General features: G+C 32.3%; 2 protein-coding genes across 2 annotated transcripts in view; both read right to left on the reverse strand.

Annotated features, from left to right (window-relative positions):
* LOC111701429 (uncharacterized) overlaps positions 1-14,297 on the reverse strand; it is a gene marked incomplete in the record, with an annotated part of 99,631 nt that extends 85,334 nt beyond the window's left edge. The window contains 5 exon segments of the mRNA XM_023472715.1: positions 2,011-2,084; positions 3,065-3,159; positions 4,397-4,522; positions 6,744-6,870; positions 14,194-14,297. Coding sequence (XP_023328483.1) covers positions 2,011-2,084; positions 3,065-3,159; positions 4,397-4,522; positions 6,744-6,821 — 373 coding nt within the window.
* Positions 14,298-34,757: 20,460 nt separating this feature from the next.
* Positions 34,758-60,517, reverse strand: LOC111701329 (uncharacterized). The gene is made up of 8 exons (XM_023472575.1): positions 60,482-60,517; positions 53,688-53,957; positions 46,751-46,794; positions 46,389-46,439; positions 45,435-45,554; positions 39,604-39,686; positions 38,701-38,795; positions 34,758-34,974 (listed from the first exon to the last, which is right to left on the reverse strand). The coding sequence occupies exons 1-8, from the start codon at positions 60,484-60,486 to the stop codon at positions 34,758-34,760; spliced, it is 885 nt and encodes a 294-aa protein (XP_023328343.1). The 5' UTR covers positions 60,487-60,517.
* Between the last annotated feature and the right edge of the window lie 1,191 nt (positions 60,518-61,708).

Below are 61,708 nucleotides of genomic sequence, written 5' to 3' on the forward strand. Positions count from 1 at the left end.
TTCAACCTAAAAACCATCTTTCTTCCTGGTATTTCAACAAAAAAAAAATTGCGATTTTTCGCTAAATCAAAGTTGCAGTATTTCCGAATTTAAGAACCTGCAGGATCATTAAAATATACAATACAAGCTGAAGGGCCCGGCGTTGCCCATTAAAAAATTTTTTTTTTAAATGTTGAAAAAAAAATATTTTAAGATAATTGTCGAGAGGATACAAAAAGAAAGGAACAGGATCTAAAGAGAAGAAAGAAAGAAAAATATTAATCTTTAAATCAAAATTCTGACTCAGGAACTCAGAACCAAATCTAAGCATCATCAAATTGTTGAGGGCTCTTTAAACCTTCCAGGTATTTTCATTAGTATATACTGAACATTTAGATATTCTACAATAAATATTGTATTTGTAATTTATTATCAATATTCAAATATTCTAATATATATTGTAGTTTATAGTCAATTATCAAATAATCCACATGACACAGGGGGTCCCACTCCCATAGTAAATATGGAACTGAAGTAGTGATTAATAATCTGCATTGTTACAGTTTTTACTTGTTTCGTATTTGATTTATAAAATCGGATGTTACATTATTATATTTTATCCAATTTTATAATCTCAATGTTTTGAATAGGTTCTATCTTTTCAAAAGTTTTTAGTTCTGGTTTTCATACTTATAAATCATATTTAACGAGACACTAACTGCACCCTTCATTTTATTTTCTCAAAATTCATTTCTCCAAAATTTAACAATTCATTATCTTAATATTTTCCTGCGCAATTGAAGGTTTCTATTGAGGATTCTCAAAGTATATTGGAAATGTTGGCAAAGTTTTTATTTTAATAATTATTCATAAAAGAATTGAGTTTTTGCCACAAACTCTAGTTTTATAACTCTTTTTTCTTTGAAACACAATGTCGTAGACTTTTGATATTTTTTACTTCTCTTCGATCAAATAATCTAAGTTCAGAATTTCAAAGGTTTACACCATCAAGTTGCAAAGATGATTAGAAAACTTGAGGTTGTGGCAAAGACTCCATTCACTTAGAATTTTTGTTAAAATGCTGCAGCGCAGAATAATTGAGATAATGGCCCATAAAAGTTTCACTTTATTTTATGTTTTGAAAATCTACTGATCAAAATAGGAAATTCCGCAAAAATGTTAATGTTAAATACGATCCCTATAAATGTTTGATTGTGCAGCCACGAAAATCATCTACTTTGAAATGTGAAATAAATAAAAACTTTATAAAATAAATAAAAGGGTGTATGTTTGTATGCTGGATTAGTATTGCATCTGATTTTATTTATTACTACCTGAAGAGCCCGGTGTTGCCCGTGGAAAAAAAATGTTGAAAACAAAATTTTCGAAAATTTTTTTGTTTAGCTTACAACAACCCCCCGGCCACCCATGAGTGTAAAAAAAAAAAATTCAGCCCAATCGGTCCAGCCGTTTGGCCGGCTACAGGGAACACACATATATACGAATGTCTTGTTTTATTATTTAGATTTCAATCTTATGTCTGTAACTCATTCTAAACCTCAGTTCATAGTTCCATCACACAGACACATAGATTTAGCCTGATAAGAACAGTTTCAGTAATTTTAAAGACAGGATCGACTTTGAAGTGTCGGAACGGCTTGGGCTTTAATTTTACCGCTCTAACCAAGAAGTACGGAATAGAAGGGAGAAATAACTGACGTGGCCCGCCCTACCATATCATTATACATGCTTTGCAGACTGGTACTCCATTAAAATAAGAAATACTTGTCTGATGTTACAATTACTGCGTATACAATAACCTATTCTGAATATTTCTTAAAGCATGCATAATCATATGGTATTTCATACTCCTTGGCTCTAACTCACTTTTATATGTTGTAGCCCTATGGATAACCATCTAAATTTTAGGACATTAAAGCACTGGTTTTTAGTTTTAGTTTTTAGAACGTAATTGCCAATATTCTTATTGATTTTCGGGGTGAGAGCTTGGAACCTTTAAATACTACTTACCAAGTTTAACAATTTTGAATGTAGTTTGTTGCTGGTTTCTCAAGGGTTCACTAAGAACGGGATGAACAAGATCCCTACAATAAAAAAATAGTTTTGAACAGTGTAGAACTAATGATAGGGGGATTGAGTTTTTTTATAACTAACTGTGAATAAAGGGGGGGGCAGCCGGGCATCCCCCCCCCCCCCAACTGTCTACCTAACTTCATGTTAACTTCAACATTTCAAGATTTACAAATACGAAGAATTCACCCCGGACTAACCAGAGTGAGCAGCATTCAGTTCTTATATTGAAATAAAACGTTTTTGGAATAAAATTCAACATTATTTTACCTTACGGATTTGTTTATTCTATGCTTGTTCATTCAAAATGCAGATGCCGGCATAAAAGAATTTTAGAAAAAAGGCTAAAAAATGATGTTTAATGGGTCAAATTGTGATCGAAAGTCACAGCTTTCTGGAATATTGACAGAATCATTAAATCTCGGGTGCTTAGCGCAAAACAATTAGTTACCCTTTCGAACAAAACTTTAAATTGCAGTTCTCCTTAAACGTGGGATGAAAGGAAATTGAATATATATCTATTTATATCTTTATCTTCGTACATTGGTTTAAAATATACAACTGTTAATAAGGTATTTTTGTTCTATATAATATATATACTTTGCTTGTCTGTCTGTCTGTATTCAATAAACGTCAAAACGGTTTAACCGATCGGGCCCAAATTTTGTGTGGGACCTAACATGCTTGAAATTAAAAATATGTAGTCCAGAGCTGAAAACTTTAGAGTCTTGGATATCGAGATCAATACTTGATCTCCTCTTTTTGTTAATCTCCAGATTATCATAATCTTTATCCACTAAAGTGCCTAGAATTCTACCAATCTGAGTGTACCAAATGAGAGGATTAAGAAAATCAAAAGTTTCCACAGTGGATATTCAGATTAAGCTATCTGGATTAAGGGTATCCAATTCTAAAGTTTCCAGCTCAGGAGTTTTTAATTTTAGGAAAAGGTACTAAATGTCACTTGAATGTCCCTTTAATTAAGTTTTTTTACCTGATATGAAGACCTTGATGACCCATATCTACAGTTAGTTCAATTCTTCCTTCGTGTTTAGTTTTAGGTTTACAGAAGATCACTGGGTGTGATGCCTGCAGGGACACAGAGAATACAAGATTACAGAACACAGGGATACAGAGAATACAAGATTACAGAACACAGGGATACAGAGAATACAAGATTACAGAACACAGGGACACAGAGAATACAAGACTACAGAACACAAGGGGCACACAGAGAATACAAGATTAGAGAACCCATGGGACACAGAAAATACAAAATTATAGAACACAGGGTACACAGAGAATACAAGATTATAGAACCCAGGGTACAGAGAATACAAGATTATAGAACCAAGGGATACAGATAATACAAGATTATGGAAAACAGTGGACATAGAGAATACAAGATTACAGAACCCAGGGTAAGCAGAGATTACAAGGTTACAGAACAGACATGCAATCGTGTGTCGGTTTATAATTAACAAAATTGTGTTTATCGTTTTTTCATGAAAAATGCATTCGCCGACAAAAAATATAGGAGAGAAAAAGCGAGAAAAAAAAATATGATTAATTAAACAAATATTACTTTGAAGTGAAATTCAGAAGGGCCTGTAGATTCTGCTTGAGCTAGGGTTTTAAAATTTCGATCGCGACATTGTTCTAATTACATCGAAAATTATTTTAGTGAATTAAGAAAATAGCGCAAAATTTTGGAAGCTAGTTTTGTGATGTTCGCTAAAATATATTTTTATAATTTCAATACAAAACTACAATTAACAGTGTTCAATTAAAAATTGAGTTTTTGTCAAAAGATTAAATTTTCTAATCCCTAAATCTTTGCAACATGAAGGTCTAACACTTTGAGTTGCAAAGATATAGGAATTAAAATTAAGTATGTAGGAAAAATAAAATATCTATCGCAATGTAGAAGTATTTTTGGAACAAATTTAATTTAAATTGTTCAATTATGTTCTCAAAATAAAGGTTTATAGATGATCAAACAATCACTTTTGCACAAAATTCTCCAATTTATTTTTAAACCATTTTTAATGAATTAAGAGTACTTTAAGTTTAGCGATAAATGAATAAGACGAACTTTATTTCTATCAGATGTTTCTGTTCAGAGAATTTTTTATTTACTATACTTTAGTCATCTCAAAATATAGAAACAAAAACAATTTCTGAAATGCCTTAACTAAGTCTACAGGTTTACAAAATAGTTTACCAAAGTTTTTGCAAGTTATTTTTATAAAAAACTTCTTTTAATTTTGTTTTTAAAATTAAACTTCATTGACATCCTTAATCTGAATGAATGTATTTTCTCTGCCTGTGGATCTCTATCAGCTCCTGTAGGTATAAGATCGGGTAGGTTAATAGGTTCTCCAGGGGGTAGGGTAGAGGGTGAGGGTGGGGGAGGTTGGAAAGGGTAGGGTACTGTTAATTCCTCGGGTTCCTGGAATAATATTTAATTAATTTCTTAATAAAGGATGAATTTCTTAAAAATTAATCAGCTAAAAATTCAATTACTTTCATTCAATAGAAATAAATTATAAGATTTTAGATATTCACTAAGTAAAATTCTTTATTTGGACAAATATTAATATACAGTGGACTGCTCAACGTTCATAGTTCGTTTGCAAAACATCAAGTGCTTAATCCATTAAAATAGCTAACTTGTATTGAACTTTAAAGATATCCTGAGCTGAAAACTTAAGAATGGGATATCCTTAATCCCGATCTGTTAATTAATCTGAGCTGGGAACTTTAGAATTGGATATCCTTAATCCCAATCAGTTGATTAATCTGGAGATTAAAAACAAGAGAAGAACAAGCATTATTTAATCTGGAGATTAATAACCAGAGAAGAACAAGCCTTATTTAATCTGGAGATTAATAACAAGAGGAGAACAAGCATTATTTAATCTGGAGATTAATAACAAGAGAAGAACAAGCATTATTTAATCTGGAGATTAATAACAAGAGGAGAACAAGCATTATTTAATCTGGAGATTAATAACAAGAGGAGAACAAGCATTATTTAATCTGGAGATTAATAAAAAGAGAAGATTAAGCATTAATCCCACTATCCACCATTCAAAAATTTCCAGCTCTGGAGATTAAAAGCAAGAGGAGAACAAACCATTTATTATAATCTGGAGATTAATAAAAAGAGGATATCAAGCAATGATCTTGATATCCATGCACCATTCTAAAGTTTTCAGCTCTGAAGGAATAATAACTTAATCTGTTTAGACAAAAAAGATACGGTTAGGATTGTCAACTCAAAATCTTAATGAAGAGTTTGTATCTCAATTCAATTTGACATTCATTATATGTATATTTAGGTGAACTCGAAAATATAAAAAAAAACTAGCTGAAGGGCCCGGCATTACCTGTGGAAAAAAAAAATTGAAAATTTTTCGAATTTTTTTAATTCAAAAAAATCGATTTTTTTTAGCCTTTAACACCTCCCGGCCATCCAGCCTCAGAGAGTGTCCACAAAAGAATTCAACCCAATCGGTCCAATCGTTTGGCCGGCTAAAGGCAACATATATATACGAATGTCTTGTTTTATTATATAGATTAATGTTACATGCCCAAACTTTACTTCTCTCTACTTATTGTTCTTTACGTTACTGTACTGTAACTGTGCGAATCCTTTTTACTTTTATGTACAGTACTGAGCTCTACTGTACTGCACTGTACTGTACGCATTGTCCTAGAAGGATCTGTGATGTCATATACTGCACTGGGCCCAAAATTTAAGACAGGGTATCGTTATAAAAACCAGTTTTGAAACCCGGGTTTCATGAATGGGGTTAGGTAGTTTTGTAGATATTAATATTTTTGTTATGAATTATTATATTATTTAGTTTCTTCATATGCTCCTTTTTTTCGAATCTCTTAAATTAAAATCTACTTAAATGTTAAGACCCCAAAATGGAAACTCGGGAGTTTCATTCAACGATACTCTTTTAAATTTCGGGCTCTGAGTTCTAGTCATAGAGAATAGAATATATAGAGAGGAATTAAAAGAATCTCTCGGTATGAATTTTTTCCGTCCCTTTCAGTCTAAAGAGGAGTTCAAAGTGTACAAATCATGTAAATGTTCGCAAATTATATGCAGTAGAGTACATCAATACAGTATGTTCCCTAGACTATCCATTTCAATTTCGAATTTTATAAACTGTTAAATAAACTTAATAATGAATTAGGTGAATAAAAACATCATTTGATTTATAGTTATAACGGAAAATCATCGTTTGTAAAGTGGAAGGCTTAGAGTCTATGTGAATAATCATTGGTAAATTATGAAACCAGCCTATTTCATAATTTGGTTTTCTTTTAACAATAATTTTAGATTTTCTATATAATGATATTCCAGGGCCCAACAGGTTATATAGCATAAATATGTGAAGTACACCTGCAGTATGGATACAGTACAACAAAATGGCCGTTTTACACTTTTTTTCAGTAAATTCCTCTCTATATATTCTATTCTCTATGGTTCTGGTGTACTGTACTGTACATATATCTATCCTCCGAATTCGATGTTGACCAAATGTGTACTGTACTGCACTGATTTTGCTGTATTATACTGAACCTGCATATTTGATTCTAACTAAGTATGTTTACCGCACTGTTCTGCAGTTCAGTTGTACTGTACTGTATACCTGTATATATCCTCTGGATTCGATGCTAACCAAATATGTTTCTTCTAGAATCTGTGAAGCAGGTCCTAACACGATCATGGTTGGGCAGAGCAGGGAGGCCCTGCACCTAGCTCCCACATTCTAGACTCTACAAAGTAATATTATTATTATTATAGACTCTACAAAGTAATATTATTATTATAGACTCAACAAAGTAATTTTATTATTATAGACTCTACAAAATAATATTATTATTATAGACTCTACAAAGAAATATTATTATTATAGACTCTACAAAGTAATATTATTATTAAAGACTCAACAAAGTAATTTTATTATTATAGACTCTACAAAGTAATAAGATTGATGTTAGGTACTTTCCCAAATGCTTTTTCCCAGGTGGTTACTTCCCAAAGATATTTTCCCAAGTCTGGCCTAGCCGCATCACTCGACCCTCTAGCTCATCCTAGCCGCACCCTAGCTAGCCCATCGGCCCCTTTAAAGCCTGTGGCGCCTCAGAAGGCCTTATCTAACCTTTGGAAAGTTACCACTTGGGAAAATGTCACTTGGGAAGTCGCAGTTGAGAACATGTCTTTGGGAAAGTACCTAAAACCATCAAATTATTTTAGGTTCTACACAGTAATAACATATTTCTCGTTCTTCACAGTAAGAATAACAGAGACTCAATTTCTTTGAAATAATCTATCCACGCAAGTACCTCTGACCCTTTAGTAAAAGTAAATTCAACCTAAAGTCTATTCGCGTCAACCTTGTTGCACCGGCTAGTCCTATTGAGTGTCTGCTTTATTTACCCAATGTCCGGGCGAAACATTACAAACTGGGACTGGAAAGGTTGACCCAGCTCGGAAATTCACATGAACTACAGCTGCCGGGCACGTATTTTGTTTATTGTGAATAAAGATGATATATCTGGAAAGTCCAGATTATCCAATGGCTTCAATTCCCCAGATTATATTGAGAAGATTAATCTTTTATATTTGTATCATTGATTTTTATTCCTATAGTAATATACATATCCAATATATATTGTATATTATATATATAATATTCAATATATATTTTATATTATATATATAATATCCAATATATATATAATATCCAATATATATTGTATATTATGTATATAATATCCAATATATAATGGCCTAGATTTATGAAAGTCTATTTTCTACTCCTGTGGTTCAAACATTGTTAATAAAATAGCGGTTAATGGTTATATTAGTTTAGATCGAGTACAGGGGGGGGGGGGGTGCTATGTTCTAATGTTCTCCCTCCTCCTTTTGGATTTTTTTTTACTTTGTTCCAGTTCCAATTCCATTTCAAATCTATTTTTTTTTAAATTCAATTATGAAAAAGGATGATGATAAAGTAAAGTAAAAAATGGTTAAGCAAAAGAAAAGATTAAGATCTATAAGCTCTGTTATCAGATTTAAACACAGATATGATGATCATACTTCTTTCAAACTTAACCAAATAATTGTATAAATTTGTATGTTTTAATATAATGACGACATGAACTGTGTTCATATGATTAGATGGAATATGGCAAAAAAAAGAAAATATAAGTTTAAAAAAATGTCAAAGAAAGAATAAAAGCTAAAAGAAAAAGACAAGGGAAAAAAGATAAAATATCAAAAAATTTTGAGGATTTAATCGATAGAACAAAAAAACGCAATGCCATTAAAAAAAAAAAACAAAAAAAACAGAGCAACCATCTTTTCTATCAGAAGAATAACAAGAAATTTCTAATGCAGGAGTTTTGCGCAGTCGGCGTAGAACAGACTCTTTCTTGTAATTCTACGCCGACTGCGTGAAACTCCTCTGGGCTTCTGCCTCAGGATTATTGTGAACGAGTTTTATTCAAATCTTGAAAAGACGACTTTTAGTGTCCAATCTGTTATTTCAATTAATCTATGGTAGAAATGCTGTGATTTGTCTAACAAGGAAATGAAATAATGTGATTTTATATTTTTCTTTGTGAGTTGACTAAATATCCGCCTATTTTGGCATTAGCAACAACATCGCTCGTAAGTTAAATATCAACAATCTGACGCAGAATTTTAGCAGCAGGATTAAGCCAAATACGCCTTCAAAACTTCATTTTCCCACTTTTAAATTTTAAAATTTAAAGTTTTAACAATGTTCTATATTGTTTTATTAAATCAAGGTCTTCTTCAGGATTTTTTTCATGGGGGGGGGGGCTTAATTTTTTTATAACCCCTTGAAAACCACAGATTTTACTGGTCCACATGGGGCTAAGCCCCATTAGCCCCCNTAATGTTCTAATGTTCTAATGTTCTAATGTTCTAATGTTCTAATGTTCTAATGTTCTAATGTTCTAATGTTCTAATGTTCTAATGTTCTAATGTTCTAATTTTCTAATGTTCTAATGTTCTAATGTTCTAATGTTCTAATGTTATTATGTTCTAATGTTCTAATGTTCTAATGTACTAATGTTCTAATGTTCTAATGTTCTAATGTTCTAGTGTTTAAATAACCTTATTATGACTAACAAGGAAGAGAAATTGGACCCAGTCTTTCCTAATTATTTTTACTTTGAGCCTAAACTCAGTTATGACGTAAACAGCTTCTAAAGAGAAAGTTTTAAAGACCATGAAGGTCATTAAAACACCATGAAACTTGTCCTTGTAGATGCAAAAAATGCTATTTTTTTAATATTCCTCCTCATGTTCGTAAATATTTTTAAATTATAATTTTGCTTTTATTTTCATTCATCTTTTTTCCTCAAAATCATTAAATCTTTATGTAGGGTTAAAAAAACGACCCAATAATGGTTTGCTAAAGAAAAAATCTTGTTTTTAAATGAAGGGAATTATTGGTTGTATGAAAAATACCTCAATAAACTTCGTCTCTGAAGTCTTACCGTTTGTCCGCTCTGTATGAGAATATTGAAAAAATCTCTGTTTTTCATTGCTGATTACAGCTATTGGGTTTGGAATTATTCAAACATATATGTGTATGTTTACGTAACAAATTGTTAAGCAATGTATAAAAGTCGAAAAAGACACACAAATTTCATTTTTTAAACATTGAAATAATTCCTGAAAGTAAGAACATTTTTTTGAGAAATTTATTAAAGGGAGAAGCCGGCCATGTCGCATATTTGAACTGAGAATGCAGTATTTTCGAGAAAAACTTTAGGATTCATTTGATGATACCAATGCGTGACATTTTTACGGTGTAGAATTTATAAATAAGAGGTTGTTGTCGTTTAAGTAATATTTGACCAGTTGTTCCAGTCAGCAGAAGAGACGTTTCTTACAATTTTATTCAATAACCTGGACAAAACATGTAAAAAAATTGTATAGTCTAACTTGCCATTTAGGAACATAATTCTTTAAAAAAATTATCGTTTAAAACGATTGTAGAACCGTAGAATCGATTACTTCATCATTATCTTTACCTTTGCTTTTTCCATAATTTTATTCGCAGATTTCTTCAAAATGTCGTCTTCATAATTAAAATAAAGAAAACCTCCGACAAGCGACCCTAGCTAAAAGAATTTGCATAAACCTGCGAGATTTTAAAATGAATTTTAACAACTTATTTGTAATGATCTAAGTTCATTATTTATCTCAACCTGTTTGTATACATGTAACTAGTTTGTAGAACAGTATTTGTTACATGTTTTGTCCATGTTATGTAAGAATGAATCCTAAAGTTTTTCTCTACGACCATGTCTATGTTGGGTATTATTGTCAGGTGATTTGGTGCATTATCAAAGTGGAAATTTCTTAAGAAATCTATTCGAGATAGAAATTGAGCTCTTGCCACAAACTCAAATTTTGAATCCCTATATCCTTGCAAACTGATGCGTAGGTAATACTTTGATATTTCAACAGCGGTATATAAAGTTTTAGACATCGGCAATGAAAAATCGGAGTTTGTTGCAAGAACTCATATCTTTTTTTAGATTTTATGTTTTAACTTTGCATTTATCATCAAGATTTTAACCAATTTTATTTGAAAAATTTATTTATTTGCACCTTTTAGAATAATTCGAAATTCACACTTTTTGACGTTCCCCCCTCTCAAAAAAATTGTATTTTTCTTTGTTAATGCTCAGTAAGTTGGGATATAAAAATTCACATTCACATTACCAAATTTAGTAAAAATACGTGCTGTATGATAATATAACATTTATATAAATATTAAAAGTCAAAATCTATTGAATTATACTTTTATCTCAATTTAACTGACAAAAGAAATATTTTTACCGAATACTAAATTCTCATGTTCTCATCTGAAAAGAGAGATAGATAGATAACTAAATAGATGGTTTAAAATTGGATGTTGCGATATCCACAGACTACACAGACTGCTCATAAACTCTACATAAAGAGGCTGAGCAGGCCTATAGTGTCCCGGCACGCCATGCTACGGTTCCATGTACTGGGAAAAGGTTGATGAATCTTGTTTTTTTTGTCTTGATTTATGTAAAGAAATTTAAATAGCAGTTATTAAATGTTTAAAGAGGAGTGACCAACTTAACATTTGAGCTGCAGTGGTATAGAGAACAAATAATTTGGATTCATTTGATACTAATAAAACGGTTTTAAGGTACTTAATCCCATAGGAAGTGCGCAAATCGATATTCTCCCTCATTGTCCAATTTGGAGGTTATATTTTAAGAATCAGGTTTTAAAATTATTCAATGTAAAAATTATAACAACAATTCTACAATTAACTAATTACAGGGTGTCCTTTTAATCTTGCCAGTTTTCAAATTGCTGTAACTTTGTTATTGTTTGGAAATTTTCCAATCTGAAAAAAATTGGGTAATCAAAATATGAACGTTTTGTTGTATACAAGGAAACTTCACAATTTGAAAACCAAAATATGCGCAAATTCAGTTATTTTATTAGAGCTATATTCCAATATGGTGGTTTCTAAAGAAACTAAGATTTTAAACCATAAATCATAAATCTTATGTATCAATGATAACATGAAAACAGCTAATTTTAAATTTCGGGACCTTTCCTGTAGCAAACTTTTGTTACTGATATTCCTTGTACATTTTGAAACCAATATAATTGAAACAATAAAAGATTTTCAAACATTTTTTTGAATCGAAATTATTTTGAGGCCAAATATTTAAATTCTGACAGTTACAAACATACATTAGAATTTTTAAAGAATTGGTTTTAAAATTTTATTTTCAAATCTTTGGCTTTAGCAGTTTTTTACCATTGTCATTTATTAATTTAGATCCGCTGTTTGAATAGTGTTTATTTATTATTATTAGATTTAGACTTTTTTTGAGGAAACCCATCGGTATCCGAGTGGTAACATAGGCAATTTTTTTTCTTATTCTATTTTTTATATTTTAAATTCAACAGGCAACGCCAGGCATTCCAGCTACTTTTACATAATGTTCCATATTTGAATTATTTTTGAGGCTATAAAAGCCTTTTTTTATGATAAAATTATAAGAATTTGATTTTAATGTAAAATAAAAGTGATACTAATTTTTTGTTGGGCCTAAACAGTAAACACGTTTTCTAAATTATATGTGACATATATATCCTTATTATCGCTTAATGGAGATTGCAGATTTCCAATAAAAAACATTTTGGCAAAGAAACAAAAATACTTAGATCTCACTTTAAATTCTATTGACTTTTCTCCAGGGTTATTTTACATACAACCTATAAAACGGTGGGTTATGAAGACGACCTGAAAGCAATGTTAGGTGTAGTTGATGTTTTTAAAAAGCAAATAATTTTACAATAGCTTAAAAATCAACTTATCAAATTAATTATGGTTCCTGCAAAATTACCGGGTTTTATGTTTTTAGACAATTTAAAACCATAAGTTGCGTCTTCCTAATATATTCCATTGCTTTATGGGTCTTACTGTATCCCATTTTTAAATCATTTTCTTTTGAACGTTTACCCATGAATGCAGTCTATAAATTTTCATTATTTTTAAATTGTTTTCAGAAAAAGATTAATTTGATGTGCAAAGTTTATGATCCATATGACGTCACTAGCTCGTAATGTGATGAGTGTGTTTATATAAAGAGAGAGGGAAGGCGCGCCAAAAACAATTTTTCATCCGAGCCTCATTCTTCCGAGCTCCCTGGTAATGCTCGTTCTAGCAATAATATCTTGTTATTTAAATGTAAAGTCTTTTTTGAGGTTAACCCCTCTAAATTCAAAATATGGCTACATAATTTTTCTCTTTGTTTTATGTCCAAAGAATTTGTTTTTTTCCTCACCCACTTTATTGTATAGCATATTTTAAGAATGAGCATTTGAGGTGGCTTGGATGAGAAAATCAGAATGTGGCTCAGAGGAGGAATTATTGTGGCAGGCTTCCCTCCCTCGTAGAACACAATGACAGGAAAAGCGGATATTTGCACAAGTTCTATACTTTTACAATGGCTAGACTGGGATAGGGGCGCAACTGTAAAGTGGTGAGGGGGGGGGGGAGGAGTGAGGAAAAGCAAGTACAGAAAATTTGCAGAAAAAAATCAGAATCTCCTTTGAAGGTCAGACAAGTCTAATTTCCTGTATTTCTACAATTTATTTTCAGAAAAAAAAACATTGTGAATGTCTTTGCACTTGAGGTGGAACAGGATTGAGATTGTTTGATATTTTTAACAAATCATGGTAAAAATATTTTAAATCGTTTTAAAACTGTGATACTTAAAGTTTCATTATATAGAATTAGATACAGAGTTTCCCCCGAAACATGACAGTTAAGTGAAGAATTGACCCCCCCCCCCCCTCCTCCATGGTATTTTTAAGGTTCTTTGCAACAAGCTAGTGTACACTGTACACCTTTATTGGTTCAATCTAACAGAAATATCTACGGCCCCACGACGTTGGGTTGTAAAATGGTTGCAAACTTGTATAGCTGGAAACCTAACCAAAGTTTGTGGCAAAGACTCAATTCCTTTGAATAGAAATATTCTTTAAAATATTTCTTTAATTGAGAAGTCATTAAACCAAGCAATTGAAAGAATCTGTCAAACAATGACGAACTTTGTTAATTCAAGTCAATACTCAATATTTGTTGTGAAATTTTCGATAAAAATTTTCGATAAATCTTAAAAACTATTGGATTTTTACGAAAATTCGAAGTTTTTTTTTCGAACTTTGACATAAATCTCGAATTGAGAGTTTATCTAACTACAGGAAATCTTCTTGACTTCTCCTTGCATCTTGTTATTTAATTTTATACGATAAACTATCAGACACTATAGTTTTGTAGGACTTCATAAGGCTGGTCGAACTTCAAAAGATTTGCTTCCACAATTTTCGATTTCTAAAATATTTTGAAATCCACCAATAAAAACAAGAAAATCTGCGAAAACGTTTTTTTATATATCCGTTGGAAAACTGGTTGCCTTGTATCATTGCATGTAAAGTAAACTTTGAATGAAAGTCTAGTATTTAAAACTCTAAAAGAATCACAGTTATACCTTTGCTCTAAAAAACTGTGCTGAACTGGCTCTGCTCGAAGAATAGAAGAATAAAGCTTTCTCTAGTTCTCTACCGGTCTATTCTATACTCCGTTATACACAACACAAAATCTTGCACTAGGCAAAAAAAACCGAGAGAGAGAGAGATGAGAGAAAGGAGCGGAGAATGAGAGAGAGGCAGAAAAGTATATTCTATGATAGGTTTTTTATTCTTTATTTTGTAATATATATGCAATAAATAATATGATAAATCCATACTTCCATATTCATTTTCAGTATTGTATTATATACAACTTTCAAATACAATACTGTCATTAAAAACAATAATATAAACATAAATTCGAAAACAATTGTAATAAGTGAAAATAAGTTCGAATGTCAGAAATTCTGAGTTGTCTTAATTGCAGATGATTGCAAAATTCAGTATTCATTTCATCCTTAATTAATGTTTAAATTTTTGAAGGTCACTGTTGTGAATCGGACATGGCATTCTGTAAATAGATTGTTAAACATCTAAGAATGATAATGAGTTTGTTTCAAACATTGCATATTTGTTACGCAAGTCTAAAACTTTTCCTTTCTAAACATTCCCCCCTGACATTTTCAAACTCAAAATTTGAATTTTTAAACACGGTCTGACTTCATTTGATTAGCCTCGGGGTAATTACATTTTAAAACTAATTTCAAAACTATTTGCTTCATAACAACATCAAATTCACATAAGATTTCTTAAATGTCGTCTTTCTATTTCACAGTTGTATGGGTCTCTCTGTATTATACAATAAAACCAAAATAAACTGGGGAATTTTTCTTTTAATAATAAAAAGTGGCTACAGCATTTTTTTTTGCAACTGAACTCTTTTTTAAAAAGTGCAATGATGATTTTCTGACATATTAGTTGCAACAAATGCACACAAACTTTCGCAACACTTCTTATAGGAAAAGGAAAAATGAAAACGACATTTATTTCACAGATTGCTGGTGCAATGTATGTTAATATAATTGATCTATCGACCAAACAAGGGTTAAAAAAAGGCACTTTCGCATAACCCCAGTGGGGGGGGGGGGTCAGTTCCCCACACCTTCTACGTAGAGTGGAATGCCAAATGTATACTTTTTTGATGACCTACAGGGTGTCCCACGAAACATGACAATAGCAAGACGACTTGAAAGTCGTCTTTGGTATTTGAATTTATTTGTGACATTTAGTCTTCTATCTACTTTAACATGTATGATTCTTGAAACAACTATCACATAATTCTCCTAACCCTGGCATTTCCAAAAAGTGGTCTGCGTTTTTTGTGCTTTCAATATTACTGGAGATATAAAGAGATTGGTTCAGATTTCAATTTTGTCAAATAAAAGCAAAATTGTCGAAATCCTAACGAAATTCTTCATATCTCGGGCAATATTCGAAGCACAAAAAAGGCAGACCACATTTTGGAAATGGCAGGACAAGGGAAATTTTGTGATTATTATCTCTAGAAATTTACTTCTAAAATTAGGTTGAAAAATAAACGCAGCAAATTATATGAAAAATCAAGACGACATTCAAGTCGTCCTGCATACTGTCATGTTTCGTGGGACACCCTGTAGCTTATTTTACAAACGATATGTATGACAGGGTGTCCCACGAAGCATGACAGTTGGTGAATGTTTAAAATGTCCATAATATGTCAAGTTGTTTGTTATCTAAGAGAATAATAATACATATTTTATTGCATCCACATTATAGTTAAATTGTTTTCTAAGTAAAATATATTAATTTGAGCAAAAGTTTTTTTTAACTATAAAGCTACAAAAAGTCTTTAATATCTAATACTGTATATGGAAGAAGACATTCAAAACTATTCACCAACTGTCATGTTTCGTGGGCCACCATGTATGTTAGATCAAAGAGTGAGAGTCTTAGAATTTGAAATATCAAGTTGCTTGCAACAAGCTAGTGTACACTGTACACCTTTATAAACGTCTTAGGACTCCCCGACGGTTTTAACCTACAGATACTTAAATAGATCGTAAGAATCTTTTCATTATAAAATTCGTAAACCATTGTAATAATTATTTATCATTATACATTTCATTTTTTAAGGAAATAAAGAGTTTTCTGCATTATCGGTTTTGATTTGAGGGTTATTCCGTTGTCTATCTGTTCATTATTGAGAATCTTGTTCCTATCCGACAACAATAGGGATCAGAAAAATTTGAATTGGGGTTCCTTTTATGGTGCTGGGACATTTCATAGAAAGGCACTTCATAGTCAGGACATTTTATAAATCACTCATCTCCCCCAATATTTTTTGGCCAGAGTATTGTAGATTACTGCCATTGTCCGCACCCAAAACTTAGGGTAAGATAGGACAGTTTATAGCAGACTGTCATTGACTGGACAATTCATAGACCGAACTTATTGCATAGATAGGACATTTCATAGACAGGAATTACATTTGTAGATTTTAATGGAAAGAGAGAAAACGTTTTTTTGTACAGTGATAAAATATTCTTACGATCTAAATCTTAGGCGACGTTTCGATGTGGCATATGAAAGTAGCCAATGAGTAGGGTTGCCAACCCTGGTGTTTCCTGACCTGTTTGTTGTATTTTTGCCTTGCCAGGTATGTTTTTCAGCAGGGATGCAACCTGGTGTTTTTCTTCTTATTGTTGGATTTTAGGGACATAGAGTTATGAATCCCACGATTATCACAGAACAAATCTGTGTAATTTCAGATTAAGGAGTAGAAAACGTGTTTTTGGGTGTTTTTTTTACCATTCAGTTGGTATCTTTTTGCATCATCAGGTATAGTTGGCATCAGTATTGAGATATTTTTTATTCCAATCATGTGGAACTTGAGTCAATTGGGCAGAACTCTTTCAAACTAATTAACATAACAACTAATTATAACTAACTAAGTGAAATTTAATTTTTCAATAAGGGAGGAAATGCACTCCTGTCCAACCCCCCCCCCCCCTAGAAAAAAGCTCTTGGAGTAAAGGGGACTGAATATAAGGTGGTCCTATCTAGAGTTTCCATTGAAATGTCGCATTATTAGTGAAAAAATTTTCCTTAGTAGAAAAAAATTGCGAAAATTTTTGCCTTTTCACGAAATTTTGCATTGATCTGTTTCGTGAAAAAATGCGAAATTTTTGAGTTTGTGAATTGTGGCTCAGTTCCTATAAAGCCATCAAATCATATTCTTCAGTATTATTTTATTACTGTAAATGATTTATAGACCCATTCCTGGTTTTGAACATGTTTATGATCTAAAACAGATTCCTGAGTTAGAATGTGTTCCTGATTCAGAATACGTTCCTGATTTAGAACAGATTCCTGATTTAGAATACATTCTTGATTTAGAACTCATTCATGAGTTAGAATGTGTTCCTGATTTAGAATACGTTCATGATCTTGAACAGATTCCTCAGTTGGAATGCGTTGCTGATTAAGAAGAGATTCCTGATTTAGAATGCGTTCTAGATTTATAACGTTAATGATTTCTGACCGTACTTTTCAAACAATTACCGTTCATTCTGGGTTCGTTATTGGTATGAAAAGCTGGAAACACATTTAAGCTGGCACAAGTAGGAAACAATTCAAATTAGACAGTTGAGTGGATTTAGACTATTCAGATGCTACCAGATCTGCTTAACTGAAAGTGGTATTGCTGCAACCTTTCAGACTGACATTTGGAAATCATAAATCTAGGGAATTCTTTACACAGATGTTGAAAATAATTTAGTAATGCAGAAGATGATGACGGCAGGATGCAAGAGTACCTAACCCTAAGGCAAGGAAGGAATGAAGTTCCCTGGAGATTTTACAATGATAAAATCAGGTTGTGGATACATTTTAATATAAACTAATACACTTATAAGATAATTTATTCTTCAACTGTTTTGACTTAATCCTTGACCAGGTACATTACCCCATGAACAGTTTGTTTATGCTTTTTTCTGGCAACGTAAATATTTTTAGATGTAATTTAAAAAAGACAATTTCTCTCAAAGACGACTCCTCACAAAAAGAACGATTTAATTTCAATTCTTCATTGAGATGGCAATGACTGGTTTACAATGTGGGTGATATATACCTTGAATAATTGTTTAATTCTGATCATTCCTATATGTTTTTCTATAGTACAAAAACAATTGAAAATGATCAGTTTCAAAATTCTAAATATTGGCATCTATTTCATACTTGATTGAACAAAGGTTTTAAGGGTACCGTTGTGAATCGGGCTCGGGCATGCGTAGATTAAGCAGGAACCGAGTTTAAACCAGGAAGAATATCTTGACTGTACTTAAAGAAGGAGTTGGAGAATATACTTCAGTCCCGCATACCATCTAGCGGGGTTCACATAAACTTTATATTCGGTAATGTTTTGAGAAAAAAAATAAAGAACTAAAATGGGAAAGGAAAATAAATTATAATGAATAAATAAATTAAATAAAAAAGAAAAGATAAATTTAGTCTTTGCCCAAACTCAAATTTTCTAATCACTATATATTTGTAACCTGAAGTTGTAAACCTTTGATATTTCAAACCTAGATTAATTAAACTAGGATTTTCTAATTCTAATTTTAAATGATCTCAGGTCTACGACATTGTGTTGCAAAGATATAGGGGTTGCAAAGATAAGGTGGTTAGAAAACCAGAGTTTGTGGCAAAGACTCAATTCTTTTGTAAGTAACAAGTACTTAAAAATTATGATCTTTTTTATTTTTGTTAGTCAAATTTTTTTTTGTCTGTTTGTTTCTGAAAACGACCGAACCAAATGAATCCTAATATTGTGTGGGGCCTGGCATGGCACCATGGAAATGTTTTCAACAATTATGACGTGAGAAGTTTACAACTTCTTACTTAATACTTACTAATTCCATCTTGACATTGATTGAGATGAACTATAGTAAAGTTGGGATTCTTTAGTTCAATACAGGGCAGGGGACAAAAATACTAGCTTTATAACCCACCGTTTAGAATATCAAAACCAAGCTAAGAACATTCTTGTGGCTTTACCGAGTTCCCCAATCAAAATTTGAGGCAAGTCGGTCCAGGGGTTCCTGAGTTATGATTGAACAAACAAACAGCGATTAAAACTTTACATATATTATAGATAAAGCCTAATTACGAAATATTTTTTTATATATAAACTAGCTTGGGAACCCAGCTCTGCCAAGGTTACTGTTGTTGTTGTTGTTGTAGCCCAAAAATAAGGTCAGGTCACCTCTTCTTCTTCTATTATTTCGTCAACTTCTAAACTTCTAATTGCATCCAAAGACCTAAGGTAGTTAAAATGTCGGTGTTTCTGTACAGTTAAAGAGGTGTGGGCTTTCTTTGCAATCTGTGCATTCATCTTGATTTGTTACATCTATTTTTGACATAAGTTTTAGTATGTGTTGTACTTTTGAACAAAGTTTGGACAGGATTACTCTTGTTCTTCTTGGTAAGGACGTTTCTTAATTGTGGATACTAGGAGGGGGGGGGGGACTGTTTGAGGCCTTGTTGTTTTGTTGGTTAAGGATAGTTTCAGCAACATACTTTGTATGAATAGTTTTTAGGCCTGCTTTATATTCTCCATCACTAATGTCATCTTCTTGAACTAGGTGTTGAATATTTGCTGAGCAGGATTCTGTGATTGTATTTTTCATTACTAAAAGTTACTCCCGCCGTTTACCCGCACTTCAACGATTTTACAGGGAAACTAAATTTTTGCTGGACTGTACAGTACGATTGAATGCATATACAGTACATATTGTACCGGCTTGGATAATGCAACTTTTAGAGTGGGGTGGCGGGCTTGATTAACTGATTAAGGGAAAAAAATTATCCATTTTGCAATTAATGTTCTTTATGATATTTATATAAAAGAAAAAAATGTTCAGAGCTAAAAACTTATAATGGTGGATATCTAGATTAATGCGTGATCCTCTCTTTTTCTTAATATTGAAACTAACCTAATCTTGGACTTGTATCCTGAAAAGTGTACTGCAAAATTCAACCAATCAGAGTCGCATATATGAGGCCGAGAAATTTGAAATTTTGCGCGCCATTTAACATTATATATATATAGAAACGGGAGGGACTCTCTAATTTAGAAACTCAGATTAAGTAATCTGGATTAAGGATAACTCATTCTAAAGGTTTAAGCTAAGCATATTTATAATTTGACAATGTTTTCAAGACTACGATTAGCTGAATCAAAAAAAGCAAGATTGAGTATTTTTGTCTATGTATAAAAAAATATGCAAATTCTAGTTTACTCAGGATTCTTTAATCTAAAATTTGGTATATCGAAAATCACTTTGGATTTTAAAAATAAATTTAAATATGGTAATAACACTTCTTAAAACATAGATTCTGAAGTTCTAGAAAAACATGGGGGAAATTTAAAATCTTTCCCCCCCCCCTTCCAAAATGAACAGAGTGATTCGAAAAAAGAATCACTCTCTTGCAGAGTCATAGCTCATGTTTTTTGTTTTTATGCTACTTTTGAACATCAATATCAATTTGGGCAAAATCTGCCTAAATTTCCTTCACATAATTCTTAAAAGTTTTTTAGGGAATACCTAGGGTTTCCAGCAAACTAAAACTGCGAAACGATTCACCCTTTCGCTGGAAGCACAAGGCTAGAGGTATACCGTTGTGAATCATGGGCAATGCCATCTTTGAATGAAGTGAGTTACTTTGAATTATGCTTAAAATTCCTTAGATTTCAATGCCATCTTAGAATGTTAGGAAGTAACCCATTAAAATCGTACCGGTGCACAGCACGTTTAGTGATGGATAGGGCTGGGCATATTCTAACTTTTTCTAGCCATTTCGTTAACGATTAGTTCCAACTGTTAAAAATTAAAATTTCAGTTAGCCGTTAATTTTAAAGGGAAGAACGGAATGTTTATTTCGTTAAGAGGCATTTTCCGTTTATTTATATTACCATCAGTTAACGATCTCAATTTTAATAACAGCGTTAACGGAAAATTTTCAACAATCCTTAATGGCTCTAGCTGCTAATTGTACTGTTATTACAAAATTAACAGCGTTAACGGCGCAAAGCGCTGAAAAAAGTCGCTAACGGTTTAAAAAACCGTTAAAAGCACAGTCGTTAACGGTATATTACAGTATTTTCAGCGTTAACCGCGAAAAAAAAATCATTAGTGATCTATTAACACAGAAGACGACATTTAAAAACATCAAAATGCATTTGATTATTAATTTTTTTTTTCAAATTTCATGCAATTTTAATAAAACAATAACGAAATTAACCGTTATTAGCTTTTTAGTTAACGTTTTTAACGTTAATTTCGTTTTCACTGGCATCTTAGAATGTTAGGAAGTAACATTAATTTCGTACCGGCGAAGTGATAAATACGGCCTTACAATTGTACGTGAACTGAAAAGAAATATGAAAGATGAAAGATGATAAACAAACAATAAAGTTCACCTGAAGCTCTGTTTCTGGTTAGGTTTGGAACCCGGAGCTGGAGTCTTCTATTCTCCGTAGGTATTGGAGTAAAAAGAATCAAACTGAATAGTTTAAAAATCACAATAATGCAAATAAAAATAACAGCAAAATAAAATTACGAATATTCAAGTTGCATTTTATAACATTCAGTGAATTTATAAAACTATAACAGTACATAAATTGGGCGTTAATTATCATTACAAAATTGACATATGTCTCAACCAGTTTGTAAAATATTTGCAAATGGCATAAAAACTAGAATGTTACCAAAAGAAAAGAAATCATTCAAAGCCATTACCTACATTTCTATAGCAACCTCTTCAATGAACTTTGCAGTAGCAATAAATAACTTTATAAGGGTAAACGATGAGATCTCGATGGTAAAAAATCTCCAAAACCCCATAGAAAGAGGGTTAAGATAAAGCACACCGCAGAGAGATCCTACACGAATAGCTTTATACCAGAGATAAAAGAGTTACATAGATCGATTTTCAGTTAAAATATACGATATTTTCCACAGTATGTTCTATTGTGTACAAGTACTGTACACGACCAATCAGCAAACATCTGTTTTCAGGGATATTTAAGGATCCTTTGGACATGAAACAAAAAATTTTCAAAAAAAGACTGTATTCATTAATGGTATGTTTCTTATTTAAAATTGGAGTATTTCTTTAAAAGTTGTAAAACTTAACCCCTGAATTGGTATAATGTTCAACAAGTGGCCGTGAGATGGCAATCTAAAAACCTATTGTAAAAACGTAGCATGTCATGCCGGGTCAACTTAGGCCTCTGTAGCAACCCTGTGAAAGAAGATAAGCAGTCTTTGTAGTCTGTGGTTTATACCAACTCAATCTGTTCAGGTTGCAGTACAGAGTAAGATTTATACTGAAACCGGTTTTGAGAGACAAAACTGAATATACACAGCAACTTTTCAGGGGCGCTACAACATTGAAAGCAATGTTGAAACATTAAAAATTATTAATTACGCATTTAGTTCTTAATGTACTATAAAGGGGTAAAGGCCAAAAAATTATTTCTCTTGAATATCGTCATTCCTTCAAATCATCTAAACAATTGATATTTACTTGAGACTTAGATAAGTTTTTATGTGTTTTTCCAATCAAATTACGTTTAAATATATCGGAGAATTTCGTAAGATTGCTTTTTATGTAAAACATTTTGTTTAAATGGATGAAACTTTAGAGAGAGTCCGCCCTATGCAAGAGTCCGCTCTATGCATGACACCGGTCCACCCATATCCTCATACCGACTCTACCGACCCATGATTGGTTAATGGTTATATTTAGATATTTCAGTAAAATTACTGTACATAAAAAGTAATTTTCGCCGTATCCATTTGGCTAGTTTTGACTCTAATGACTGGGATTTACATGTATCTAGTTTGAAGTGATTAAGGGGGGGGGGAGCAACCTTAAGCCATAGAAGGGGACACTGCCCCATGGCCCCCTTGAATATCCCTCATGCATTTGAAATATCGATTTAAAATTTTTGTTACGAAGTAAGAAATAGCTTGATTTTAAATTATTGTATCTAGTATCAATGAAATTAATACCGAACCATCTCATTTACAAGGTTTCAATAGTATCGCATTTATAAAACCTATATCAGATTAGCAGAAACATTTTTTTTGTGTTCTTCATTATGTGTTATATTAATCTCCAGATTAAATAATGCTTGTTCTCCTCTTGTTATTAATCTCAAGATTAAATAATGCTTGTTCTCCTCTTGTTATATACTCTACAGATTAAATAATGCTTGTTCTCCTCTTGTTATTAATCTCCAGATTAAATAATGCTTGTTGACTAGCCGGTGCAACAAGGTTGACGCGGTNAATGCTTGTTCTTCTCTTGTTATATAAACTCCAGATTAAATAATGCTTGTTCTCCTCTTGTTATATAATCTCCAGATTAATTAACCGATCGGAATTAAGTATTGCCCATTTAAAAGTTCCCAGCTCTGATTACTTGCCTCAAATTTATATTTTTACTCCTTACATTTTTGAATTTTTAAACTCTGAATTTTTGATTCAGCTGTATTGATAGTTTTAAATATAACAGTTGTATAACAACATCCGATTGCTAAGATAAAACACATTAGAAAATTAGAATTTTAAAACACATGGTAAAAACTTTAAAATTTGAATATTTAATTCAATATTTAATGAATATTTTTTGCCATAGTTTGTATCATTTAGTTATACCCTTAAAATATTTTATTATTAGTTTTGATGAAATACTGCGTAAAACATCATTATACATAGTTTCCGTAGGGTTGATTAAGATATTGAATTTGCAACTTGCAAAGAATGATACTTCAGAGACGACTGTACAGAATGTATTCACTCCACATTTACTGTTCCCTTAACAGCTAAAAACGTGGTGCAAACTCATTTGATAATAAAATAGAATACTAATTTAAAGCAAAAATCAACCTTTAAAAGGCACTGATATTTCGTATTTTGTGCGTGTAAAATAAAAATGTTTTCGTTCTATCGAAATATTTTTTCGATATTTCTATAAATCTTATAGATAATTGTCTCGTCAATATAAAGTTAGGCAAATGTAAAAATGTTTTTCATTATTTTAAAAACTTTTTCGATTGTTTAAAAACTTTTAAGTTCTATAAAAACTTTTTCAATTATTCTAAAAACTTTTTAGTTTTCTAAAAACTTTTTCGGTTGTTCTAAAAACATTTATAGTTTTCTAAAAACTTTTTCGCTTGTTCTAAAAACGTTTTTGCTTGTTCTAAAAATATTTTCGCGGATTCAGAAATTTTCAATTTGAGACGATTCTCACATAATTTTCGGTCACTTTCGGTTAAACAAAATAAGTTATAGGTTTGTATATTAACGTGTATTCCGTATTTTGAATGTACTCTTTATCATATCATGTTAGCTTTATAAACAATTTTTAAAAATATTTAAGATTTTTGTCTTAATGCAGTTTTTATGTTTTGCTTATTCATTTTTTCTTAAAAACAAGATAATCTCCACTAATCCTTGTTTTTCAGATAAATTATAAATATTTTCTAATTAAATTATGAATATTCCGTCTTCTAATCCTGCAACAATCTTGTTCCTCTAAATCTCTTTTCTAAAACTTCGCAACCAAATTAGTTTTTGGAAATTAATAATTAATGCGTAGGAGGTTTAACCTTCATGACTACCAACATTGAGATTTATAAACTTCCAACTGGTTCTATTCTACTCCCTGGTTCTTTCTAATCCCTGGTTATATCCTAGTCCCTGGTTCTATCCTACTCCCTGGTCTATCCAACTCCCTGGTTCTATCCTACTCCCTAGTTCTATCCTACTCCCTGGTTCTATCCTACTCCCTGGTCATATTCTACTCCCTGGTTCTATCTAATCCCTGGTTATATCCTACTCCCTGGATCTATCCTACTCCCTGGTTCTATCCTACTCCCTGGTCCTATCCTACGCCCTAGTTCTATTCTACTCCCTGGTTCTATCTAATCCCTGGTTCTATCCTACTCCCTGGTCCTATCCTACGCCCTAGTTCTATTCTACTTCCTGTTTCTATCTAATCCCTGGTTCTATCTAATCCCTGGTTCTAATCCCTGGTCTATCCAACGGTGTTAGGTCATTTCCCCAGCGCAACTTCCCCAACACAATTTCCCCAGTCACTAATTTCCCCAACAGCAACTTCCCCAACCGCTAATTTCCCCAACACTAACTTCCCCAGTCACTAATTTCCCCAACAGCAACTTCCCCAACCGCTAATTTCCCCAACACTAACTTCCCTAGTCACTAATTTCCCCAACACAAATTTCCCCATGCAATAAAATTCTTTATTTCCCCAACAGCAACTTCACTTCCTTCCTTTTCTCCACACAGTTCTAGAATGATTTAGATTTGTCCCTTGACATTGATTGTAGGTTGTACTCATACTTATTGGGATCCACCAGCACATTTCTCTTCTTGTATAAACTGCCAACATAGTCGACTCTAATCCAACTGATTTTTTCACATTCAAAAAGTTTTTTTATTTTAAAATTGCGCATTTCTTAATAGGAGTAATGTTAAAAACGGAAATATTTGATATTTTACTGCATGGGGAAATTGTTGTTGGGGAAGTTGCTGTTGGGGAAGTTGCTGTTGGGGAAATTAGTGACTGGGGAAGTTAGTGTTTGGGAAGTTGCTGTTGGGGAAATTAGTGACTGGGGAAGTTAGTGACTGGGGAAGCTAGTGTTGGGGAATTGGTTATTGGGGAAATTGCTGTTGGGGAAATTGCTGTTGGGGAAGATGTCTCGGGGAAGTTGCGCTGGGGATCTAACCTAACACCTATCCAACTCCCTGGTTCTATCCTACTCCCTAGTTCTATCCTACTCCCTGGTTCTATCCTACTCCCTAGTTCTATCCTACTCCCTGGTTCTATCTAATCCCTGGTTATATCCTAGTCCCTGGTTCTATCCTACTCCCTGGTTCTATCTAATCCCTGGTTATATCTAATCCCTGGTTATATCCTACTCCCTGGTCTATCCTACTCCCTGGTTCTATACTACTCCCTGGTTCTATCTAATCCCTGGTTCTATCCTACTCCCTGGTTCTATCCTACTCCCTGGTTCTATCTAATCCCTGGTTCTATCCAACTCCCTGATTCTATCCTACTTCCTGGTAATATCCTACTCCCTGGTTCTATCCTACTCCCTGGTTCTATCTAATCCCTGGTTATATCCTACTCCCTGGTCTATCCTACTCCCTGGTCTATCCAACTCCCTGGTCAAAAAAACAGAATGCATAGACCGCATTCTTAAAAATATTTTAACGATTAGTAAAAGAACGGAACAGAAGGAAAACTGCTTGAAAAGAACGTTTAAAATTAGGAACCCGTTCTTATTATCAAGAATGCGTTCTATAAGTCGGGAACGCATTTTAAATCAGGAATGTGTTCTAAATCATCTAGAAATAATTAAAAGATTTTTTTGATAATCTTTTTAATATTATTGAAATATTGATTACTAGCTGAAGGGCACTGCGTTGCCCGTGGAAAAAAAATTTGAATTTTTTTTAAATTGAATTTTTTTTTAGCCTATAACACTCATGCCAACGATCTAAAGAACATTTTCAAAATTTTTTAAACGAAACTGTAGATTAGGACTAACAGCATTTATTTTTTAAAATCAAGAAATTTAAATGAAAAATTCAAATTTTACAGAAAGGTAAGTTTTCTTCTTTTTATTTATATACGTATTTATCTATCTATCTATGCTCCTGAAGAAAAATGGTCAATACACAGGGAACTCTCATTGTCAACTGTCACTAAATAAATGCATAAAAGTGCATAAAAGCTCATGCAAATTTAACGCAGAAATTGTATTTTTATTGGGACCAGTTACATTTTAAATAGATACACTTCATATAATTACACTTGCTATAATTACACATCCTATGATTACACTTACCATTTCCTGTAAAGTTACATTTAATATAAAGCTACACATATGTTGGGTTCGATTAGGTTAAGACAATTTCTGGGCCGATCACTGCGGCTATGATGGGCTAGGGAGCAGAGCGTTGCGGCCTCTTTCATGTTAAATAATGTTCTATCTCTCACCTTATTTTGGGTTAGGTTAGGTTACGACAATTTCTGGGCGGCTAGAACACGAAAACTTCATTCACTTTCGCGAAAACTTTCCAACTTTTGTTAAAAATCCGATTTTTACGCGAAAATTTTTGTAAAACCATTTTCGTGAAATTTGAACCTTAGTTACAAAATATTTTGGTGTAAGAACTGTTTAACTAAAATTTAAGTTCAAAGAAATGCTTTTCAAGTTGGTTTAATTACTCACTTTGCCCATTTGGACATTATAGCAGCCGTTGCAGAACAGTTTAAAAATATTTAAATATTAAACTTTACCCCAAATTCACATCAAACAAAATACTCAGTCATTATTAAGTTGTCATGTAACTCATGTTCAGTTCAATACCCATTCGATGAACAATAGTATTAACATTTTAAAAACACTAACAACTTAGAAAATATGTCAGAATTTTGAGTGAACTTTAATGTTTTTAACAAAAGAAATAAAACCATATATTTTTTATTTAAGGCTCTACAGTATTGTTGAACATAAACCTATTCTCCTAAACCCCCCCCCCATAATGTTGTCTTTGCCAGCCCCATATCCAAACCAAACAATTTCTCCCACTCTACCTATCTACCCCGACAAAGGAAAATTGAAACAGTGAAAGGTTTACCAGTGAAAATCAAATCCATTGATATCTTTGAAATCCTTAGTAAATTCCACTTAAACAACCGGGTTTATATTTTCAGAAGTATTCACGAATGTTAAAACTATTCCATCGGACCCTCTCACCATTAATCACTCCTTTATCACCCTGACACGATAAAATTGTAAGTTAAATTGTTAATCATTCAGTAACATTTATACGTTGCCATTTATTTTTACTATACCTGCATTTTATTGCAGGGTTGAAATATATCAGTTAACGAGATTATTAGCAACTTGTGTCAGAGTTGAGTAGCCCAATCAATAAACCTATTGATTAAAGAACCAATCGACCAACCAAGCAACCAACCAACCGACCAACCAACCAATTGACCAACCAGCCACACCTAACATATTATTGTCGATACCCACATACGTTTCAACAACTATTTACGGGATACACTAATTTATATCTGAAAATAGAAATGCAGAAAAACATCATTTATTTAATAAATGTTCATGTATACAATGATCACACTCTCCCCAAATTGCAAATAAGAGGAAAGCTTCCCAAGTTTTAAGTGCTAAAAATGTATCTCAAAGGGTTGTGATATTAAGAATGTTTTGGAATTTTAAAAATTTTAAAAATTTTCATCTTTCTTTTCACAATATTAATTGAATTTTCAATGAAATAATTAAAACTACCAGAAATTATTAGTTCCTCAGATTATTTGCTCCTTATCTATTACCCTCAACCAAGCTTTCGGTGCGCTCTGCAGTAATTTGCACTTTGCAGTATACTGTCCGAAGAAATAGTAGCGTTTGGTGGAGAGTGATTAAGTAATATTAAAATGGTTAAATTAGAGGAAATAAGAAGACGATATTAAAGCAAATCAGTTCAAGTGAAATGGTAACCTCTGTCCACTCCACAATTGCTTTATTTAATGTAATCTGGATGTTTAAAAATCACAACTTGAGTGTAGTGCAGTCTATTCCACAGTTTAATGAATCTCATTATAAAATAATATTACGCATTATAGAGGGTGTCCCAATAACATGGGAATTCAGTGACGAATTCGATATTGTCTTTTTGAATAATTCTTTGATTTAGAATAGTGATACCTACTGAGAAAGCTGTAATCTGTAAGAGTTTCGTCTGTCATGTTCACATTTTGTTTGTTTATGTTTTGACTGCATACGGTTGTACTTAGTAAAACAAAAACTTGCAGTATACAAACAGAGCAAACTTGTCCGTCTTCTCTGTTCATCTTGCGGAGACATTATAGACATTTCTTTACAGTCTTTTACCTTTTTCATAAAATAAACTCTTGCAGGCATAATAATATTATGGCTTTTGGAATGGTGACATGGAAACGCCTTAACACTGAAACGGATCAATACCGAAACGGATCAAAAAATATTTTTGAGGAATTTCCGTTTTTTTAGAAATTCGAGGAAATCCCTCAATAGTTCAGAATTGTTGAGAGATTTCCGAATATTTTGTATCCGTTTCCCAATATTTATAGCTGAATGGTTTCCTCTTTTTTTTGATCAATTTCCTCATATTTTTATGTGCGTTTCCTCATTTCATTGATCCGTTGCCGCTTTTTTCAAAAACTTTACAAATCTCATTTTGTTGATCGGTTTCCTCAAATTTTAGGTCTTTTTCCTCATATTTTTGATCCATTTTCCGTTTTTTTCAAAAACTTTAAAAATCTTAATTTGTTGATCGGTTTCCTCAAATTTTAGGTCTGTTTCCTCATATTTTTGATACGTTTCCAATTTTTTTAAAAACTTTAAAAATCTAATTTTGTTTCCTCAAATTTTAGGTCCGTTTCCTCATATTTTTGATCCGTTTCCAATTCTTTTTAAAAACTTTAACTTTTAAAATTTCAATTTGTTGATTGGTTTCCTCAAATTTTAGGTCCGTTTCCTCATATTTTTGATCCATTTCCTCTTATTCAAAAACTTTTAAATCATCTTTTTTTGGTATCCACACGGGAATACCGAGAGTATTTTCTGAATTTGAAAATTTGAAGTTAAAAAACGGCATTTTTTAATCGGTGAAGGGTTTGCTCTGCGCTCAATAATATACCAAATTCTTATAATAACAAAGAGAACTCTTAGTTTAATTAAATTATTTCAATGAAGCTGTTTTTAGCCCCCCCCCCCCCTAATTTATACTATTTAATCAATTCTTATTTTGAAATATAGTGTGAGTGTCACTAAAAAATATTGTTGATTATAGACGATTAAAAAAAGTCGTCTTTCATCTTGAAATACAAAGAAAACTATAAACATAGAAGCTAGATTCCACTATCATAATGCTAAAACTACAGATTTGCCCCTGCACGGATCAGGGAATAAATTGTATAATTGTATAAGAATTCGGGGGGGGGGGGGACTTTTTAAAATTTTATATTTTTTTTGTAATCGAATGGTTAAAAAAGTTCAGTGAACCTTTTTTATCTCGCAAAATCAAAGGTTCAGAAAAGCAAAAATATTATTTCTATCAACTTCTAGAATTTTATTAAGATTGAATCACAGAATCACAGAAAATTTGCAAAATAGTAATCAAAAAATTCGTAATTTTCAGTTCTGGTCTAATTTTTGATGAGAATTTCTTTAAATCCTCCAGTTCAAAAAACTAACAAATAATACTACTTGAAATATTAAAGATATAAACTACAGTGAGACCCTTAAAACTGTGGAATATTAAGACGACAGCAATTGTCTGCATATGTATTGAATTGTTATAAAGCAAATGGTTTTACAAAAACCTTAAAAATCAGTTGTTATGTGAAATGGGTCTGTGCACACTGCACAATTAGTCTTAAAGTTGTCTTCCTGTTCCACAGTTTTGTGGTTCTCACTGTAACATCTTTATAAAATATTGATGAAATAATGTATCACTGATTCCATAGAAAAGACTAAATATGTGTACTAATTTGTTTAAACCTTTCACAGTAGGTACCATATATTGCTTGATACACGAAAAAGAGTTTAAATGAGCATGTATCAAGATCAAAAAACATAAACAAAAGTGTATGACCTTTAAGTAAATAATACCTTTTGTCTTATCTGCGTAATTTCTACAGCTATTAAAAAAAATATTTGATAAATATAAAAAAATACCGATTTCATACAGGATGTCCCAATAAACATGGGAATTCAGTGACGAATTCTGTTATGTTTTTTATTTGTTTGTTAATGTTTTGACCATGCATACGGTTGTACTTAGTAAAACAAGAAAATTACAGTAAACTAGTCCGTCTTCACTTTTCATCTTGTGGAGACATTATAGACACATCTTTACAGTCATTTACCGTTTTCACTAAATAAACTTTAGCAGACATAAAAATATTATGGTTTTAGAAGTTAGGAATTACACTGCTAATTCATAACAAAGACTATATCGAATTCGTCACTGAATTCCCATGTTTATTGGGACACTCTGTATACGTTCATTAAACGATATACATTCTATATATTTTAAAATAAATTTTTCGAACTAATGTTTTTTTAAGGATTAAAAATACAATTCTCTACAGGGAAGACCAGAAAGACGACATTAAAGCAATATTTAAGTGTATTAGATGTTATTACAACACAAATGGCCTTACTTTCAGTAGCCTAAAACAAAAAAAGTGAAATGATCAGTGCACACTGTACCATTGTTGTGTTTTATGTTCATCGAACTAAAGTCAAAACTTGAGTCTAAAAGTCGTCTTCCTATAATTTCACAGTTTTCTGGGTCTCACTGTAAAAATGCAGGGACACATGTATGTATGTATCGAACCATGATACAAACACAAGGGTTCATTTATTAATCAAAAATCATTTACAAAAGTTCATGACTTCATAGAAAAGCATACTTTATTATCTTATTGTGTAATCTGTAAAACATTTTAAAATCACATACAGGGTGTCCCACATCATATTAGATCGTCAACCGGTTTAAATTACGATTTTCGGGACTAATAAGAAAATCAGAAAAGAATGAATCATTTAAAAAATTGAATAAGGCTAATATAAAAATTTTCTTGCGGAAAATACTTATAGTTTTTTCAAGTATAATGGTTTTATTTTGGCGTTAAAACTTGGAGATAATCTAATATGATATGGGACGCTCTGTAGAATAAAGATTTAAAAAAAAATGAAGATTGTATAGCATTCAGCAAAATATATACATTCAGGGTTCCCTGTAGCTGTAAAATTGTGTGTTTCTTTCTTTGCCAGATTTTAATTCTAGCTGAAGTGCCAGGCGTTGCCCATGCAATTAAAAAAAACGAAATTTTAAGAAAACTTAAATTTCTTTAAAAATCTATTTTTTTAGCCGATGCTCCTCCCGGGATACCCATAGGTTCCCTTAAAAATAATTAACCTATTTGGTGCGTTTCAATAATTTGAGATTTTTAAAGTTTTTGAAAAAAGCGGAAACGGATCAAAAATATGAGTAAACGGACCTAAAATTTGAGGAAACCGATCAACAAAATGAGAATTTTAAAGTTTTTGAAAAAAGCGGAAACGGATCAAAAATATGAGGAAACGGACCTAAAATTTGAGGAAACCGATCAAAAATATTAGGAAACATATCAATTTAAAAATTTTTGAAAAAAGAGGAAACGGATCAAAAAAAATGAGGAAACGGAACAAAAATATTGGGAATCCCCTCAAAAATATTGGGAAATCCCTCGAAAATATTTGAATAAAATAAAGCGGAAACGGATATACTAAATCGATCAAAAAAAAGAGGAAACTCCTCAAAATTTGAATTTAGAGGGATTTCCGAAAAATTTGAAGAAAGCGCGGAAATGCCTCAAAAAAAAACCTACTTGAGGGGTTTCCGCGTATTTTTGATCCGATTCCGTGTTGAGGCGTTTCCATGTCACCTTGTGGAATTGCTAATTCATAACAAGACAATATCCATAGGCGGTTTCATGGGGTGGGGGCTGGCAGTCCACCCCCCCCCCCTGCGTGAAGTTAGTTGATTTTTACAAATCATTTCTCATTAAAAATATGTCTTTCAATTTCAATACATTGGATGCTTTGGCCCTGTAGTAAAGTATCAAAAGTGTAATTTGAAAGCATCAAAATCAACATTTGAAAGCATCAAAAGTAACAAGCAATCAAATTTGATGCCTTACTTACTTTATTTTGAGAAAATATTAACGTTCCAGTCAAATTATGACTAAGACTAATAAACTAAGAATTAGGAAGCATTGCTTTTCCCTGTCCTTTCCAGATGGATTTAGGACCACAAATATTTCCTCATTCGGTTGTAAAACAAGATGTAGGAAATCCTTCATTTTTCTGGTCAAAAATTATTTTTGATGCTTTTAAGAAAAACTCCAGAAAGGGCAAGTTTTGGCAAGAGAGGAAGAAGATGTATTACCCCCATCCTTTTTGGGACAATATGGCTCAGGATATCCAAACTGCCAAACAGTTTGCTGGAAATAGTAAATTAGAATTTAATGGACTCTAAGTCACTTTTCTAAGGCAGTACTATAAAAAAATATTAAGGGAAATTTAAATCTTTTCTTAACACAAAAAACAATGATATGGAATGCTTACTTTATCGTTCTTTTTGACTAAGCAACAAACATCGTGACTTAGAGTTGTGACTTAGAATCTGTCTTGAACATTATCAAACTCTTAAATTGAACAAGAAAAATGTGACTTAGAAATTATTGTGACTTCTAATTTGAGACTTACAAAGTGTCTTAGTCATAATTTTGACTCCAAAAACAGGCTTATACATATTTGTGACTTTTTAGAACTTTTTAGCTTTTAATTTGTTTAATAACATTACAGGGAGGGGGTAAAATCAATATAAGAGGGGGTAAAAAGAAAAATTTTTTTTACCCCCCTGTCTTGAATCCTGAAACCGCCTATGACGATATTGAATTCGTCACTGAATTCCCATGTTTTTTGTGACACCCTGTACATTACGTAGACATACCAGCTGCACTCCGTCAGATATCATTTATTATGCTTGATGAGAAATGAAATAAAACAAATTTTTTTTCGAAAATCTTTGTCGATATTGAAATTTTCGCGAAAATGCACCAAACTTCGACAAATTTCAATCTTCACTATCGCGAAAATTTCACGAATTTTGTTTGTCAATATCGCGAGAATTTTACGAATTTTGGTTAACAAAAGTTTCGTTGGAAAGCCAACCCTCCATGCATAGCTGGAAATTCCTGATTCACAATGGTACCCCTTGCATCTTTGTTTAATCGAGTATAAATTGGATATCAATGTTCCCTTTTTTTAAAGTGATTATTTTCTATTGTGGTTTCTTTACAAAAGTGATATTTCTAATGCAGGAAAACAAATCATGAATTATCAGAATTTAACACTTTAAAACCTAGAAAATCAATAATATCTTCCACATTATTGATCAGCTGAAGGTTTCAAGTGTACCTTTGTGAATCGGGATTTTCCATCTTGCAAGGAGGATCAGTTGAAATTATGCTCTTATAGTCCCAATTTTATTCTTTTTTTTCTCAGAAAATCGAAAAAAAAACACTTAAATTCCAAAGGATTTTTTTTTGGTTGAAATGGCCGGAGAGGGGGAGGGTTTAAGATATACTTGATTTTTCCAAGTTCCTTGCAAAGAATAAAACCGCAAAATTCCGCAAATTCTGAGCAAAAATGCCTAAATTCCACGCAAACAAGATACGAAAAAATGTGCATAATTTGCGAAAATAAAATGCACAAATATTGCACGAAAAAGTGTGAGATGTTGTAAACCCCGAGTTTAATTTGGTCTACAGCAGGATTTAACGCAATAATTAACTCTCTTAGTTCATATTTATTAATCTAAGTTTACTAATTCTATATTTTTTAGGAGATTAGTATTCAGCACTCAGATCCACCTCTGTATCAAAGGACTGCAGGATTTCCGCCCTTCTCAGCGTCAGCAAGGACATGTGAGTCAACAGTTCCACCTCCGCCCTCAGACACACCAGCAACAGGCATGACAGGAACTTCAACCCCATGGTCTTCGGGGTCACCCTCTGGGGGTAAGATGGTCGTAATCTCCATTAAAGCTAAAGTAACCTCTCTGGTATTGTTAGAGATATTTCTAGCTTTTAATATACTTAGATAATAAATACTTATTTATCTTTTTAGTCATAAAGAGTTAGTATCCTTTATGTAGCTTTACGGAGCTATTTGTTTTATTTAGCGTGCATTGATTATCTCGCTTGAGATCAGAGATAAACAATGCCACAAACTCTAATCCATCGTTATTTATAATAAAGCTTTAGTATTTTAGTTACTTAGCTATTAATATAATTGCGAACTATCTAGAATTGGTTACTAAGCGTTACTAAGCTATTTGTCTTGCTTAACTATATGAAGCTATCTTATTTAGCTTTGCGGAGCTATGTATTGGGTTTAGCTATGCAGAATTATATATCCTTGCCTATCTATGCTAAGATAGGTAACTATAACTAGCTGTTCAGAGTTAAATATATTTATCAGGCTATGTTAAGCTAATAGTCTGGGTTATGAATCTGTAACATGTTCACAATTAAAATAGAAGATGGGCGCAAAGCGCCCTAAAAGCCTAGGATATATATAATCACAAAGAATAACAAGAAACTAATTGCATGTTTAATGTACATTGTACAACTTTACTGATGGTAATAGTAAACAAAACAGAATATTGTAAACATTTACGTTAAAAAATGACACAAACTTGTATTGAAAGGGGTACTAATGTATCTAAATTGTACAAATATGTATCCTCTTGGCTTCAATGGACTTATAGAATGTCGTCTTCTGAATATATTCGAGCCTGGTGTTTGTCCAGTCTGGATTATGTGAACCTATAGTTGGGCGGAATTGCCATCGTTTCCGCAAAATTGCGGAATTTTGTGCAAAAGTTTGCGAAATACGCAAACAAATTTGCGCGCAAGTGTGCATTTTTGCGCAAAAGTTTGCTTTCGCTGGGAACTTATTTAGTCTCACTGTATTATAGAATTAAAAATTTATTGCAAACTATTTTTCAATGCTTTATTGAAAAAAATTGACCTAAATGACGTAAAGAGATTAAATGTTAATTAGTCTGAGTTTTCTTGTACAGTTGGAATTTTGCATTTTGAATGAACATGATAAATACTAAATTTACGACGACTTTTAAAAACTTCCGGAGAAAGAATAGGATCGAAGAATTGGTAATGTATCTTCTATTTCAATTATGAACATTTTCTCTTTGAATACATTGTAAAACAAAGACAAACAACAAATTTCGCAGATTTTATTGAAAAAACGTGGATTTTCAAAAATTTTTAATTTTTGTTAGAGGCAAATTTTTGAAAATTCGATCATCCATAAACCTTTCCTGGGGTCCCGTGAGGTCCCGTAACAAATTTGACCCCGATCGGTTCCGCCATTTTGACGTTTATTGGATACAAAAAACAAACAAAAAAAACACCCAGACATACGGACAGACAAGCAAAGTATATAAATAGATGGAATGAAATATATTGTAATTTAATGTTACGTAATGTAAATGAATGTAAATGTAATATAATATAATGTAATGTAAATGTAATATAATGTAATGTAATGTTATGTTATGTAATGTAATGTAAGGCAATGTAATGTAATGTAATGTAATGTAATGTAAAGTAATGTAATGTAATGTAATGAAATGTAATGTAATGCAATGTAATGTAATGCAATGTAATGTAATGCAATGTAATGTAAATGTAATATAATGTAATGTAATGTAATGTAATGTAATGAGATGTAATGTAATGTAATGTAATGTAATGTAACGTAATGTAATGTAATATAAATGTAACTGTAAATGTAATGAAATGTAATGTAATGAAATGTAATGTAATGTAATGTAATGTAATGTAATTTAATGTAATGTAATGTATTGTGAAAGTAATGTAAATGTAATGTAATGTAAATGTAATGTAAATGTAATGTAAATGTAATGTAATGTAATGTAATGTAATATAATGTAAATGTAAATGTAATATAATGTAATATTATGTAATGTAATGTTATGTTATGTAATATAATGTAATGTAATGTAATGTAATGTAATGTAATGTAAAATTTAATAAGGCTAATAGAATTTTTTTTGCAGAAAATGCTAGATTTTTTGAGTAGTATTTGCGTATTTTAGCGTTAAAGATTGGAGATAATCTAATATGATATGGGACGCTCTGTATCTCATATCTAAATCATATAACAGGAAAAACAGAAAGTAAAGTTTATTTATTTGTTTATTAACTATTAAACATTTTCTATTTACAACATTTTGAAGCTAATTATTCTTCTTAGAGTATATTCACATTTTATGTTTTACAGAAGGATTTTATTGTGATCCTACCCCTCCCCCTCCCCCCTTCAACTTGAATTTTATATTTATATTTAACGGGCATCCTTGTAATTTTTGTCCTTTTTGCCCTTCATCTAGAGATGGGCATGCCCGATTCTCAACAGGAACCTTAAATAAAGCCTTAATCTCAACGATGTGGAAGATAATTCTGATAATTTCTTCTTTGTTTCTGAAGCAAGAAATGTACATTGTTGAGAAAAACTACAAATGGAAATAAGCTATTTCCAAAAACAAAACAATGATATCTAATTCATACTTGATCAGGCTTTCAGGGTGCCACTAAGAATTGGACATGTCAATCAAATGGAGGGTGAATTGAATTTATGCCTTTATCATGTCATTCAAAATCATAAAAAATAATTTTCTAAAGAGAGAGAACTGGATCTTTTAAAGAGACTTTTCAAATTGCCTTAACGTCACAAATTAAATTGTTTTGATAAAATTAACTGATTAGTGATCACTAGCTTCCAAATCTAATCTTTCTTTGCATCCTGACGGTGTAAACCATAGATCAATTAAAATAACAGATAGGACACTAGATCTCGTCTTTTCAAGAGTTGGATGAAACTCGTTTACAATAATTCTGAGACAGAAGCTGAGAGGAGTTTCGCACAGTCTGCGTAGAAAAGACTCTCTCTGTCTTTCATCCAATAAAAGGCGACATCTATTGTCTATCTGTTATTTTAATTAATCTATGGTGTAAACCTTTGATATTTAAAACTGTGACTGTGTGATATAATAAAAGATTCCTAGTTTAAAACAACAATGAGGTATGACGACATCAAATTGCAAAAATATCAAGATAAGAAAATTGTGTGCAGGGATTTATGTTCTATCATTAAAAGGTTGATCTCAAGGTACTAATGCAAGACAAGTTATTTCAGAGGTGTACGCATTTTTTGTACTGAAGTGTACTGTCTTTGGGCGGAAAAGTAAACACAAGACGGATGTCACAGCCTGACATGGAATCCATTTTTACAAGAATAATCTATGAAATATTCTGGTCATAGGAAACTATTATGTGAATTTTCAAAATTATCAAAATTAAATGCTTTTATCCTCCTCGGATACTAGACAAACACGTGTATACGCAGAGTATACGCGACCGCAATTAACTTTCCTTGCATTATAACCTTGGCTGATCTAAGGCATTAATCCTAGTTACAAAAATAAGTGTTCCTAAACAGTCCCATTTAAAACATCAAAAGTAAATTAAAATAAAAATGTTGTTTCTTTTAGCTTTGATAATAAAAAAAACATATTGGGTTTTTATCAAAATAAATATTAGGCTCTGTCAAACAAAGTAAAAAGTCTCTTTAATAGAACTTTACGATTTTATCCAAATTCACAAAGATAACTTTGTTTCAAGCTGCAGCGCTTGTTCTTCCAACTGAAGTCTGGGTGACAGAAATCAACGCAAGTAGCTTCACTCCTAATTATTATTATTATTATCATAATTACCTGTTTTTAGGGTACCCTGACTCCCACTCAATATAATACTGATTCATCACTGTGCCAGATATATTCCAGGTATACAGCATCTCATCAGGGTCAGACTAGATAGATAGATAGATTGATTGAGTTTTTTTATATTTCTGTAAGAGATAGATAAAACACCTCCACAAAAGTTAGAAAATCTCCAGTACTTGTTCAAAACTATACATGTGCGAAACTATTTAAAAAAAGGTAATCATTAGGGGTGATCAATATTGGAATTGAAATTCAGCATGAAATTTCCAAGAAAATGATGTATAATGTTTACTTTTTTTAAAAAATATTTTTGGTTATGCCTTAAGGCGATTTCTCCAATTTATTAAATCGTCAATTCGCAACCCTATGAACGATTTTAAATTTTTTATTACAATATTTTTTAAAAGTATAAACGCAGCGACTTCCGGTGGGCGGTTGGCTGATTTCTAAAAAAAGTCACAAATCATTCACCCTCAATAATCATCAAAAAAACGTAAGAACTTCTATCAAAGTCAGGAGAATTTTCCTGAAATTCAAGTCAACGTTTTCCCTAACCCAACCCAACCCACTCAACTTAGACTTTTTAAACCAAGCTTAGAACATTCCCGTGGTTCTACTGAGTCCCATAATCAAATTTGTGGCAAATCGGTTTCGGGGTTTGTGAGTTATGATTGGACATCAAAACAAATAGACAGGCACCCACGAACAGTATCCGGTAATTTCTCCTTAACTTGATTTCTTAGTTTGGAGAAAATACGTTTTAGTAGGATTATCCATTATTTTGAAATAATCAATTTTAGTGGATTTTTATCTATTACTTAAAGAAAAGAAAAAAATGTTTAGATAGATAGATAGATAATTTCTAGATTGGTAGATATCTAAATTATTAATTACCTCGAATCCTCCAATCCAGAAACATGAAGGACTGTGCCCTCCACGTGTATAAAGAGCTACCACATCTGTCTGTTTGTCAAACCCTAGAAAAGTAGAAAAATAGATCGGAATCAAAAACAGTTGATCCCAGCTAATCCCAGCTAATCCCAGCTTATCCAAGCTAATCCCAGCTGATCCAAGCTAACCCCTGCTGATCCCAGCTGATCCCGCTTATTACACCTGATTACAGCTGATCCCAGCTAATCCCAGCTTTTTCCAGCTGATCCCAGCTGATCCCAGCTGATCCCAGTTAATTACAGCTGATCACAGCTGATCATAGCTACAGCTAATTCCAGCTGATTCCAGCTAATCCCAGTTGAACACAGCTGATCCAAGCTAATTACAGCTGATCCCTGCTAATCCCAGCTAATCCCAGCTGATTCCAGCTAATCCCAGCTGATTCCAGCTAATTATAGCTGATCCCAGCTAATCCCAGCTGATTCCAGCTTATCATAGCTGATCCAAGCTGTGATCAGCTGTATTCACAGTACTCACATTCCCAGCCTTAATTCCAGCTGAAGGTGGAAGAAAAGTACAAACATGCCCAGGTCTAACTCCAGCTGAAGATGGGAGAAAATTACAAACATGCCCAAGTCTAATTCCAGCTGGAGATGGTAGAAAAGTACAAACATGCCCAGGTCTAATTCCAGCTGAAGATGGGAGAAAATTACAAGCATGCCCAAGTCTAACTCCAGCTGAAGATGTGAGAAAAGTACAAACATGCCCAGGTCTAATTCCAGCTGAAGGGGGAGGTGGGAGAATTCACTAATATTGCGTGATCCACTTTATATCTTATCATAGCTGATCCAAGCTGTGATCAGCTGTATTCACAGTACTCACATTCCCAGCCTTAATTCCAGCTGAAGGTGGAAGAAAATTACAAACATGCCCAGGTCTAATTCCAGCTGAAGGTGGGAGAAAATTACAAACATTCCCAGGTCTAATTCCAGCTGAAGATGGGAGAAAAGTACAAACATGCCCAGGTCTAATTCCAGCTGAAGATGGGAGAAAAGTACAAACATGCCCAGGTCTAATTCTAGCTGAAGGGGGAGGTGGGAGAATTCACAAATATTGCGTGATCCACTTTATATTGTTTCTTACTCCAAGGTTTGGATTAAAACAAAAATACGCGGAGAGAAACCTTGAAGGAAAACTTGGCAAGGAAAACAAACAAAAACTATGAAAGTTTAATCAAGCACTTTATCTTTAGATAGGTAGAGTTGGAAACTTTTGAACGAACTATAAGGTTTAACTCATTCTACCTAGGCAGAGGTACAGGGTGTCCGAATAAACATGGGAATTACGAGGCGCATTCAATATCGTCTTTGATTTCCGATAATTGATAAATGACATTGACTGGTCTACCTTCTTTGTATCTTTCAAATTGATCGAGATATTAAAAATTTGAACAGTTTTGTTGATTTTTAGTAAACTGGAATCTGAACAACGAAATTGAGTCTTTGTCACAAACTCTGATTTTCTAATCCGTATATCATTGCAACCAAATGTCTTAAGCCTTTGATATTTCAAACTATGAATTTTAATAATATTACAAACTAAGCATTCAGAAATTACAAGTTATAAATGTCGAAATTAATTCAGGGCCTTTAAAGTAAATGTTTGGGTAAACTGAAAGAGGAAAATCAGAATGAACCTTCTAAGGTTTATCTTAATCAAATCATGGATCAATTAGTAATACATGCGTATCTCATGTTTTTTTTTAGAGGCTGATTGGTCTAAAGGAAAATGAAAACGTACAAAGGAACTGAGTCTTTGCCACAAACTCAAATTTTCGAATCTCTATATGTTTGCAACCTGATGGTGTACACCTTAAATATTTCAAATATTTCAAGCTTAGATTATCTGATCTCACAGACATTTGAAATAACCTAGGTCTACGACATTGGGTTTCAAAGATGGCATGATTAAAACTTCAGAGTTTGTGGCAAAGACTCAAATTCATGGTTTATCTTAAACTCTTTTAAGCCTAAATATTACAGGTAACTACTCTAGTTATGAATATTGAACCTGGAGAGAGGTTTAGCTCCAGTAATGGAGCTAGGATACTCTAGTTATGAATATTGAACCCGGAGAGAGGTTTAGCTCCAGTAACAGAGTTAGGCTACTCTAGTTATGAATATAGAACCCGGAGAGCGGTTTAGCTCCAGTAATGGAACTAGGCTACTCAAGTTATGAATATTGAACCTGGAGATAGGTTTAGCTCCAGTAATGGAGCTAGGCTACTCTAGTTATGAATATAGAACCCGGAGAGAGGTTTAGCTCCAGTAATGGAGCTAGGATACTCTAGTTATGAATATTGAACCCGGAGAGAGGTTTAACTCCAGTAGTAGAGCTAGGATACTCTAGTTATGAATATTGAACCCGGAGAGAGGTTTAGCTCCAGTAATGGAGCTAGGCTACTCTAGTTATGAATATAGAACCCGGAGAGAGGATTAACTCCAGTAATGGAGCTAGGCTACTCTAGTTATGAATATAGAACCCGGAGAGAGGATTAACTCCAGTAATGGAACTAGGATACTCTAGTTATGAATATAGAACCCGGAGAGAGAGGGAAACTAAACCTTGATTGGTTAGGACATGGCACGCTATGTCAGGGGGGAGNGATATCTCTGAGGGGAATGATATTGCAAAAAGTAGGAACAACTTGAAAGGGAATAGAAGTAGAGAGAAGAAAAAGAAAATGGAAGAGTAGGACAGGAAATGTGAAAAAAAGAGAAGAAAAGGGTGAAAAGAGCAGAAAGTGTAAAAGAAAGAGAAAAAACAAAAAAGAGAAAGGCAGGAAAGTACAAAAAGATAAAAACCAACAAAATGCAGAACAAGGGGGAAAGAACAGACCTAAAATGCAAAGAAAGAACAGACCGAAAATGCAAAACAGACCGAAAAAGCAAAGAAAGAACAGACCTAAAATACAAAGAAAGAACAGACCTAAAAAGCAAAGAAAGAACAGACCTAAAAAGCAAAGAAAGAATAGACATAAAAAGCAAAGAAGGAACAGACCTAAAAAGCAAAGAAAGAACAGACATAAAAAGCAAAGAAGGAACAGACCTAAAAAGCAAAGAAAGAACAGATCTAAAAAGCAAAGAAGGAACAGACCTAAAAAGCAAAGAAAGAACAGACCTAAAAAGCAAAGAAGGAACAGACCTAAAAAGCAAAGAAAGAACAGACCTAAAAAGCAAAGAAGGAACAGACCTAAGAAGCAAAGAAATAACAGACCTAAAAAGCAAAGAAAGGAACAGACCTAAAAAGCAAAGAAAGAACAGACCTAAAAAGCAAAGAAGGAACAGACCTAAAAAGCAAAGAAAGAACAGACCTAAAAAGCAAAAACAAAAGTATTAAAAAGTAAGTACACAAATTTTACTCTGACAAAGTATATAAATCAACAACATATTAACCTTCAATTTTTCGTTTTTTTGCAGAATAATGGCATTAGGCAAACCTTCAGAACGTAAATTTATGTGGAACCTCTTAAAAGTATAATAAAACTGTAAAGATAGTTTATGCCCATATCTAATGTCTTCTTAACCCGTGAGAATGATTTTATACTCCGACACCTGTAGAAATTATTTGGATATTATCCATGTAAACATTCCATGGCTTAAGGCAGTAGCCTGGGAGAATGAGCAGGGAATGAGTGAATCCGCGTGTTTTTAACTCTTCTGTTTAACACGAGAGGGTGGAGTAAGCAATCTCAAAACTCTGGAAAGTTACAGAACGGTGTAAATATTAAACTCTTCAATGCTTATCAAAAGAATAGAGGACGAGTTTCGACAGTTTAAGGACAAAATATCTCTAGGTCTGGGATATTTAGATCTAATATATCTTTCGTAAATCTAAACTTTATATCTGGTTGAACTAAGATATATCTATAACTAAGGTACAGGGTGTCCCAAAAAACATGGGAATTCAGTGACGAATTCGATATCGTCTTTGTTATGAATTAGCATTGTAATACCTAATTTCAAAAGCCGTAATATTATTATGTCTGCTAGAGTTTATTTTATGAAAAGGGTAAAAGACTGTAAAGATGAGCCTATAATGTCTCCGCAAGATGAACAGTGAAGACTGACAAGTTTACTCTGGTGGTATACTGTAATATTTTTGTTTTACTAAGTACAACCGTATGCAGTCAAAACATAAACAAACAAAATGTGAACCCAGCAGACGAAACTCTTACAAATTACAGCTTTCTCAGTAGGTATCACCATACTAAATCTAAGAATTATTTAAAAAGACGATATCGAATTCGTCACTGAATTCCCATGTTTTTTGGGACACCCTGTAGCAGCTGCAGAACTATGTAAGATATCTCTGAAACTAAGATATCTATAGAACTAAGATATCCCTACTACAAAGATATCTCTAGAATAAAGATATCTCTAGAACTAAGATATTTCTAGATCCTAGATATCTCTAGAAATGAAATATCTCTAAAACTAAGATATCCCTAGATCTAAGATATATGTAGAACTAAGATATCTCTTGAACTTAGATATCTCCAGAACTAAGACATCTCTAGAATAAAGATATCTCTAGAACTAGGATACCTCTATAACTAAGATATCTCTAAGAGCACTAAGATATCTCTAGAAGAACTAAGATATGTCTAGAACTAAGATATCTCTAGAAATAAGATATCTCTTGAACTAAGATATATCTAGAACTAACATATCTCTAGAACTAACATATCTCTAGAACTAACATATCTCTAGAACTAACATATATCTAGAACTAATGTATCTCTTGTACTAAGATATCTCTACAACTAAGATACCAAGAGAAGAGCTAAGATATCTCTGAAACTAAGATATCACTAGAAGAAATAAGATATCTCTAGAACTAAGATATCTCTAAGACTAAGATATCACTAGAACTAAGATATCTCTAGAACTAAGAGATCACTAGAACTAAGATTTCTCTAGAAGTAAGATATCTCTAGAAGAACTAACAAATCTCTGAAACTAAGATATCACTAGAACTAAGATATATCTAGAACTAAGATATTTCTAGAACTAAGATATCTCTAGAACCAAGATTTCTCTAGAATAAAGATATCTCTAGAAGAACTAAGATATCTCTAAAATAAAGATATCTCTAGAACTAAGATATCTATAGAACTAAGATATCTCTAGAACTAAGATATCTCTAGAAGAACTAAGATGTCTCTAGAATAAAGATATCTCTAGAAGAACTAAGATATCTCTGGAGCTCAGATATCTCTAGAACTAAGATATCTCGAGAACTAAGATATCTCTAGAACTAAGATATCTCTAGAACTAGGATATCTCTAGAACTAAAATATCTCTAGAACTAAGATATCTCTGGAACTAAGATATCTCTAGAACTAAGATATCTCTAGAACTAAGATATCAAGCTAGAACTAAGATATCTCTAGAACTAAGATTTCTCTAGAACTAAGATATCTCTAAAACTAAGATATCTCTAGAACTAAGATATCTCTAGAACTAAGATTTCTCTAGAACTAAGATATCTCTAGAACTAAGATATCTCTAGAAGAACTAAGATTTCTCTGGAACTAAGATATCTCTAGAACTAAGATTTCTCTAGAGCTAAGATATCTCTAGAACTAAGATATCTCTAGAACTAAGATATCTCTAGAACCAAGATTTCTCTAGAACTAAGATATCTCTAGAACTAAGATTTCTTTAGAAGTAAGATATCTCTAGAAGAACTAAGATATCTCTAGAAGTAAGATATCTCTAGAAGAACTAAGATATCTCTGAAACTAAGATATCTCCAGGTTGTCCACTAACCTGAGAGTTCTGCTAATCTTCCTCCTCTCTTCCTACAGAGCTGTTGTGCATCGAACCAATCCTTACTATCCTGGAAATACTGATAGCAACCTGTTCCAGTTTTAGTCCACGGACAGAAACCTAGATTTTGAAAATAATTTGTTGAAATAATTTTGAGATACCTCCCTTTTACAGAATGCCCGATTCACAAAGAAGTTTAACCTTTCTCTCTTTTTCTTTCAAATTCATTATTTTCAATGTTGGGTCTTTGTATACAAGAGACCTCTGGATTGAACAGCAGACACAAAGAAGGAATTTTAGAAAAATATTTCAGAAGAAAAATGACGATATCTCCTCATTGTTAATCAGATAGATGACTAATAGGTTTTTTAGAATTAGAGTTTGGGACAATTAATCAACGGATGATTCATTAACACTAAATTATTATAGACTGGGGGTCTGAATCTATGTATAGTCTGTTATAATTTTGACACAGTTTTATATCAATTTCTCGAGACAGGAACATCAAATAGATGTCTTATATGTATCGTTCAATGCCTGAGATTCTCGGGTTTCATGGCCTATTCCCCCTTTCATTTTTCCTTTAAAGTTCCTTTCACAAACGATAGAAATGAAAGAACAACATTAAAAAAGATTCTTAACAATTTCATGGCTGAACCTTATATTTTTAATTGTAGAAGTACTTTTAAGTGACTATTGTGCAACGGGCTCTGTAACTCGTAAAGCTTAAAGATTATGTTAATGCCGGGTTTACAGCGCGACAATTGAAACCTTTATCTGATCAATAATGTGGAAGAAAATGTCGGTTTTCTGGTATAAAAGTGTTTAATTCTGATATTCTCTACGTGTTTTTGCTGCGGTAGAAAAGTATAAGTCACTTTTGTAGAGAAAACACAATTGGAAATAATCAGTTTTCAAAACCATAAACATTGATATCTGATTCTTAATACTTACTTATTTCAAAAGCGAGGTAGTAGATTAAATAGAATATTGCTGCTCCCAACCCTGCAGATTTGTAATCTTTAATTTTAACAAAATTTTATTCATTTTTGATGAAAATTATCATTACAGACTTTTTTCTTCTAAAACTGAACACTTAACATTTGCCTTAAACTTTACTTTCTACTTTCTAAATCTTTGCAGTCTGATGGTGTAAACTTGTGATATTTTTAAACTTTTATTTGGCAGAAATCGTAGTTAAGTAAATAGGCAAAAATCCAGTTCCATCCTTCCTCGTGAAACTAATATCGAAGAAAACAAAATCATTCATTTATTTCAAATGAAAAACATTTTTGTAAGATTTCAAGATTAGTTGCCTATACAGAATATTGCTGTGGAAGCTACAGTCAGTAAAACACACCTGAAAAAAGTTATTTTATTGATTTTTTATATATCCTAATAATTATTAGAATATATGTATCATAATATCAAGACAATTATAATAATTATTTATTATTAACAAAAAAAGCAACACGCATCCGACAAAATATGTAAAAAAAAAACTTTTTATATCGATAATGTAAACAAACCACATTTCATGCAGCTAAAGTGATCAAAAAAGATTGTTTTAAAGGGAGTGTTCGCGAAAAATGAGAGGGGGTATAGGCTTACGTCGAGAAATATTCGATGGTGATTGCTACTAATCTTACTTCTATCTGTTGCTTCTATAAGAAGAAAATGGTTAAAAACTACTTATACCGAAGAACAAAGCGTCTATACAAATTCGGAAAGTTGCAATATTCAACTCGGATCGTAAAAGATCAATTTAATTCAAAACAAATCGTTCAGATATTATAACCGATAATCATCGATTTTTTTTCGACGCATTGTATATAGTGGAATACTTCATATTTGTTTAGCAAAATTATAACAAGTTTTTGCATATATACATAGAAATGAATATATTTTGAACGGCAAATCTAGATCGAAACTAGAATGAGACTGTTCTTGAAATTTCAAGTGTCTAGAGATCTGATCAGAGCTGGGAACTTTTGAATGGTGGATATCGGGATTAAGGCTTGATCCACTCTTTTTCTTAATCTCCAGATTAAATAATACTTGTTCTCCTCTTGTTATTAATCTCCAGATTAATTAACCGATCGGGATTAAGGATATCCCATTCTAAAGTTTTCAGCTCTGAACAATAATATGGAAAATATTGTCGGATTTCTAGATGAAAAGTGTTTAATTCTGATAATTTCTGAAATATGTTTTTACAGAATAATATTCACTTTGGTAAAGAAACCCACAATTAAGCATATTCAGTTTTAAAAAAGAGCAACATGGATATATAATGCATCCGTAATTAGACAAACCTTTTAATAGTACCATTGTGAATAAGACATTAAATAAATGAATGGTCACTTGAAATTGCGTTAACTGTCCCTTTAAGATTTTTAGCTTGATACACGTTAAACAATTCCTTTAAACCTTATTGTTCTAAAGTCTGGTTAATGTAGGTGACAAGGTTGCGAATACTTCAAGAAGGAATGTTTCATGTCGTTCGAATACAATACAGTTAAGTAATGCAAGAAAAGTATCATTGATTAAACAAATTAATTGACAATTGTAATTGTTTAAATACAACTGCACTATGTATCCAATATCCATGTGTACATTGTACACAGGGATCCATAAAACTGTGGAATAGGAAGACGACTCAAATAAAACTATTAAGATATTTATCCTCTAATTTGAAAGTACCCATATTGGATATCGAGGTCTAGCGTTCAAGATTAACTCTGCAGAAAGGTTCCGCGCTCATGGACAAATATAAGGGTTAAAAAAGTGTGCCTAAGTAAAACTGTTTTTAAAGAAAAAATGTTATTATCAAATTTGGTAATTTTCGATCATGTTATGCAATGTTAAAATACCAATTCGAAAATTAAAAAGATTTAAATACATTTGTTAAAAGACTTATTTTTAAATAGAGTGTTCGCGAAAAATTACAGGGTTGGTAAAGCTGAATTGGAGAAAACACTCCCTTTCAGTTTAAGTTTAAGCCCCGTCTCCCTTGTTCTTCAATTAACCGTATTTAACGAGATGATTAATTGTGGTTTACAGTAGAATTATTTAATAATTAGTATTTCATCATTATTATTAATTGATTATCTTAATTATCTTAATAATTAATTAAAGGAAAGTGATTGACAAAAAAATCTAAGGTCGTCTTTTTCTATCGTTACTATAACCTATAAAGGTTCCTTTTGTAATACGTTTGCTGGTTTTTCAACAACAAAAAATTAGAGAAACAATCCAAATCACAACTCATCTTTTATCAAAATAAAAAAATAAAAAATGTTTTGGGTTTAGAAATTTATATTATATGACATAAAAACATTCAACAATTATTGATGATTACAGCCATTAAAGAGGCTGTATCAGTATAGTATAGAGTGGCATGTACAGTTCACACCAGTACTATTAAAAGCTTTGTTCTTCTCTTCAAAAATCTTCTATTTTGGTTCCTCGAAAGAGTGATTTTTTGATACGAAACAATACAAACAAGTTTAATAATTCAATATTTTTTAAGCTAGATAAACGAAAATATCTTTCAGATAGTTCAGATATATTTCAGTAGAAGTAAATATTTCCATTTACTGATAGCGCCAATTGAAGGATTCACAACTCTGATTGGATAATGAGATAGATAGAAAGATAGATGTTACCTCAATTCTATTGGTTCAGAATAGACAACAAACACATGACTGAACTCTGATTGGATCAGGCGCTAATGGACTCGGCATACTAGAATGATATTAAGCTTTCAGGGGGGCCGTTGTGAATCGGTCCCTTGTTAAATGGAGTTCTAATTTGAACTTAAAATCTTTAAAAAGTTAAATAAATTATAAATTTTTGAGCTTTATTACGGAATAAAGATAGAAATAATTTTGTTCTAATTTGGAAAGGAAATATTTTAAATGTGCGGCTTGCTTGTGTTTTAATGATTTATTGCTGTGAAGATTAGAAATAATTCTTATCAGAAATATATAGGTATTAACTCCTAAATACTTTAAAGAAAGATAAGAGGACTAGTGCACAGTTTACTTTTCTAGAAAACGGTAAATAAAGAGTCATAAAGATTCAGCCCCTCCGCAGTCTAGCATCCGCTCTTGGCAAGAGAATGCCTAAGAAAAATAGAAGACCGTCTCAAAAAGAACGAAATAAAACCACCACCCAGGAGACTCCAGGTGTAAGGACATCTGATAAATCAGTCTTGGATGAACCTAAGGCTATTGATGCATTATCATTAGCTGTTCCAAATGAGGAAGAGATCACATTTGCCAAAGAGCATCCAGTATCAGCATCATCTCTTGTTCTTTCCATGCCTGGTCTTGTGCAAGAAGCATCTTCTGTTAGAATGTCATCTTCCAGCTCAGTCCAGCAATCATTTTCATCTATAACAAGCAGCAGATACAGTGCTCAAAGCACTTCAAGCACAGAAGAAGTTCGTTTTTCTTCATCCAGTAGGCAATCATTCATGAGTGAGTTTGAGGGGAGCTTTTCCGAGCTTGATAGTCCAAATAAAGTAGCTCAAGCCTGTCTACAGTTTTCAAATAGCGCTCAGTCCTCGCTGGATGATTCTCCGTTTTCAGCTCAAAGTAATTCCGAGGTTTACAGCCAAGCATTTATGTCAGTAGGTAAATCTTTTGATGGATCAGGCAAGCAAACTGTTGAGGGTGCCCTAGCTCAGATTAAGAAAACTCCAAAGAAAAGGAAAGTATCAACTGACTCATCGGTCATGCATGTTCTTAATTCTGGCAAGTTTGGCGGATACAAGATCAATGAAGTTATTCATGAAACAACTGTACTAAATCAGGAATCCGAATCAATTATGAAAGAGGTTGTTCGGAAAAAGGATGAGCTGAGGCATGTTATTGTTGAGGAGGTTAAAAAGCCAGTTATTCCTCTAAAAGAATCTAGTGAGGTGAATAGAATTTCTATTGGAGAGGAAGACATTCTGGATGAGGATGAATACATGTCAATATTAAGAGAGTACAAGTCTCAAGGATCAGGTCATTTATCCCCTGTTTCTAGTGCAGAACCCTCTGAGGATGAAAAGGTTTCTCCAGAGAAATCAAAAGAACATGAAGAACCAGTTGTGATTGAATGTTTTTTCCCCTCTCCAGTTCCAAAGGAAGAAACTAATTTTAGCAACGAGGAACCAAAACTGGTCATACCTGTGGCAAAAGCTAACATCAATGATATGCAATCTTTCAAGGCTAGGAACCTAAGGCCCAAACTGAGTTCTAGTTCAAGCTCATCCGTTGACTCTGAGGATAATGAAAATGATCCCATTTATGCTAACAATAACAACCAGCCAGACCAAGAGCTGCTGTCTAAATTGTCTGGATACAAAGTTTATAGCTATCCGGCAGTCCTTTCAAAAGATAACATAGAGGCTGGCATGGTTGGCTTCAGTCACTTTATAAATGGGATTACAACTCTATCATCTGATCTCCAATCAGGGTTAAAAGTAGCAGTATTTAGATATGATACTCCTGAGCTGATACCCCTGGAATCCATGTCGGCTGATATGGGTTTCTTTGTCTATGAGTTTGGTTTCAGTAGTGTTAAGGCAGTTCTTGTTTCTAAGGATGATCTTCCTGTTAAATGCAGTATTGTACCGGTTACTCTATGCAACAGCCTTTATCTGGCAACAGTTGTTGGAGGTTCAAAATACTTCAACAGAGTCCTTCCAAAAAAGGCAAGAAAGTGTGGATATGAAAAGCAGGTTGTTTTGAAGCGTGGTGTTGCACATCAACTCCATATTCTTGAGATGATAGAAAGGCATGTAAGTGGAAATTTGACCCTAAAGGATCATAGTTATTATTGCCTAAGCCAGCTTAAAATAGGGAACATCAAGGACTACCTAGACATCGTCATTGAGGATACAGACAAGGCTGTTGTTCAAACCACATTGAGCCTTTACAACATTGGACGGATAAACAAGGAGATTGTAAAGTATGAGAGAAAACAGGAGAACTGGGAGTTGATGAACTGTGAAAACATTCCCTTGGATGCTCCAAAGAAGGGTCGGGTAAGCAACATGGAACCATTATTCAACCTTGCCAGGACGGATCAATTGAGTCATGCCCAGATGAAATCTATCCTGTTACACCTGGAAATTGATCAGGAGTTTAAAGATGTGGACACATTGGAAGCTCTCAAGCAATGTTTGAACACTTGGAAAAAGCAGCAGGATGCACGAGCAAGTTTAGGCAGGCTGGTCAGCGTGCTTCAGCTTGCAGATGTGGCATTGCACACTGTTGCTGAAGAGATACTTCAGAATATTGCAAACACTAATCTTGGAATCTATTTTGCTGCTTGAAATTGTGTCTTTAAAACTGTTTCTGCTTTATTTCCACAGATTAATAAAGTCTGACAAAAGTAACAATGGATTCATTAATGGTTAATTAGTTTGTAGTGTATGAGATTTCTTAAGGGACTGTAAGCGTATTTTCAAATGAGCCTTCATGTAAAGATGGCAATGTCTGATTCACAAGGGTACCCTTAAAAGTTGAAACCTTTATTTGTTCAATAATATGGATAAAATTGTCATATTCCAAGGTTTAAAATTGCTTATTTCTGATAACTTTTACATGCTGTCCTGCAGTAGAAATGCGCATTTCACTTTTGTAAAAAAAATGCATTTGAAAATGATCAGTTATGAAAACTATAAACATTGACATCTAATTCATACTTGATAAGACAAAGAAGGGTACCAATTGTGCATCGGGCATTGTGAACTTTGCATGCAATGTCCATTGAAATCTCGCGAACAGTCCCTTTAAGCTTTTTATGGGGAAAATGAGAAAAAAAGGATTTGAAGGTTGCTCATTGCTCAAGATACTTTTGCACCAAAAATGCCAGAACAAATATCATAAAAATGGAATTTTAAAATCAACTTAAACTATTATTTTTCACTTCTATACTTCTGTGCTTGACAAATGAAAAATTTTGAATTTAATTAGCTGTAACAATAACAATAACAATAACAATTAGATTCTGATAACTGTTATACTAAAAATTTAAGAAATATATGTAATAAATATAAGTTATTTTTTTAAATAGATGTTTGAGTTTGGATTTATTTCAACGCTGGTCAAATGAAAAAATTTATTTATGAAAAACTGATTTGTAAATTGTTAAAAAGAACTCTTAGATTGTTTAAAACTTGAAATTTTTCTTATAACACCATTTATTTGAAACTGATCATTTATTTTAATTGATTTAGTTTTAGATTGCAATAGAATTCTAAATTTTAATTATGGTTAGCTTTTAAAAAATGATTATCAAAAATAGAAATGGCATTTCCTTAATTGAAAATTAAACATTTCTGTAGATAAATTAAAATCATTTAGCGTAATAAATTTAAAATAATTTAGCTTAATATAAAACTCGTTTATTGTATAATAATATAATCCTCACCCTTACTTACGTTCTTAACAAATTTTGTTTTCGCAAACCCACTTTTCATAGTTTTGCTTTTTGTTCAGAATGATTTAATAAATTTTAAATGTTTTTATTTTTTCATTCAAGGTATAATCAAATAGATAGGTTCTAGTTCAATAGATGGCAACGTAGAAGTTGTACACTCTCGGTACAGCTGTATTCTGACGTCACAAGTGTCAACTTAGTTTTTGTGTCCGACAAAATTGTTAATAATTGTGATAATTATAGAATAAAGTGCTTATTATAAGTAAACCAAGTGCGATTTTATGTATTCTATATTTTCTGTTTTTACACTTTTTTTAAAACTTAGAAAACATTTAGCTACGCAACCCTTCTTACAAAAGTGAACTGCACGCAATAATTGCGTGCGGTTTTCTGACACACAGCCTAAAAATCTATTTGTTTGGCGACACGGATTCAAATTAAATATTTGCATTACGCACTAGTTTTTTTTTGCTGAACAATGCAGAAAATGCACAATGGATTGCATTCATACAGCGGGAGCATTTTTAACTTATAGTTTTAATTGTTTTAAGCGTAAACTTTTATACATTAATAGCGGAAAGCAATGCTAAGGATTTCTGATTTCTCTTTTGGATTTCAAAAAGTCTTTTTTTATTTTTACAAAATGTCATATCTACTTAAAATACTTAAAATGAGTAGACCATTGATACCGATATGATCAAATAGTCATTTTTACACCATTAGTTTTAAAAGAAACTTGGATTGGAAATTGTGGTTTAAATTGAGTTGATTATTAGATTTATCAGATTTCAAATCCCAAAATGAAAATGTTACCTTCTGCTAAAACTTTTTCCCGGAGTAACATCGACCAGTTCTGCGGGCGGTTTGGCCGTCCCCGGACGGCTCACTGTAACCTTCTCCGGCTTCTCCGCCTTCTCCCCCTCGCCGTTATCCGCCTTGCTCTCCCGTCGGCTCCGACTGTTCCGCTCACGGTCCCCGCGTTCAAGTCTCTCTGATTTCTCTCCCCTCTCCTTCTCTGGTCTACTCGACATCTTGGATTGTCTACTCTCCGTTCTTCCTCTTCTCCTCTCCTCATTCTCTGCACTCCATTAAACCCATCTTCAACCCAATAGTTCATGTTTATAGCAAATCCAATTTAATGGGACTGTATGCGTGAACCTCTAGGTAATGATGACAATGCCCGACGTACAACGGTACCCTTGAGACCTTAATCTGATCAAAAATATCGTTTATTTGACTCGAAAAGTGTTTAATCCATATAATTTCTCGAGTCTCTCCTTTAAGCAAGAAATGCGCAAGTCATGCTTTAGAGAAACCACAAATCAAAATAAACAGTTTCCAAAAACAAAAAAACATTGAATTTTCATATTGAATCAGATAACGGTTTTTATGGTACCGTTGTAAATCGAGCATTATCATCTTTGCTTGAGGGACCCTTGATATTACGCTTACAATCCCTTTGGACAAGAAAAAGTTAAAAGTCAAACCCAAAATAAATTATTCATTACTATAGCCTCAAATTATAATTTTCTTGGCCTTATCTTCGCAACCTTATAGTTTACAAGCAAACAAGGTGAAGCTGTTAATAGACAACTTCACCTTGTTTTCATGTTAAATTTATCCATGCTGTTTAAAAACTTGAAATAGAAATTCTTCTTTATTGTATTCATATATGCGACGATTTTATGAACCAAATGTGAAGAATTTATTGTTGACTATAACTGATAATACTTCCTTAATAATTTGAACCAAAGAAAAAAATAATTAAATGCGTTTTAATATTGATAAAACTGACAATAAGGTATTCTGTGGCCGAATTTAAAGAATTTGAGCGACGGTTTAAATTTAAGCCGCGGTTTCTATATGGTTGGTTCCACTTAAAATTGTATCAAACGTTTCAAGATTTAAGCCGGCCCTTAATTTAAACCGGGTTTTTTCGGATTTAAACCGCGGCTCAAATTCTTTAAATTCCATCTCGAGTGTGGCTGTTTTCATAAAAATCGGTAATATTTATTAACAATTGCCTCAAACATAAAGTGTTCCCGTTATTGTTGAAGTAAATCTTTAATATTTCGTATTCTGACTTTTAGCTCTAGCAAATTTTACAGTTTAAAATATGAAAGGCCCACACAATAAGTTGCAAAGATAAAGGGATTAGGAAATTGAACTTTGTCACTAGTTTTCAGCTCCTTTTTCAAATAATAAACATATTCACAAACTAAAATTGTTTAAATGTTTTTAAAGTTCTCCCAAAAAGTTGATTAAATTTAATCTGTAATGCAAATTTTCTGAACCATAATTCTCAGGAAAACTAATTTTAAAATCAAAATTACGTTTTAAAGATTTAAAGAAGACGACTTTCTGTTTACTTAAATATTATTTGATCTAAATTGAAAGAAAAATATTTTGTAAAAAGTAATAAAAATCTTGTTGCAACGAATGACTGATAAAAACTATCAATTTATGATAAAACAATTGGATTGTGCAAGGACTGAACTAAATGATATTTGCATGCTTTCCGCAATCAAATATTTCTAGCTGTATCAAAACTATTGGCAAACCTAAATTTGTGCAATTTTTAGCAGGAGTTGACTTGAATCATCAATGTGCAGAAATTCTGCACAACAAAATTTGATTTCACTGGTTTTGGATATCAATGGTTTTATAAGATATTTGTACGAGGGATTGGTGGGTACTGAGGGGTTCAGGGGAGGGGAGGAGAGGGGAGGGGAGGGGAGGAGAGGGGAGGGGAGGGGAGTAGAGGGGAGGGGGAGTAAAACCACCCAACCGTTTCAAAAATCAGAACACTGTCATTTACACCAGCAGTGCTGTAACTTGAGAGTAATTTATACGCATTCCGGCGTAATTAATCTAGAACTGACGCACATTTTATTGGATAGAAATACAGTGATAATTGGTTAATCAATTAAAAAAAATAATTAGCATAATGTATGAAAAGAGTGTAATAAAAGAATAAGAGGAATTGTAAAGGCCCAAACAACAAAAAGAAAATAAAAGAGTAAAGTAGACAAAAAAAAATGAGAAGAAAAAAAAGAAAAAAAGTATAGAAGAGAGAAAAATAAGAAATCTGATATAAAGAAAAGAAGTATAAAAGAAAGGAAAAAGAAATAGGAAAAGGAAGAAAAAGATAATAAAAGATAATAGGAAAAAGAATAAGAAAGTAAAAGATACTAAAAAAAAGAATAATAGGGAATAGGATAAGAAAGAAAAAGATAATAAAAGAGAATAATAGGGAATAGGATAAGAAAGAAAAAGATTATAAAAAAAAGAATAATAGAGAATAGGATAAGAAAGAAAAAGATATTAAAAAAGAATAATAGAGAATATGATAAGAAAGAAAAAGATAGTAAAAGAGAATAATAGGGAATAGGATAATAAAGAAAAAGACAATAAAAAAGAATAATAGAGAATAGGACAAGAAAGAAAAAGATAATAAGAGAGAATAATAGGGAATAGGATAAGAAAGAAAAAGACAATAAAAGAGAATAAAAAGGAATGATATAAGAAAGAAAAAGATTATAAAAGAGAAGAATATGAAGCAAGAAACGCAGAAAAACTTCAAAGTAATGTTTCCTTAAGAAATTTTTCTAAATCTTAATCAGAAGACCGAAGAAATGAAACCTTGTTTGAGCCAAATCTTGGCCATGTACATGCTCATCTGCGTTTCAAAATTACATTTTAGAGAGAAATTAAATATATTTTTTTTTTCTTCATAAATAAAGTTTCAACAGAACAATTGTTTAATGTGTATAGTTCTAATTGTAAAGGGAATGGCGGTGTAAATTAAAGTGAGCCTACATGGAAAGGGTAACGTATGCTTGATTCACACCGATACCATGTAGACTTGGATAAGACCAAACATGATAGAGATGGTTTTTGTATCTCACTTAACTATGACGTAACCTGTGGATTTCTGCAGCAGTAACAATGAAAGTAATTGAAATATTTTTTAAATATAGAAAAATGGCGATATCATCCTCATTGTTACTCAGCTATAGTGTTAAAGGGTACCGTTGTGAACCAGGCATGTCATTCATTGATTAAAGTTCGCTTGAAATAACGTTAACAGTCCCTTTAAAGAAAGGGACTCGAACCAAATCTTCATAAAATCTTTAAATTTCAGTTTTCCCATTTAACAAGAGAAGAAGTATATTACGTGACCAGTTTTTAAATCTTTTTACAAAATTGATATTCCTTCCTAGAACTAGAGGAACTATGGTGATTCAGAAACCAGCCACCAAAACTCATCAGTGGTCCTACTCCAACTGATTTCGTGTTGTGTACAACCCCGGGGGGAGGGGGGGGGGGTAAACTATATACAAGTCTAATTAGAGGGATTTTGATAGAAAATAACCGCAGTTCTGATAGTCCTCATATTACTGATCAAAATAAACCAAGATTAACAAGCATGCAGAGAATGCAGGCTACAGGTGCAACCAAATTCCAGGGTGCAAAACTTAAAAACTGAAATTATAAAACTCAGTATATCGGATTGAATCTCGGTTTGATTGTAATGCTGGTTTTATTCTCTTTTAAAGATACATTATAGAAATATAATTGTTATACAAATCAAAAATTTAAGATAACTCGTAATAACTATTTATAACACTGTTATTTTGGTTTGCAGAGTTAGAAAGTTTTTGGACAGTAATTTTCCCTCTATCGAGAAGGTTCAAGTCTTTTTAGATTTAAATTTGTCCCAAACTTTAGCTAGGTACAAAATATAATCAAAAAAAACAAAAACCTTCGAGATATAGAGAAAATTTAAGTCCAAAAACTTTATAGCACGTCGTGCCAAAATAATAGTGTTAAAGGTAATTTTATGAAACGTTTGGGTTCTTGTCTTATTTCAATGGCTGTTTCTAGATCAAATAGACTTTGAAATAAAATATAAAGTTGATTTCAATTTTATTTTTATTTCAATTGAAAAAAAACATATTTTTGACATATCCTAAATTTTTTGGAGAAAATCCGGGAACCAATCAAAACTTTATAGCACACGTGTTATAATGTACAGCTAATTTAACTTTAAAGCATGAAGATAACTTTATAGCACGTTCATTACGAAATTCACGATGAAGTGAGTAATAATGATAAAGTACACTATAGTTTCATAAATAAATTTTTTAGAATATATTTTCTACAGATCTTTTTATCATGTTTATTTTTCCTCTTTTATTAATGTTTAGCATAAAACTTAAATTCCCTATTGGCTGTTTCTTTTCTTTTCTTTTCTTTTATTTTCTTTTCTAATCAGGAAAGTTGTGGGGAAAGGAGAAAAAGTATAATATTCTTATTTTATTTCGAACAAAGTAGTGTCTATTAAACAGTGATTAAAGTTTTAAAGCTCTCTTAGGCAAACTTTCATTTTGTTATTGAAAAGACGTTACCTGATGAAGGTTTAAATAAATAAACAAACTTTAACCTTTCAACTCCGCTGAAAAAAGCTATACAATATCCCCCCCCCCATAAACAAACGGAAAAAAATCTTTTATTTAAAAGTTTTGAAATTTGTGTAAGCTTTGCAATAATAAAAGTATAGACTTGCTTCATGATATTTGCATCAGGAAACCTTAAACCATTATCTTAATGTACTGCAGATTCTGGAAGAAATGTAAACAAACATATAAGCACGACTCTGATTGATTTTTTTAGTGTTTCTTCCCGAAACTGTAGTACACTTTATCATCAACAAGAGGATAGCCATTTTTTTGGAATTTGCCATTTTTTATGAGAATCCACTAACTTTTGTTTGAGTACGCCATTTTTTATTTAAAACCTCCATTTTTTTAAGAATCCGCAATTTGTATTTGAATCCGCTATTTTCACCGTTATATGTTGAGGAATATAATCATTTCATATTTTTATTCAACTACAAAGCATGAGATATTACAAATAAGCAATCACAATTTACTATGCAGTTTGGACCCGCCTAACCAGGGTAGGTTGTTTAGAGTGGTTTGCCCTAAGTTAGTTAATGATACTGAATACAATTGGTTACACACATCAAATTATGTTTTTGGTAAAGGTCAATCAAACAGTATATAATCAAAATATAATTCAACAGGTGAATGAATGAATCATTTCTGAGCAATTACGTCACGGTACACCGGGGGGGGGGAGGAGGGGGCTTGAGTGGTTATTGGAAGGGGGTTTTGTGCGCGTTTGTGGGGGTGCACGCGTGCGTGCGGGAATAAAACTGGCCTCAGGGTTTACTTACAATGCCAGGGTGGAGAGAATATTTTGCCAACTTTTGAATAAAATCTCGAAACAAAAACTTATTGTTACAGTAATTAAAGATTTTAATCACCACACATTTCAAGTTTTTTGCTTCATTTTCAGCAAACTTAATTTACCGAAAGTTGTTCCTCTAAAAACCGCAAAAACCAAGATGGCCGCAAACCAGAACAAAACACCATGAAATGAAAGATTTGGTTTACACGCAACAAGATAAGATTTTCAATTTTTATCTTAATCTGAAGAATTTGTTTGGCATCCAACTTTCAAGTTTTTAACCCACTTTTTTCATTTTTTATTTAGCTGTGTGTGCATGGCAGGTTTCATTTTGCGGATCAATATGTTTTGCTTTGAACTTTTTATTGTTGAATTAAGAATATTTAACTTCAAACTGAACAACGGTAGGTAAAAATCACATAAAAACGTATTGTCACAAATATGCGCTTCACCCCCCCCCCCTTCCCCATTACATTTAGTTAGATTGTAAACAATAACAAATATCTTTATATACAGTAGAGCAAATAGATTATCAAGTACAATAGGTGTCAACAGAGAAATGGAATAATTATACACGACGTCACAAGTGTCAAATATAAAGATTATAACGAAATTTTCTCACATTAGTTGACAGGCTTTCCAAGATTCAATAATAAAGTGTATAAAAAGAGAATAAAGAAAACATATAATTGCAATTATTTTACTGTAAGAAAGGCACTTTATTTTAAAACTATCACCATTGTTGATAACTTTGTCGTACACAAAAACTAAGTTGACACTTGTGACGTCAGATTACAGCTGTACTGAGAGTGTACAAATTCTACGTTGTCATCTATTACAAAAATCTGTTTTCAAATATCTATATATACAGTAGAGTAATCTCTGTCTGTTTTTTTGGATTCCCGCGCGATCATTTAACCTTATAAACCTCTTGACCGAGTTGTCTCAAAATTTGTAGAACCACGGCAATATTCTTGGCTTAAAAATTCTAAGAATTGAGTGTTTTTTTTAAAGAAAAACTAGTTTTCAGGTAAAGCTGGGTTCCCAAGCTAGTTGTAAATCAAGGTGGTCCTGATACATCACAGTAGAATGTAAAATAAAACCTATCCTTCCTACAGGGTTACCCACAAAGGATGAGACTGCGTAGACGGCTGAACGGATTTTTTAAAGTCTTTTTTACATTCTATGCTTTCTGAAACGACAAACATATTTTTTCAATTTCAAATTTATGAGTTCATCATTTCTACCATCAGTTCTATACTTTTTTTTGCCTCTCTCCAGTTTTTTATTAAAAATAATTTGTTTGGTTTGTTTTTAACTTTTTAATGATACTTGTTTGATGGTGTCTATACCTCATGTTGATGAATTTTTCAAATTGAAAATCACATTTTTTTCTTCATTTTATCTGAAAGGTAAAAATATTATTTTTTATTTTATAATCTTATAGAAAACAAAGACGAGTTTAAAACTTAACAGATTTAAATGGTTCAATGAACATTAGACACAACAAATTATTGTGCATTAAACCCTTTTTACTTATTAAATTGATATTTGAACTACAATTTTAGCAATTGTAAAATTCCATGGTATTTGACACTGTGACAGTATAAGTATAACAAAATTCACTAAAAACACATTAAATTTCTGGTTTACAGCAGAAATTGTCAACAATTTCGGTTTTAAAATTGTGATAGCAATGTGAGAAATATGTTGAAGTTTTCTCAAGATTGAATGATAAATTGTGAATTCTCTACAATTGCAAATTTAAAGCAAAGGAAAGGAGATTTTTAGAAATCTACACTTTTCAAACAGAAAAGCATAAATATCTTTATTATTGATAAAGAGAAGTGGTACCATTGTGACGCGTGAATAACACAGTCATTTGAAATAGCGCTTACTGTATGTACAGTGATAACCAGAAAACTCTGGAATAGGATGTCGACTTTTAGACTCAAGTTATGGCTTTAAATAGTCCAATGAACATGTGTCACAGCAATTGTGCAGTGTAAACAGACCCATTTCACATAATAAGTGATCCAATAATTTACTAGTATAGCTATTTGCTTTGTAAGAACATCAAATGCACGTCACTATCGCCTTAATGTCGTCTTCCTATTCCACAGTTCTGGTTATCACTGTATCTGTCTCTAAATGTTAAATAACATGTGTATTGTATTAGTATACAGTAACAATATAGATCAAATAGTCTAAGCTTTACTGCTATTATTAAGGGGAATTATTAACTAGGTGAATCATGCAAATTCGCGCAATCTAATTAAATATATTTTTCCCCCGGGACCTTCAATAGTTTTATTCAACCTTATTTCCCCATCTTTTTCTACTTTAATCTTTCCTCCGATATTTGTTTAAAATTGTATTTTGTTCCGATCTAAAAATCTTGAATTGTGAAAAACAAATAATTACAGTTACATAGACAGGTGGAGGATTCAACATGACAGGGGGCTTACAGCGGGGCTATAAGGCTATGCCCCCCCCCAAGAAAAGTTGTTACTATTGTTTTTTAGCTTCAAATATTTACATATATATATATAATATAAAAAAGGATGACCCCCCCCCCC

This window comes from Eurytemora carolleeae, unplaced genomic scaffold (assembly GCF_000591075.1).
Source record: "Eurytemora carolleeae unplaced genomic scaffold, Eaff_2.0 scaffold26, whole genome shotgun sequence".
Lineage (NCBI taxonomy): Eukaryota > Metazoa > Arthropoda > Copepoda > Calanoida > Temoridae > Eurytemora > Eurytemora carolleeae.

Coding starts and splice junctions, on each gene's coding strand:
- LOC111701329 (XM_023472575.1), bottom strand. Junction 39,687..45,434: donor AAGATTAGCAGAACTCTCAG/GTTAGTGGACAA, acceptor CTACTTTTCTAG/GGTTTGACAAACAGACAGAT. Junction 34,975..38,700: donor TCAGGGTACCCTAAAAACAG/GTAATTATGATA, acceptor TTATTATCTAAG/TATATTAAAAGCTAGAAATA.